The sequence below is a fragment of the Megascapheus bottae genome, chromosome 10 (genome assembly GCF_031878675.1).
Source record: "Megascapheus bottae isolate mThoBot1 chromosome 10, mThoBot2.hap1, whole genome shotgun sequence".
NCBI lineage: Eukaryota > Metazoa > Chordata > Mammalia > Rodentia > Geomyidae > Megascapheus > Megascapheus bottae.
In genome coordinates, this window is record NC_143518.1 from 66,774,745 (window position 1) to 66,838,964 (window position 64,220).

General features: G+C 49.7%; 1 protein-coding gene across 1 annotated transcript; it reads left to right on the forward strand.

Annotated features, from left to right (window-relative positions):
• Positions 1–34,199: 34,199 nt before the first annotated feature.
• On the forward strand, positions 34,200–58,748 carry LOC150058660 (dynein axonemal heavy chain 14-like). The gene is made up of 10 exons (XM_090341649.1): positions 34,200–34,267; positions 37,394–37,545; positions 41,288–41,437; positions 45,095–45,225; positions 46,956–47,108; positions 49,689–49,804; positions 51,854–51,916; positions 53,124–53,265; positions 54,817–54,948; positions 58,494–58,748. Exons 1-10 carry the CDS (start codon positions 34,236–34,238, stop codon positions 58,746–58,748), a joined length of 1,326 nt encoding a protein of 441 aa, XP_090197775.1. The 5' UTR covers positions 34,200–34,235.
• The last annotated feature ends 5,472 nt before the right edge of the window (positions 58,749–64,220 follow it).

The following is a 64,220-nucleotide window of genomic DNA, read 5'->3' on the forward strand; positions in this document are numbered from 1 at the left end:
GGGTGTCTAGGGAGTGCTCACCCTCAGTACTGCAGGATGTCTAGAGAGTGCAGACCCTCAGTACTGCAGGGTGTCTAGGGAGTGCTCACCTCAGTGCTGCAGGGTGTCTAGAGAGTGCTCACCCTCAGTACTGCAGGGTGTCTAGAGAGTGCTCACCCTCAGGACTGCAGGGTGTCTAGGGAGTGCTCACCCTCAGTACTGCAGGGTGTCTAGAGAGTGCTCACTCTCAGTACTGCAGCGTGTCTAGAGAGTGCTCACCCTCAGTACTGCAGGGTGTCTAGAGAGTGCTCACCTCAGTACTGCAGGGTGTCTAGAGAGTGCTCACCCTCGGTACTGCAAGGTGTCTAGAGAGTGCTCACCCTCAGTACTGCAGGGTGCCTAGAGAGTGCTCACCCTCAGTACTGCAGGATGTCTAGAGAGTGATCACCCTCAGTACTGCAGGGTGTCTAGAGAGTGCTCACCTCAGTACTGCAGGGTGTCTAGAGAGTGCTCACCCTCGGTACTGCAGGGTGTCTAGAGAGTGCTCACCCTCAGTAGTGCAGGGTGTCTAGTGAGTGCTCACCCTCAGGACTGCAGTGTGTCGAGAGTGTGCTCACGCTCAGTAGTGCAGGGTATCTAGACAGTGCTCACCCTCACTACTGCAGGGTGTCCAGAGAGTGCTCACCCTCAGTACTGCAGGGTGTCTAGCGAGTGTTCACCCTCTGTACTGCAGCGTGTCTAGAGAGTGCTCACCCTCAGTACTGCAGGGTGTCAAGAGAGTGGTCACCGTCAGTACTGCAGGGTGTCTAGAGTGTGCTCACCCTCAGTACTGCCGTTGTCTAGAGAGTGCTCACCCTCAGTACTGCAGGATATGTAGAGAGTGCTCACCTCAGTACTGCAGGGTGCCTAGAGAGTGCTCACACTTAGTACTGCCATTGTCTAGAGAGTGCTCACCTCAGTACTGCAGGGTGTCTAGAGAGTGCTCACCCTCAGTACTGCAGGCTGTCTGCTGAGTACTCACACTCAGTACTGCAGGGTGTCTAGGGAGTGCTCACCTCAGTACTGCAGGGTGTCTAGAGAGTGCTCACCTCAGTACTGCAGGGTGTCTAGAGAGTGCTCACCCTCAGTACTGCAGGGTGTCTAGCGGGTGCTCACCCTCAGGGCTGCAGGATGTCTGGGGAGTGCTCACCCTCAGTACTGCAGGGTGTCTAGAGAGTGCTCACCTCAGTACTGCAGGGTGTATAGAGAGTGCTCACCCTCGGTACTGCAGGGTGTCTAGAGAGTGCTCACGCTCAGTACTGCAGGGTGTCTACAGAGTGCTCACCCTCAATTCTACAGGGTGTCTAGAGAGTGCTCACGCTCAGTACTGCAGGGTGTCTAGGGAGTGCTCACCCTCAGTACTGCAGGGTGTCTGCTGAGCACTCACCCTCAGTACTGCAGGGTGTCTAGAGAGTACGTACCATCAGTACTGTAGGATGTCCAGAGAATGCTCACCCTCAGTACTTCAGGGTGTCTAGAGAGTGCTCACCCTCAGTACTGCAGGGTGTGTATCGGGTGCTCACCCTCAGTACTGCAGGATGTCTAGAGAGTGCAGACCCTCAGTACTGCAGGGTGTCTAGGGAGTGCTCACCTCAGTACTGCAGGGTGTCTAGAGAGTGCTCACCCTCAGTACTGCAGGGTGTCTAGAGAGTGCTCACCCTCAGGACTGCAGGGGTCTAGGGAGTGCTCACCCTCAGTACTGCAGGGTGTCTAGAGAGTGCTCACCTCAGTACTGCAGGGTGTCTAGAGAGTGCTCACCCTCAATTCTACAGGGTGTGTAGAGAGTGCTCATGCTCAGTACTGCACGGTGTCTAGAGAGTGCTCACCCTCAATTCTACAGGGTGTCTAAAGAGTGCTCACCCTCAGTACTGCAGGGTGTCTAGAGAGTGCTCACCTCAGTACTGCAGGGTGTCTAGAGAGTACTCACCCTCAATTCTACAGGGTGTCTAGAGTGTGCTCACCCTCAGTACTGCAGGGTGTCTAGAGAGTGCTCACACTCAGTACTGCAGGGTGTCTAGGGAGTGCTCACCTCAGTACTACAGGGTGTCTAGAGAGTGCTCACCCTCAGTACTGCAGGGTGTCTAGAGAGTGCTCACCCTCAATTCTATAGGGTGTCTAGAGTGTGCTCACCCTCAGTACTGCAGGGTATCCAGAGAGTGCCCACCCTCAGTACTTCAGGGTGTCCAGAGGGTGCTTACGCTCAGTACTGCAGGATGTCTAGAGAGTGCTCACCCTCACTACTGCAGGGTTTCTAGAGTGTGCTGACCCTCAGTACTGCAGGGTGCCTAGAGAGTACTGACCCTCAGTACTGCAGGGTGTCTAGGGAGTGCTCAACGCAGTACTGCAGGGTGTCTAGAGAGTGCTCTCCCTCAGTACTGCAGGATGTCCAGAGAGTGCTCACCCTCACTACTGCAGGGTGTCTAGGGAATGCTCACACTCAGTACTGCAGTGTGTCTAGAGAGTGCTCACCCTCACTACTGCAGGGTGTCTAGCGAGTGCTCACACTCAGTACTGCAGGGTGTCTAGAGAGTGCTCACCCTCACTACTGCAGGGTGTCTAGAGAGTGCTCACACTGACTACTGCAGGGTGTCTAGAGAGTACTCACCCTCAGTACTGCAGGGGGTCTAGGGAGTACTTACTATCAGTACTGTAGGATGTCCAGAGAGTGCTCACCCTCAGTACTTCAGGGTGTCTAGAGAGTGCTCACCCTCAGTACTGCAGGGTGTCTAGAGAGTACTTACCATCACTACTGTAGGATATCTATAGAGTGGTCACCCTCAGTACTGCAGGGTGTCTAGATAGTGCTCACCCTCAGTACTGCACGGTGTCTAGTGAGTGCTCACCCTCAGTACTGCAGGGTGTCTAGAGATTGCTCACTCTCAGTACTGCAGGGTATCTACAGAGTGCTCGCCCTCAGTACTGCAGGGTGTCTAGGGAGTGCTCACCCTCAGTACTGCAGGGTGTCTAGAGAGTGCTCACATCAGTACTGCAGGTTGTCTAGAGAGTGCTCACCCTCAATTCTACAGGTTGTCTACAGAGTGCTCACCCTCAGTACTGCAGGGTGTCTAGAGAGTGCTCACCCTCTGTTCTACAGGTTGTCTAGTATGTGGTCACCCTCAGTACAGCAGGGTGTCTACAGAGTGCTCAACTCAGTACTGCAGGGTGTCTAGAGAGTGCACACCCACAATTCTACAGGGTGTCTAGAGAGTGCTCACCCTCAGTACTGCAGGGTGTCTAGAGAGTGCTCACCCTCAGTACTGCAGGGTGTCTAGTGAGTGCTCACACTCAGTACTGCAGGGTATCTGGAGAGTGCTCAACCTCACTACTGCAGGGTGTGTACCGAGTGCTCACCCTCGGTACTGCAGGGTGTCTAGAGAAAGCTCACCCTCAGTACTGCAGGATGTCTAGAGAGTGTTCACGCTCAGTACTGCAGGGTGTCTAGAGAGTGCTCATCCTCAGTACTGCAGGGTGCCTAGAGAGTGCTCACCTCAGTACGGCAGGGTGTCTAGAGTGTGCTCAGCTCAATTTTACAGGGTGTCTAAAGAGTGCTCACCCTCAGTACTGCAGGGTGTCTAGAGAGTGCTCACCCTCAATTCTACAGGGTGTCTAGAGAGTGCTCACCCTCAGTACTTCAGGGAGCCTAGAGAGTGCTCACCTCAGTACTGCAGGGTGTGTAGAGAGTGCTCACCCTCAATCCTACAGGGTGTCTAGAGATTGCTCACCCTCAGTACTGCACGGTGTCTAGAGAGTACTCACCTTCAGTACTGCAGGGTGTCTAGTGAGTGCTCAGACTCAGTACTGCAGGCTGTCTAGAGATGCTCAACCTCACTAATGCAGAGTGTGTAGAGACTGCTCACCCTCGGTACTGCAGGGTGTCTAGAGAGCGCTCACCCTTAGTACTGCAGGGTGTCTAGTGAGTGCTCAACCTCACTACTGCATGGTGTCTAGAGAGTGCTCACCCTCGGTACTGCAGGGTGTCTAGAGAAGGCTCACCCTCGGTACTGCAGGGTGTCTAGAGAGTGCTCACCCTCGGTACTACAGGGTGTCTAGAGAGTGCTCACCCTCTGTACTGCAGGGTGTCTAGAGAGTGCTCACCCTCGGTACTGCAGGGTGTCTAGAGCGTGCTCACCCTGAGTACTGCAGGGTGTCTAGAGAGAACTCACCTTCAGTACTGCAGGGTGTCTAGAGAGTACTTACCATCAGTAATGTAGGATGTCCAGAGAGTGCTTTACCCTCAGTACTTCAGGGTGTCTAGAGAGTGCTCACACTCAGTACTGCAGGCTGTCTAGAGAGTGCTCACCCTCAGTACTGCAGGGTGTCTAGAGAGTACTTACCATCACTACTGTAGGATATCTATAGAGTGCTCACCCTCAGTACTGCAGGGTGTCCAGAGAGTGCTCACCTCAGTACTGCAGGTTGTCTAGAGAGTGCTCACCCTCAGTACTGCAGGGTGTCCAGAGAGTGCTCACGTCTGTACTGCAGGTTGTCTAGAGAGTGCTCACCCTCAATTCTACAGGGTGTCTAGAGTGTGCTCATCCTCAGTACTGCAGGGAGCCTACAGAGTGCTCACCTAAGACCTGCAGGGTGTCTAGAGAGTGCTCACCCTCAATCCTACAGAGTGTCTACAGAGTGGTCACCCTCAGTACTGCAGAGTATCTAGAGAGTACTCACCCTCAGTACTGCAGGGTGTCTAGTGAGTGCTCACACTCAGTACTGCAGGATGTCTAGAGAGTACTCAACCTCACTACTGCATGGTGTGTAGACAGTGCTCACCCTCGGTACTGCAGGGTGTCTAGAGAATGCTCACCCTCAGTACTGCAGGGTGTCTAGAGTGTGCTCACCCTCAGTATTGCAGGGTGTCTAGAGAGTGCTCAACCTCACTACTTCATGGTGTCTAGAGAGTACTCACCGTCGGTACTGCAGGGTATCTAGAGAGTGCTCACCCTCGGTACTGCAGCGTGTCTAGGGAGTGCTCACCCTCAGTACTGCAGGGTGTCTAGAGAGTGCTCAACCTCACTACTGCAGGGTGTCTGGATAGTGCTCACCCTTAGTACTGCCGTTGTCTAGAGAGTGCTCACCCTCAGTACTGCAGGGTGTCTAGAGAGTGCTCACCCTCAGTACTGCAGGGTGTCTAGAGAATGCTCACCCTCAGTACGGCAGGGTGTCTAGATATGCTCACGCTCAGTACTGCAGGGTGTCTAAAGAGTGCTCACCTTCAGTACTGCAGGGTGTCTAGAGAGTGCTCACCTCAGTACTGCAGGATCTCTAGAGAGTGCTCACCTTCAGTACTGCAGGGTGTCTAGAGAGGGCTCACCCTCAGTCCTGCAGGGTGTCTAGAGAGTGCTCACGCTCAATTCTACAGTGTGTCTAGAGAGTGCTCACCCTCAGTATGCAGGGTGTCTAGAGAGTACTCACCCTCAGTACTGCAGGGTGTCTAGTGAGGGCTCACACTCAGTACTGCAGGGTGTCTAGAGAGTGCTCACCCTCAATTCTACAGGGTGTCTAGAGTGTGCTCACCGCAGTACTGCAGGGTGTCTAGAGAGTACTCACACTCAGTACTGCAGGGTGTCTAGGGAGTGCTCACACTCAATCCTACAGGGTGTCTAGAGAGTGGTCACCCTCAGTACTGCAGGGTGTCGAGAGAGTGCTCACACTCAATCCTACAGGGTGTCTAGTGAGTGCTCACACTCAATCGTACAGGGTGTCTAGTGAGTGCTCATACTCAGTACTGCAGGGTGTCTAGAGAGTGCTCACCCTCAATTCTACAGGGTGTCTAGATTGTGCTCACCGCGGTACTGCAGGGTGTCTAGAGAGTACTCACACTCAGTACTGCAGGGTGTCTAGTAAGTGCTCACACTCAATCCTACAGGGTGTCTAGAGAGTGCTCACCCTCAGTACTGCAGGGTGTCGAGAGAGTGCTCAACCTCAGTACTGCAGGGTATCCAGAGAGTGCTCACCGTGAGTACTGCAGGGTGTGTAGCAGGTCTTCAACCTCAGTACTGCAGGGTGGCTAGAGGGTGCTCACCCTCAGTACTGCAGGGTGTCTAGAGAGTGCTCACCCTCAGTACTGCAGCGTGTCTAGAGAGTGCTCTCTCTCAGTACTGCAGGGTGTCTAGAGAGTGCTCACCTCAATAGTGCAGGGTGTCTAGAGAGTGCTACCCTCAGTACGGCAGGGTGTCTAGAGAGTGCTCACCTCAGTACTGCAAGGTGTCTAGAGAGTGCTCATCCTCAGTACTGCAGGGTGTCTAGAGAGTGCTCTCTCTCATTACTGCAGGGTGTCTAGAGAGTGCTCACCTCAATAGTGCAGGGTGTCTAGAGAGTGCTCACCCTCAGTACTGCAGGGTGTCTAGAGAGTGCTTACCCTCAGTACTGCAGGGTGTCTAGAGAGTGCTCACCTCACTACTGCAGGGTGTGTAGAAGGTGCTCACCCTGAGTACTGCATGGTGTCTAGATAGAGCTCACCCTCAGTACTGCAGGGTGTCTAGAGAGTGCTCACATAAATACTGCAGGGTGTCTAGTGAGTGCTCACCATCAGTACTGCAGGGTGTCTAGAGAGTGCTCACCCTCAGTACTGCTGGGTGTCTAGAGATTGCTCACCTCACTACTGCAGGGTGTGTAGAAGGTGCTCACCCTGAGTACTGCATGGTGTCTAGAGAGTGCTCACCCTCAGTACTGCAGGGTGTCTAGAGAGTGCTCACATCAGCACTACAGGGTGTCTAGAGAGTGCTCACCCTCAGTACTGCAGGGTGTCTAGAGGGTGTTCACCCTCAGTACGGCAGGGTGTCTAGAGGTGCTCACCTCAGTACTGCAGGGTGTCTAGAGAGTGCTTACCCTCAATTCTACAGGGTGTCTAGAGAGTGCTCACCCTCAGTACTGCAGGGTGTCTAGAGAGTGCTCACCCTCAATTCTACAGGGTGTCTAGAGTGTGCTCACCCTCAGTACTGCAGGGTGTCTAGAGAGTGCTCACCCTCAGTACTGCAGGGTGTCTAGAGAGTGCTCATCCTCAGTACTGCATCGTGTCTAGAGAGTACTCATCCTCAGTACTGCAGGGTGTCTAGAGAGTGCTCACCCTCAGTACTGCGTGGTGTCTAGAGAGTGCTCACCCTCAGTACTGCAGGGTGTCTAGAGAGTGCTCACATCAGCACTACAGGGTGTCTAGAGAGTGCTCACCCTCAGTACTGCAGGGTGTCTAGAGGGTGCTCACCCTCAGTACGGCAGGGTGTCTAGAGGTGCTCACCTCACTACTGCAGGGTGTCTAGAGAGTGCTCACCCTCAGTACTGCAGGGTGTCTAGAGAGTGCTCACCTCAGTCCTGCAGGGTGTCTAGAGAGTGCTCACCCTCAGTACTGCAGGGTGTCTAGAGAGGGCTCACCCTCAGTACTGCAGCGTGTCTAGAGAGTGCTCACCTCAGTACTGCAGGGGGTCTAGAGAGTGCTCACCCTCAGTACTGCAGGGTGTCTAGTGAGGGCTCACACTCAGTACTGCAGGGTGTCTAGAGAGTGCTCACCCTCAATTCTACAGGGTGTCTAGAGTGTGCTCACCGCAGTACTGCAGGGTGTCTAGAGAATACTCACACTCAGTACTGCAGGGTGTCTAGGGAGTGCTCACACTCAATCCTACAGGGTGTCTAGAGAGTGGTCACCCTCAGTACTGCAGGGTGTCGAGAGAGTACTCACACTCAATCCTACAGGGTGTCTAGTGAGTGCTCACACTCAATCGTACAGGGTGTCTAGTGAGTGCTCATACTCAGTACTGCAGGGTGTCTAGAGAGTGCTCACCCTCAATTCTACAGGGTGTCTAGATTGTGCTCACCGCGGTACTGCAGGGTGTCTAGAGAGTACTCACACTCAGTACTGCAGGGTGTCTAGTAAGTGCTCACACTCAATCCTACAGGGTGTCTAGAGAGTGCTCACCCTCAGTACTGCAGGGTGTCGAGAGAGTGCTCAACCTCAGTACTGCAGGGTATCCAGAGAGTGCTCACCGTGAGTACTGCAGGGTGTGTAGCAGGTCTTCAACCTCAGTACTGCAGGGTGGCTAGAGGGTGCTCACCCTCAGTACTGCAGGGTGTCTAGAGAGTGCTCATCCTCAGTTGTGCAGGGTGTTTAGAGAGTGCTCTCTCTCAGTCCTGCAGGGTGTCTAGAGAGTGCTCACCCTCAGTACTGCAGCGTGTCTAGAGAGTGCTCTCTCTCAGTACTGCAGGGTGTCTAGAGAGTGCTCACCTCAATAGTGCAGGGTGTCTAGAGAGTGCTCACCCTCAGTACTGCAGGGTGTCTAGAGAGTGCTTACCCTCAGTACTGCAGGGTGTCTAGAGAGTGCTCACCTCACTACTGCAGGGTGTGTAGAAGGTGCTCACCCTGAGTACTGCATGGTGTCTAGATAGAGCTCACCCTCAGTACTGCAGGGTGTCTAGAGAGTGCTCACATAAATACTGCAGGGTGTCTAGTGAGTGCTCACCATCAGTACTGCAGGGTGTCTAGAGAGTGCTCACCCTCAGTACTGCTGGGTGTCTAGAGATTGCTCACCTCACTACTGCAGGGTGTGTAGAAGGTGCTCACCCTGAGTACTGCATGGTGTCTAGAGAGTGCTCACCCTCAGTACTGCAGGGTGTCTAGAGAGTGCTCACATCAGCACTACAGGGTGTCTAGAGAGTGCTCACCCTCAGTACTGCAGGGTGTCTAGAGGGTGTTCACCCTCAGTACGGCAGGGTGTCTAGAGGTGCTCACCTCAGTACTGCAGGGTGTCTAGAGAGTGCTTACCCTCAATTCTACAGGGTGTCTAGAGAGTGCTCACCCTCAGTACTGCAGGGTGTCTAGAGAGTGCTCACCCTCAATTCTACAGGGTGTCTAGAGTGTGCTCACCCTCAGTACTGCAGGGTGTCTAGAGAGTGCTCACCCTCAGTACTGCAGGGTGTCTAGAGAGTGCTCATCCTCAGTACTGCATCGTGTCTAGAGAGTACTCATCCTCAGTACTGCAGGGTGTCTAGAGAGTGCTCACCCTCAGTACTGCGTGGTGTCTAGAGAGTGCTCACCCTCAGTACTGCAGGGTGTCTAGAGAGTGCTCACATCAGCACTACAGGGTGTCTAGAGAGTGCTCACCCTCAGTACTGCAGGGTGTCTAGAGGGTGCTCACCCTCAGTACGGCAGGGTGTCTAGAGGTGCTCACCTCACTACTGCAGGGTGTCTAGAGAGTGCTTACCCTCAGTACTGCAGGGTGTCTAGAGAGTGCTCACCTCAGTACTGCAGGGTGTCTAGAGAGTGCTCACCCTCAGTACTGCAGGGTGTCTAGAGAGGGCTCACCCTCAGTACTGCAGCGTGTCTAGAGAGTGCTCACCTCAGTACTGCAGGGGGTCTAGAGTGTGCTCACCCTCAGTACTGCAGCGTGTCTAGAGAGTGCTCACCATCAGTACTGCAGGGTGTCTAGAGAGGGTTAGCCTCAGTACTGCAGGGTGTCTAGAGAGTAATCACCCTCAATTCTACAGGGTGTCTAGAGAGTGCTCATCCTCAGTACTACAGGGCGTCTAGAGAGTGCTCACCCTCAATTCTACAGGGTGTCTAGAGTGTGCTCACCGCAGTACTGCAGGGTGTCTAGAGAGTACTCACACTCAGTACTGCAGGGTGTCTAGGGAGTGCTCACACTCAATCCTACAGGGTGTCTAGAGAGTGGTCACCCTCAGTACTGCAGGGTGTCGAGAGAGTGCTCACACTCAATCCTACAGGGTGTCTAGTGAGTGCTCACACTGAATCGTACAGGGTGTCTAGTGAGTGCTCATACTCAGTACTGCAGGGTGTCTAGAGAGTGCTCACCCTCAATTCTACAGGGTGTCTAGATTGTGCTCACCGCGGTACTGCAGGGTGTCTAGAGAGTACTCACACTCAGTACTGCAGGGTGTCTAGTAAGTGCTCACACTCAATCCTACAGGGTGTCTAGAGAGTGCTCACCCTCAGTACTGCAGGGTGTCGAGAGAGTGCTCAACCTCAGTACTGCAGGGTATCCAGAGAGTGCTCACCGTGAGTACTGCAGGGTGTGTAGCAGGTCTTCAACCTCAGTACTGCAGGGTGGCTAGAGGGTTCTCACCCTCAGTACTACAGGGTGTCTAGAGAGTGCTCACCCTCAGTACTGCAGCGTGTCTAGAGAGTGCTCTCTCTCAGTACTGCAGGGTGTCTAGAGAGTGCTCACCTCAATAGTGCAGGGTGTCTAGAGAGTGCTACCCTCAGTACTGCAGGGTGTCTAGAGAGTGCTCACCTCACTACTGCAGGGTGTCTAGAGAGTGCTCATCCTCAGTACTGCAGGGTGTCTAGAGAGTGCTCTCTCTCAGTACTGCAGGGTGTCTAGAGAGTGCTCACCTCAATAGTGCAGGGTGTCTAGAGAGTGCTCACCCTCAGTACTGCAGGGTGTCTAGAGAGTGCTTACCCTCAGTACTGCAGGGTGTCTAGAGAGTGCTCACCTCACTACTGCAGGGTGTGTAGAAGGTGCTCACCCTGAGTACTGCATGGTGTCTAGATAGAGCTCACCCTCAGTACTGCAGGGTGTCTAGAGAGTGCTCACATAAATACTGCAGGGTGTCTAGTGAGTGCTCACCATCAGTACTGCAGGGTGTCTAGAGAGTGCTCACCCTCAGTACTGCTGGGTGTCTAGAGATTGCTCACCTCACTACTGCAGGGTGTGTAGAAGGTGCTCACCCTGAGTACTGCATGGTGTCTAGAGAGTGCTCACCCTCAGTACTGCAGGGTGTCTAGAGAGTGCTCACATCAGCACTACAGGGTGTCTAGAGAGTGCTCACCCTCAGTACTGCAGGGTGTCTAGAGGGTGTTCACCCTCAGTACGGCAGGGTGTCTAGAGGTGCTCACCTCAGTACTGCAGGGTGTCTAGAGAGTGCTTACCCTCAATTCTACAGGGTGTCTAGAGAGTGCTCACCCTCAGTACTGCAGGGTGTCTAGAGAGTGCTCACCCTCAATTCTACAGGGTGTCTAGAGTGTGCTCACCCTCAGTACTGCAGGGTGTCTAGAGAGTGCTCACCCTCAGTACTGCAGGGTGTCTAGAGAGTGCTCATCCTCAGTACTGCATCGTGTCTAGAGAGTACTCATCCTCAGTACTGCAGGGTGTCTAGAGAGTGCTCACCCTCAGTACTGCGTGGTGTCTAGAGAGTGCTCACCCTCAGTACTGCAGGGTGTCTAGAGAGTGCTCACCTCAGTACTGCAGGGGGTCTAGAGAGTGCTCACCCTCAGTACTGCAGGGTGTCTAGAGGGTGTTCACCCTCAGTACGGCAGGGTGTCTAGAGGTGCTCACCTCAGTACTGCAGGGTGTCTAGAGAGTGCTTACCCTCAATTCTACAGGGTGTCTAGAGAGTGCTCACCCTCAGTACTGCAGGGTGTCTAGAGAGTGCTCACCCTCAATTCTACAGGGTGTCTAGAGTGTGCTCACCCTCAGTACTGCAGGGTGTCTAGAGAGTGCTCACCCTCAGTACTGCAGGGTGTCTAGAGAGTGCTCATCCTCAGTACTGCATCGTGTCTAGAGAGTACTCATCCTCAGTCCTGCAGGGTGTCTAGAGAGTGCTCACCCTCAGTACTGCAGGGTGTCTAGAGAGGGCTCACCCTCAGTACTGCAGCGTGTCTAGAGAGTGCTCACCTCAGTACTGCAGGGGGTCTAGAGAGTGCTCACCCTCAGTACTGCAGGGTGTCTAGTGAGGGCTCACACTCAGTACTGCAGGGTGTCTAGAGAGTGCTCACCCTCAATTCTACAGGGTGTCTAGAGTGTGCTCACCGCAGTACTGCAGGGTGTCTAGAGAATACTCACACTCAGTACTGCAGGGTGTCTAGGGAGTGCTCACACTCAATCCTACAGGGTGTCTAGAGAGTGGTCACCCTCAGTACTGCAGGGTGTCGAGAGAGTACTCACACTCAATCCTACAGGGTGTCTAGTGAGTGCTCACACTCAATCGTACAGGGTGTCTAGTGAGTGCTCATACTCAGTACTGCAGGGTGTCTAGAGAGTGCTCACCCTCAATTCTACAGGGTGTCTAGATTGTGCTCACCGCGGTACTGCAGGGTGTCTAGAGAGTACTCACACTCAGTACTGCAGGGTGTCTAGTAAGTGCTCACACTCAATCCTACAGGGTGTCTAGAGAGTGCTCACCCTCAGTACTGCAGGGTGTCGAGAGAGTGCTCAACCTCAGTACTGCAGGGTATCCAGAGAGTGCTCACCGTGAGTACTGCAGGGTGTGTAGCAGGTCTTCAACCTCAGTACTGCAGGGTGGCTAGAGGGTGCTCACCCTCAGTACTGCAGGGTGTCTAGAGAGTGCTCATCCTCAGTTGTGCAGGGTGTTTAGAGAGTGCTCTCTCTCAGTCCTGCAGGGTGTCTAGAGAGTGCTCACCCTCAGTACTGCAGCGTGTCTAGAGAGTGCTCTCTCTCAGTACTGCAGGGTGTCTAGAGAGTGCTCACCTCAATAGTGCAGGGTGTCTAGAGAGTGCTCACCCTCAGTACTGCAGGGTGTCTAGAGAGTGCTTACCCTCAGTACTGCAGGGTGTCTAGAGAGTGCTCACCTCACTACTGCAGGGTGTGTAGAAGGTGCTCACCCTGAGTACTGCATGGTGTCTAGATAGAGCTCACCCTCAGTACTGCAGGGTGTCTAGAGAGTGCTCACATAAATACTGCAGGGTGTCTAGTGAGTGCTCACCATCAGTACTGCAGGGTGTCTAGAGAGTGCTCACCCTCAGTACTGCTGGGTGTCTAGAGATTGCTCACCTCACTACTGCAGGGTGTGTAGAAGGTGCTCACCCTGAGTACTGCATGGTGTCTAGAGAGTGCTCACCCTCAGTACTGCAGGGTGTCTAGAGAGTGCTCACATCAGCACTACAGGGTGTCTAGAGAGTGCTCACCCTCAGTACTGCAGGGTGTCTAGAGGGTGTTCACCCTCAGTACGGCAGGGTGTCTAGAGGTGCTCACCTCAGTACTGCAGGGTGTCTAGAGAGTGCTTACCCTCAATTCTACAGGGTGTCTAGAGAGTGCTCACCCTCAGTACTGCAGGGTGTCTAGAGAGTGCTCACCCTCAATTCTACAGGGTGTCTAGAGTGTGCTCACCCTCAGTACTGCAGGGTGTCTAGAGAGTGCTCACCCTCAGTACTGCAGGGTGTCTAGAGAGTGCTCATCCTCAGTACTGCATCGTGTCTAGAGAGTACTCATCCTCAGTACTGCAGGGTGTCTAGAGAGTGCTCACCCTCAGTACTGCGTGGTGTCTAGAGAGTGCTCACCCTCAGTACTGCAGGGTGTCTAGAGAGTGCTCACATCAGCACTACAGGGTGTCTAGAGAGTGCTCACCCTCAGTACTGCAGGGTGTCTAGAGGGTGCTCACCCTCAGTACGGCAGGGTGTCTAGAGGTGCTCACCTCACTACTGCAGGGTGTCTAGAGAGTGCTTACCCTCAGTACTGCAGGGTGTCTAGAGAGTGCTCACCTCAGTACTGCAGGGTGTCTAGAGAGTGCTCACCCTCAGTACTGCAGGGTGTCTAGAGAGGGCTCACCCTCAGTACTGCAGCGTGTCTAGAGAGTGCTCACCTCAGTACTGCAGGGGGTCTAGAGTGTGCTCACCCTCAGTACTGCAGCGTGTCTAGAGAGTGCTCACCATCAGTACTGCAGGGTGTCTAGAGAGGGTTAGCCTCAGTACTGCAGGGTGTCTAGAGAGTAATCACCCTCAATTCTACAGGGTGTCTAGAGAGTGCTCATCCTCAGTACTACAGGGCGTCTAGAGAGTGCTCACCCTCAATTCTACAGGGTGTCTAGAGTGTGCTCACCGCAGTACTGCAGGGTGTCTAGAGAGTACTCACACTCAGTACTGCAGGGTGTCTAGGGAGTGCTCACACTCAATCCTACAGGGTGTCTAGAGAGTGGTCACCCTCAGTACTGCAGGGTGTCGAGAGAGTGCTCACACTCAATCCTACAGGGTGTCTAGTGAGTGCTCACACTGAATCGTACAGGGTGTCTAGTGAGTGCTCATACTCAGTACTGCAGGGTGTCTAGAGAGTGCTCACCCTCAATTCTACAGGGTGTCTAGATTGTGCTCACCGCGGTACTGCAGGGTGTCTAGAGAGTACTCACACTCAGTACTGCAGGGTGTCTAGTAAGTGCTCACACTCAATCCTACAGGGTGTCTAGAGAGTGCTCACCCTCAGTACTGCAGGGTGTCGAGAGAGTGCTCAACCTCAGTACTGCAGGGTATCCAGAGAGTGCTCACCGTGAGTACTGCAGGGTGTGTAGCAGGTCTTCAACCTCAGTACTGCAGGGTGGCTAGAGGGTTCTCACCCTCAGTACTACAGGGTGTCTAGAGAGTGCTCACCCTCAGTACTGCAGCGTGTCTAGAGAGTGCTCTCTCTCAGTACTGCAGGGTGTCTAGAGAGTGCTCACCTCAATAGTGCAGGGTGTCTAGAGAGTGCTACCCTCAGTACTGCAGGGTGTCTAGAGAGTGCTCACCTCACTACTGCAGGGTGTCTAGAGAGTGCTCATCCTCAGTACTGCAGGGTGTCTAGAGAGTGCTCTCTCTCAGTACTGCAGGGTGTCTAGAGAGTGCTCACCTCAATAGTGCAGGGTGTCTAGAGAGTGCTCACCCTCAGTACTGCAGGGTGTCTAGAGAGTGCTTACCCTCAGTACTGCAGGGTGTCTAGAGAGTGCTCACCTCACTACTGCAGGGTGTGTAGAAGGTGCTCACCCTGAGTACTGCATGGTGTCTAGATAGAGCTCACCCTCAGTACTGCAGGGTGTCTAGAGAGTGCTCACATAAATACTGCAGGGTGTCTAGTGAGTGCTCACCATCAGTACTGCAGGGTGTCTAGAGAGTGCTCACCCTCAGTACTGCTGGGTGTCTAGAGATTGCTCACCTCACTACTGCAGGGTGTGTAGAAGGTGCTCACCCTGAGTACTGCATGGTGTCTAGAGAGTGCTCACCCTCAGTACTGCAGGGTGTCTAGAGAGTGCTCACATCAGCACTACAGGGTGTCTAGAGAGTGCTCACCCTCAGTACTGCAGGGTGTCTAGAGGTTGTTCACCCTCAGTACGGCAGGGTGTCTAGAGGTGCTCACCTCAGTACTGCAGGGTGTCTAGAGAGTGCTTACCCTCAATTCTACAGGGTGTCTAGAGAGTGCTCACCCTCAGTACTGCAGGGTGTCTAGAGAGTGCTCACCCTCAATTCTACAGGGTGTCTAGAGTGTGCTCACCCTCAGTACTGCAGGGTGTCTAGAGAGTGCTCACCCTCAGTACTGCAGGGTGTCTAGAGAGTGCTCATCCTCAGTACTGCATCGTGTCTAGAGAGTACTCATCCTCAGTACTGCAGGGTGTCTAGAGAGTGCTCACCCTCAGTACTGCGTGGTGTCTAGAGAGTGCTCACCCTCAGTACTGCAGGGTGTCTAGAGAGTGCTCACATCAGCACTACAGGGTGTCTAGAGAGTGCTCACCCTCAGTACTGCAGGGTGTCTAGAGGGTGCTCACCCTCAGTACGGCAGGGTGTCTAGAGGTGCTCACCTCACTACTGCAGGGTGTCTAGAGAGTGCTCACCCTCAGTACTGCAGGGTGTCTAGAGAGTGCTCACCTCAGTCCTGCAGGGTGTCTAGAGAGTGCTCACCCTCAGTACTGCAGGGTGTCTAGAGAGGGCTCACCCTCAGTACTGCAGCGTGTCTAGAGAGTGCTCACCTCAGTACTGCAGGGGGTCTAGAGAGTGCTCACCCTCAGTACTGCAGGGTGTCTAGTGAGGGCTCACACTCAGTACTGCAGGGTGTCTAGAGAGTGCTCACCCTCAATTCTACAGGGTGTCTAGAGTGTGCTCACCGCAGTACTGCAGGGTGTCTAGAGAGTGCTCACACTCAATCCTACAGGGTGTCTAGTGAGTGCTCACACTCAATCGTACAGGGTGTCTAGTGAGTGCTCATACTCAGTACTGCAGGGTGTCGAGAGAGTGCTCACCCTCAATTCTACAGGGTGTCTAGATTGTGCTCACCGCGGTACTGCAGGGTGTCTAGAGAGTACTCACACTCAGTACTGCAGGGTGTCTAGTAAGTGCTCACACTCAATCCTACAGGGTGTCTAGAGAGTGCTCACCCTCAGTACTGCAGGGTGTCGAGAGAGTGCTCAACCTCAGTACTGCAGGGTATCCAGAGAGTGCTCACCGTGAGTACTGCAGGGTGTGTAGCAGGTCTTCAACCTCAGTACTGCAGGGTGGCTAGAGGGTGCTCACCCTCAGTACTGCAGGGTGTCTAGAGAGTGCTCATCCTCAGTTGTGCAGGGTGTTTAGAGAGTGCTCTCTCTCAGTCCTGCAGGGTGTCTAGAGAGTGCTCACCCTCAGTACTGCAGCGTGTCTAGAGAGTGCTCTCTCTCAGTACTGCAGGGTGTCTAGAGAGTGCTCACTTCAATAGTGCAGGGTGTCTAGAGAGTGCTCACCCTGAGTACTGCATGGTGTCTAGATAGAGCTCACCCTCAGTACTGCAGGGTGTCTAGAGAGTGCTCACATAAATACTGCAGGGTGTCTAGTGAGTGCTCACCATCAGTACTGCAGGGTGTCTAGAGAGTGCTCACCCTCAGTACTGCTGGGTGTCTAGAGATTGCTCACCTCACTACTGCAGGGTGTGTAGAAGGTGCTCACCCTGAGTACTGCATGGTGTCTAGAGAGTGCTCACCCTCAGTACTGCAGGGTGTCTAGAGAGTGCTCACATCAGCACTACAGGGTGTCTAGAGAGTGCTCACCCTCAGTACTGCAGGGTGTCTAGAGGGTGTTCACCCTCAGTACGGCAGGGTGTCTAGAGAGTGCTTACCCTCAATTCTACAGGGTGTCTAGAGAGTGCTCACCCTCAGTACTGCAGGGTGTCTAGAGAGTGCTCACCCTCAATTCTACAGGGTGTCTAGAGTGTGCTCACCCTCAGTACTGCAGGGTGTCTAGAGAGTGCTCACCCTCAGTACTGCAGGGTGTCTAGAGAGTGCTCATCCTCAGTACTGCATCGTGTCTAGAGAGTACTCATCCTCAGTACTGCAGGGTGTCTAGAGAGTGCTCACCCTCAGTACTGCGTGGTGTCTAGAGAGTGCTCACCCTCAGTACTGCAGGGTGTCTAGAGAGTGCTCACATCAGCACTACAGGGTGTCTAGAGAGTGCTCACCCTCAGTACTGCAGGGTGTCTAGAGGGTGCTCACCCTCAGTACGGCAGGGTGTCTAGAGGTGCTCACCTCACTACTGCAGGGTGTCTAGAGAGTGCTTACCCTCAGTACTGCAGGGTGTCTAGAGAGTGCTCACCTCAGTACTGCAGGGTGTCTAGAGAGTGCTCACCCTCAGTACTGCAGGGTGTCTAGAGAGGGCTCACCCTCAGTACTGCAGCGTGTCTAGAGAGTGCTCACCTCAGTACTGCAGGGGGTCTAGAGAGTGCTCACCCTCAGTACTGCAGCGTGTCTAGAGAGTGCTCACCATCAGTACTGCAGGGTGTCTAGAGAGGGTTCGCCTCAGTACTGCAGGGTGTCTAGAGAGTAATCACCCTCAATTCTACAGGGTGTCTAGAGAGTGCTCATCCTCAGTACTACAGGGCGTCTAGAGAGTGCTCACACTCAATACTGCAGGGTGTCTAGTGAGTGCTCACACTCAATCCTACAGGGTGTCCAGAGAGTGCTCACCCTGAGTACTGCAGGGTGTCTAGAGAGTGCTCACCCTCAGTACTGCGTGGTGTCTAGAGAGTGCTCACCCTCAGTACTGCAGGGTGTCTAGAGAGTGCTCACCCTCAGTACTGCAGGGTGTCTAAAGAGTGTTCATCCTCAGTACTGCAGGGTGTCTAGAGAGTGCTCTCTCTCAGTACTGCAGGGTGTCTAGAGAATGTTCACCCTCAGTACTGCTGGATGTCTAGAGAGTGCTCACCCTCAGTACTGCATGGTGTCTAGAGAATGTTCACCCTCAGTACTGCTGGATGTCTGGAGAGTGCTCACCCTCAGTACTGCAGGGTGTCTAGGGAGTGCTCACCCTCAGTACTGCAGTGTGTGTAGCGGGTGCTCACCCTCAGTACTGCAGGGTGTCTAGAGAGTGCTCACCGTCAGTACTGCATGGTGTGTAGAGAGTGCTCACCCTCAGTGCTGCAGGGTGTCTAGAGAGTGCTCACCTCAGTACTGCAGAGTGTCTAGTGGGTGCTCACCTCAGTACTGCAGGGTGTCTAGAGAGTGCTCACCCTCAGTACTGCAGGTGTCTAGAGAGTGCTCACCCTCAGTACTGCAGGGTTTCGAGAGAGCGCTCAACCTCAGTACTGCAGGGTGTCCAGAGAGTGCTCACCCTCAGTACTGCAGGGTGTCTAGAGAGTACTCACCCTCAGCACTGCAGGGTGTGTAGAAGGTGTTCATTCTCAGTACTGCAGGGTGTGTAGAGAGTGCTCACCCTCAGCACTGCAGGGTGTGTAGTGAGTGCTCACACTTAGTACTGCAGGGTGTCTGGTGCGTGCTCACCCTCAGTACTGCAGGGTGTCTAGAGAGTGCTCACCCTCAGTACTGCAGGGTGTCTAGAGAGTGCTCACCTTCAGTACTGCAGGGTGTCGAGAGAGTACTCACCCTCAGCACTGCAGGGTGTGTAGTGAGTGCTCACACTCAGTACTGCAGGGTGTTTAGAGAGTACTTACCCTCAATAGTGCAGGGTGTCTAGAGAGTGCTCACCCTCAGTACTTCAGGGTGTCTAGAGAGTGCTCATCCTCAGTACTGCAGGGTGTCTAGAGAGGGCTCACCCTCAGTACTGCAGGGTGTCTAGAGAGTACTCACCCTCAGCACTGCAGGGTGTGTAGTGAGTGCTCACACTCAGTACTGCAGGGTGTCTAGAGAGTGCTTACCCTCAATAGTGCAGGGTGTCTAGAGAGTGCTCACCCTCAGTACTGCAGGGTGTCTAGAGAGTGCTCGCCCTCAATACTGCAGGGTTTCTAGAGAGTGCTCATCCTCAGTACTGCGGGTGTCGAGAGTGTGCTCATCCTCAGTACTGCAGGGTGTGTAGAAGGTCTTCACCCTCAGTACTGCGGGGTGTCCAGAGAGTGCTCACCCTCAGTACTGCAGGGTGGCTAGAGGGTGCTCACCCTCAGTACTGCAGGGTGTCTAGAGAGATTTCAGCTCAGTACTGCATGGTGTCTAGAGAGTGCTCAACCGCAGTACTGCAGGGTGTCTAGAGAGTGCTCAACCTCAGTACTGCAGGGTGTCTAGAGAGTGCTCACCCTCAGTACTGTAGGGTGTCTAGAGTGCTCACCCTCAGTACTGCAGGGTGTCTAGAGAGTGCTCACCTCAGTACTGCATAGTGTCTAGAGAGTGCTCACCCTCAGTACTGCAGTGTGTCTAGAGAGTGCTCACCTCAATTCTACAGGGTGTCTAGAGTGTGCTCACCCTCAGTACTGCAGGGTGTCTAGAGAGTGCTCATCCTCAGTACTGCAGGGTGTCTAGAGAGTGCTCTCTCTCAGTACTGCAGGGTGTCTAGAGAGTGCTCACCTCAATAGTGCAGGGTGTCTAGAGAGTGCTCACCCTCAGTACTGCAGGGTGTCTAGAGAGTGCTTACCCTCAGTACTGCAGGGTGTCTAGAGAGTGCTCACCTCACTACTGCAGGGTGTGTAGAAGGTGCTCACTCTGAGTACTGCATGGTGTCTAGATAGAGCTCACCCTCAGTACTGCAGGGTGTCTAGAGAGTGCTCACATAAATACTGCAGGGTGTCTAGTGAGTGCTCACCATCAGTACTGCAGGGTGTCTAGAGAGTGCTCACCCTCAGTACTGCTGGGTGTCTAGAGATTGCTCACCTCACTACTGCAGGGTGTGTAGAAGGTGCTCACCCTGAGTACTGCATGGTGTCTAGAGAGTGCTCACCCTCAGTACTGCAGGGTGTCTAGAGAGTGCTCACATCAGCACTACAGGGTGTCTAGAGAGTGCTCACCCTCAGTACTGCAGGGTGTCTAGAGGGTGTTCACCCTCAGTACGGCAGGGTGTCTAGAGGTGCTCACCTCAGTACTGCAGGGTGTCTAGAGAGTGCTTACCCTCAATTCTACAGGGTGTCTAGAGAGTGCTCACCCTCAGTACTGCAGGGTGTCTAGAGAGTGCTCACCCTCAATTCTACAGGGTGTCTAGAGTGTGCTCACCCTCAGTACTGCAGGGTGTCTAGAGAGTGCTCACCCTCAGTACTGCAGGGTGTCTAGAGAGTGCTCATCCTCAGTACTGCATCGTGTCTAGAGAGTACTCATCCTCAGTACTGCAGGGTGTCTAGAGAGTGCTCACCCTCAGTACTGCGTGGTGTCTAGAGAGTGCTCACCCTCAGTACTGCAGGGTGTCTAGAGAGTGCTCACATCAGCACTACAGGGTGTCTAGAGAGTGCTCACCCTCAGTACTGCAGGGTGTCTAGAGGGTGCTCACCCTCAGTACGGCAGGGTGTCTAGAGGTGCTCACCTCACTACTGCAGGGTGTCTAGAGAGTGCTTACCCTCAGTACTGCAGGGTGTCTAGAGAGTGCTCACCTCAGTACTGCAGGGTGTCTAGAGAGTGCTCACCCTCAGTACTGCAGGGTGTCTAGAGAGGGCTCACCCTCAGTACTGCAGCGTGTCTAGAGAGTGCTCACCTCAGTACTGCAGGGGGTCTAGAGAGTGCTCACCCTCAGTACTGCAGCGTGTCTAGAGAGTGCTCACCATCAGTACTGCAGGGTGTCTAGAGAGGGTTCGCCTCAGTACTGCAGGGTGTCTAGAGAGTAATCACCCTCAATTCTACAGGGTGTCTAGAGAGTGCTCATCCTCAGTACTACAGGGCGTCTAGAGAGTGCTCACACTCAATACTGCAGGGTGTCTAGTGAGTGCTCACACTCAATCCTACAGGGTGTCCAGAGAGTGCTCACCCTGAGTACTGCAGGGTGTCTAGAGAGTGCTCACCCTCAGTACTGCGTGGTGTCTAGAGAGTGCTCACCCTCAGTACTGCAGGGTGTCTAGAGAGTGCTCACCCTCAGTACTGCAGGGTGTCTAAAGAGTGTTCATCCTCAGTACTGCAGGGTGTCTAGAGAGTGCTCTCTCTCAGTACTGCAGGGTGTCTAGAGAATGTTCACCCTCAGTACTGCTGGATGTCTAGAGAGTGCTCACCCTCAGTACTGCATGGTGTCTAGAGAATGTTCACCCTCAGTACTGCTGGATGTCTAGAGAGTGCTCACCCTCAGTACTGCAGGGTGTCTAGGGAGTGCTCACCCTCAGTACTGCAGTGTGTGTAGCGGGTGCTCACCCTCAGTACTGCAGGGTGTCTAGAGAGTGCTCACCGTCAGTACTGCATGGTGTGTAGAGAGTGCTCACCCTCAGTGCTGCAGGGTGTCTAGAGAGTGCTCACCTCAGTACTGCAGAGTGTCTAGTGGGTGCTCACCTCAGTACTGCAGGGTGTCTAGAGAGTGCTCACCCTCAGTACTGCAGGTGTCTAGAGAGTGCTCACCCTCAGTACTGCAGGGTTTCGAGAGAGCGCTCAACCTCAGTACTGCAGGGTGTCCAGAGAGTGCTCACCCTCAGTACTGCAGGGTGTCTAGAGAGTACTCACCCTCAGCACTGCAGGGTGTGTAGAAGGTGTTCATTCTCAGTACTGCAGGGTGTGTAGAGAGTGCTCACCCTCAGCACTGCAGGGTGTGTAGTGAGTGCTCACACTTAGTACTGCAGGGTGTCTGGTGCGTGCTCACCCTCAGTACTGCAGGGTGTCTAGAGAGTGCTCACCCTCAGTACTGCAGGGTGTCTAGAGAGTGCTCACCCTCAGTACTGCAGGGTGTCGAGAGAGTACTCACCCTCAGCACTGCAGGGTGTGTAGTGAGTGCTCACACTCAGTACTGCAGGGTGTTTAGAGAGTACTTACCCTCAATAGTGCAGGGTGTCTAGAGAGTGCTCACCCTCAGTACTTCAGGGTGTCTAGAGAGTGCTCATCCTCAGTACTGCAGGGTGTCTAGAGAGTGCTCACCCTCAGTACTGCAGGGTGTGTAGTGAGTGCTCACACTCAGTACTGCAGGGTGTCTAGAGAGTGCTTACCCTCAATAGTGCAGGGTGTCTAGAGAGTGCTCACCCTCAGTACTGCAGGGTGTCTAGAGAGTGCTCGCCCTCAATACTGCAGGGTTTCTAGAGAGTGCTCATCCTCAGTACTGCGGGTGTCGAGAGTGTGCTCATCCTCAGTACTGCAGGGTGTGTAGAAGGTCTTCACCCTCAGTACTGCGGGGTGTCCAGAGAGTGCTCACCCTCAGTACTGCAGGGTGGCTAGAGGGTGCTCACCCTCAGTACTGCAGGGTGTCTAGAGAGATTTCAGCTCAGTACTGCATGGTGTCTAGAGAGTGCTCAACCGCAGTACTGCAGGGTGTCTAGAGAGTGCTCAACCTCAGTACTGCAGGGTGTCTAGAGAGTGCTCACCCTCAGTACTGTAGGGTGTCTAGAGTGCTCACCCTCAGTACTGCAGGGTGTCTAGAGAGTGCTCACCTCAGTACTGCATAGTGTCTAGAGAGTGCTCACCCTCAGTACTGCAGTGTGTCTAGAGAGTGCTCACCTCAATTCTACAGGGTGTCTAGAGTGTGCTCACCCTCAGTACTGCAGGGTGTCAAGAGAGTGCTCACCTCAGTACTGCAGGGTGTCTAGAGAGTGATCACCTCAGTACTGCAGGGTGTCTAGAGAGTGCTCACCCTCAGGACTGCAGGGTGTCTAGGGAGTGCTCACCCTCAGTACTGCAGGGTGTCTAGAGAGTGGTCACCTCAGTACTGCAGGGTGTCTAGGGAGAGCTCACCCTCAGTACTGCAGGGTGTCTAGAGAGTGCTCACCCTCAGTACCGCAGGGTGTCTAGAGAGTGCTCATCCTCAATCCTACAGGGTGTCTAGAGAGTGCTCACCCTCAGTACTGCAGGGTGTCTAGAGAGTGCTCACCTCAGTACTGCAGGGTGTGTAGAGAGTGCTCACCCTCAGTACTGCAGGGTGTCTAGTGAGTGCTCACCCTCAGTTCTGCAGGGTGTCTAGAGAGTGCTCACCCTCAGTATTGCAGGGTGTCTAGCGGGTGCACCTCAGGACTGCAGGGTGTCTAGGGAGTGCTCACCCTCAGTACTGCAGGGTGTCTAGAGAGTGCTCACCTCAGTACTGCAGGGTGTCTAGAGAGTGCTCACCCTCAATTCTACAGGGTGTCTTGAGAGTGGTCATTCTCAGTACTGCAGGGTGTCTAGAGAGTGCTCACCCTCAATTCTACAGGGTGTCTAAAGAGTGCTCACCCTCAGTACTGCAGGGTGTCTAGAGAGTGCTCACCTCAGTACTGCAGGGTGTCTAGAGAGTGCTCACCCTCAGTACTGCAGGGTTTCTAGAGAGTGCTCACCTCAGTACTGCAGGGTGTCTAGAGAGTGCTCCCCGTCAATTCTACAGGGTGTCTAGGGAGTGCTCACCCTCAGTACTGCAGGGTGTCTAGTGAGTGCTCACCCTCAGTACTGCAGGGTGTGTAGAGAGTGCTCACCCTAAGTACTGCAGGGTGTCTAGAGAGTGCTCTCTCTCAGTACTGCAGGGTGTCTAGAGAGTGCTCACGTCAGTACTGCAGGGTGTCTAGAGAGTGCTCTCTCTCAGTACTGCAGGGTGTCTAGGGAGTGCTCACCCTCAGTACTGCAGGATGTCTAGAGAGTGCAGACCCTCAGTCCTGCAGGGTGTCTAGAGAGTGCTCACCCTCAGTCCTGCAGGGTGTCTAGAGAGTGCTCACCCTCAGTACTGCAGGGTGTGTAGAGAGTGCTCACCCTCAGTACTGCAGGGTGTCTAGAGAGTGCTCTCTCTCAGTACTGCAGGGTGTCTAGTGAGTGCTCACCCTCAGTACTGCAGGGTGTCTAGAGAGTGCTCACCCTCAGTACTGCAGTGTGTCTAGAGAGTGCTCACCCTCAGTACTGGAGGGTGTCTTCATGGTACTAACTCTTCTGTCCACATATGCCTGTCACTTTGCTCCCTGTAATGGTGCAGGCATGGATGGCAGTCCTGTTTGTGGCCTCCCCCCCCTGCAGGGCAGCAGCAGGAACCTGATGTACTTGTGGGGCCTCAGGAGGGCTGCGGAGGGGAGGGAAGGCTGTGGTGATGGTGGTGGGGAGTGTGGCAGGGGTAGGGCCATGAAGGCTGGCAAGATGTGAGGTGACAGTGGCCTGATGGGTCGGCCATGGTCTGTGGAAGTTGAGTCATCTCGTAAGACCTATGATCCCCTCTCCATCTCCCTACCCCACAGCTCCCCTCACCCCCCCCACCTCCTCTGCCCTGCAGTCCCCTCTGGGCTGAGGAGGGGAAGGCCAGCCCAGCATGGCAGTGAGGAGGGGAAGGCTGGACCAGCAGGGCAGTGAGGAGGGGAAGGCCCGCTCAGCAGGGCAGTGGGGAGGGGAAGGCCGGCCCAGCAGGGCAGTGGGGAGGGGAAGGCCGGCCCAGCAGGGCAGTGGGGAGGGGAAGGCCGGCCCAGCAGGGCAGTGGGGAGGGGAAGGCCGGCCCAGCAGGGCAGTGGGGAGGGGAAGGCCGGCCCAGCAGGGCAGTGGGGAGGGGAAGGCCGGCCCAGCAGGGCAGTGGGGAGGGGAAGGCCGGCCCAGCAGGGCAGTGGGGAGGGGAAGGCCCGCCCAGCAGGGCAGTGGGGAGGGGAAGGCCCGCCCTGCAGGGCAGTGGGGAGGGGAAGGCCCGCCCAGCAGGGCAGGGCCAGGCCTGGAGCGGGCTGACTTCCCTGGCAGCAGCAGACCATTCAGGACCCTCGGGTGGGGCCCTTCCCCACTTCTCTGGATTCTTATGTTCTTCTTGTCTTTTTTCCCCCGGGATTTGCGCCAGGGTCTCCAGCCCCTCTGCCTGGGTTGAGTGTGCAGGTGGGCATGCAGCCACCCCCTCTGCAGTCAAGTGATGCTGCTGCCCGGGCGTGAGGAGAGGCATAGCTATGTGTGCATGGGTGCTACACAAAGCTGTGTGTGTGTGCTTGTTACAGATGTGGATGCTGTGTGTTGCATGGTGATGGATGCGTGCACGGGGGCCTGTGCACAAGTGTGTTGGATGCCATGCTAAGAAGCTTATCACTGTTGTCTTGAGCCACACATTATGACCTCTGTGCATGAACACCAACTGACCAAACCCTGACTTTGAACATGGCATTGTGTTATGACCTTGATCATGATGCTGTGACCTCTGACCTTGAGCACAGTGCTGTGATCTATGACCTTGAGTACCGTGTGTGACCTCTGACCTTGAGCACAGTGTCAAGATCTCTGTGGCTCACCTGGAGAGTCTGCACAGGAAGCTAGGGAACAGTATGCTGGGGCCCCAAGCCTGGGGCTGACGCACACCCACTTTCTTCCCTGGGACCCCCACACCTGCGGCAGATGCACACCCCACTTTATGTGCGGGGACCTCAAGCCTGCAGCTGATGCACACCCCACTTTCTGCACAGGGACCCCAAGCTGGCGGCTGATGCATATCCCACTTTCTGCACAGGCACCCAAGCCTGCAGTTGATGCACACCCCACTTTCTCCACGGGGACCCCAAGTCTGTGACTGACACACACCCCACTTTCTCTGCGAGGACCCCAAGCCTATGGCTGACACACACCCCATGTTCTGAGCCAGGGGCCCTCATTCCCTGACCTTCCAGAGCAGCCTTTGTGCTGGGGACAAATCCTCCTCTGGAGGCCCAACATGGCTGGCCAGGCAGCTCCCCTCTGGCCCCTCCTCTCCCCTGCCTGTACCTATTAGTGTGTGACTCAGGATGTAGGTGTCAGTGTGTGACTCAGGGTGTAGATGTCAGGTGTGTGACTCGGGGTGTAGGTGTCTCTGTGTGACTCGGGGTGTAGGTGTCAGGTGTGTGACTTGGGGTGTAGATGTCTCTATATGACTCGGGGTGTAGGTGTCTCTGTGTGACTCAGGGTATAGGTGTCAGGTGTGTGACTCGGGGTGTAGGTGTCAGGTGTGTGACTCAGGGTGTAGGTGTCAGTGTGTGACTCAGGGTGTAGATGTCAGGTGTGTGACTCGGGGTGTAGGTGTCTCTGTGTGACTCGGGGTGTAGGTGTCAGGTGTGTGACTTGGGGTGTAGATGTCTCTATGTGACTCGGGGTGTAGGTGTCTCTGTGTGACTCAGGGTATAGGTGTCAGGTGTGTGACTCGGGGTGTAGGTGTCAGGTGTGTGACTCGGGGTGTAGGTGTCTCTGTGTGACTCGGGGTGTAGATGTCAGGTGTGTGACTCGGGGTGTAGGTGTCTCTGTGTAACTCGGGGTGTAGGTGTCTCTGTGTGACTCAGGGTATAGGTGTCGGGTGTGTGACTCGGGGTGTAGGTGTCTCTGTGTGACTCAGGGTATAGGTGTCAGGTGTGTGACTCGGGGTGTTGGTGTCAGGTGTGTGACGCAGGGTGTCAGGTGTGTGACTCAGGGTGTAAATGTCAGGTGTGTGACTCGGGGTGTAGGTGTCTCTGTGTGACTCAGGGTGTCAGGTGTGTGACTCAGGGTCTAGGTGTCTCTGTGTGACTTGGGGTGTAGGTGTCTCTGTGTGACTCAGGGTGTCTCTGTGTGACTCAGAGTGTAGGTGTCAGGTGTGTGACTCATGGTATAGGTGTCAGGTGTGTGACTCGGGGTATAGGTGCCTCTGTGTGACTCAGGGTGTCTCTGTGTGACTCAGAGTGTAGGTGTCAGGTGTGTGACTCAGGGTGTAGATGTCAGGTGTGTGACTTGGGGTGTAGGTGTCAAGTGTATGACTCGGGGTGTAGGTATCAGGTGTATGACTCGGGCTGTAGGTGTCTCTGTGTGACTCAGGGTATAGGTGTCAGGTGTGTGACTCGGGGTGTTGGTGTCAGGTGTGTGACACAGGGTGTCAGGTGTGTGACTCAGGGTGTAGGTGTCAGGTGTATGACTCGGGGTGTCAGTGTCAGGTGTGTGAATCAGGGTGTAGGTGTCAGGTGTGTGACTCAGGATGTCAGTGTGTGACTCGGGGTGTAGGTGTCAGGTGTGTGACTCGGCGTGTAGGTGTCAGGTGTGTGAATCAGGGTGTAGGTGTCAGGTGTGTTACTCAGGGTGTCAGGTGTGTGACTCGGGGTGTAGGTGTCAGGTGTGTGACTCAGGGTGTCAGGTGTGTGACTCAGGGTGTAGGTGTCAGGTGTGTGATTCAGGGTGTAAGTGTCAGATGTGTGACTCAGGGTGTAGGTGTCAGGTGTGTGATTTGGGGTGTCGGTGTCAGGTCTGTGATTCAGGGTGTCAGGTGTGTGACTCGGGGTGTAGGTGTCAGGTGTGTGACTCGAGGTGTAGGTTTCAGGTGTGTGATTCAGGGTGTAGGTGTCAGGTGTGTGACTCCTGGTATAGGTGTCAGGTGTGTGACTCGGGGTGTAGGTGTCAGGTGTGTGACTCAGGGTGTCGGTGTCTCTGTGTGACTCAGGGTGTAGGTATCAGGTGTGTGACTCGGGGTGTAGGTGTCTCTGTGTGACTCAGGGTGTAGGTGTCAGGTGTGTGACTCGGGGTGTAGGTGTCAGGTGTGTGACTCGGGGTGTAGATGTCTCTATGTGACTCGGGGTGTAGGTGTCTCTGTGTGACTCAGGGTGTAGGTGTCTCTGTGTGACTCGGGGTGTAGGTGTCTCTATGTGACTTGGGGTGTAGGTGTCAGGTGTGTGACTCGGGGTGTAGGTGTCAGGTGTGTGACTCAGGGTGTAGGTGTCAGGTGTGTGACTTGGGGTGTAGGTGTCAGGTGTGTGACTCGGGGTGTAGATGTCTCTGTGTGACTCGGGGTGTAGGTGTCAGGTGTGTGACTCGGGGTTTAGGTGTTAGGTGTGTGACTCGGGGTGTAGGTGTCTTTGTGTGACTCGGGGTGTAGGTGTCAGGTGTGTGACTCGGGGTGTAGGTGTTAGGTGTGTGACTCGGGGTGTAGGTGTCAGGTGTGTGACTCAGGGTGTCAGGTGTGTGACTCAGGGTGTAGGTGTCTCTGTGTGACTCGGGGTGTAGGTGTCAGGTGTGTGACTCGGGGTGTAGGTGTCAGGTGTGTGACTCGGGGTGTAGGTGTCTTTGTGTGACTCGGGGTGTAGGTGTCAGGTGTGTGACTCGGGGTGTAGGTGTTATGTGTGACTCGGGGTGTAGGTGTCAGGTGTGTGACTCAGGGTGTCAGGTGTGTGACTCGGGGTGTAGGTGTCTCTGTGTGACTCGGGGTGTAGGTGTCAGGTGTGTGACTCGGGGTGTAGGTGTTGTGTGTGACTCGGGGTGTAGGTGTCAGGTGTGTGACTCAGGGTGTCAGGTGTGTGACTCGGGGTGTAGGTGTCTCTGTGTGACTCGGGGTGTAGGTGTCAGGTGTGTGACTCGGGGTGTAGGTGCCAGGTGTGTGACGCGGGGTGTAGGTGTCAGGTGTGTGACTCGGGGTGTAGGTGTCTCTGTGTGACTCGGGGTGTAGGTGTCAGGTGTGTGACTCGGGGTGTAGGTGTCAGGTGTGTGACTCGGGGTGTAGGTGTCAGGTGTGTGACTCGGGGTGTAGGTGTCAGGTGTGTGACTCGGGTGTAGATATCTCTGTGTGACTCGGGGTGTAGGTGTCAGGTGTGTGACTCGGGGTGTAGGTGTGTCTGTGTGACTCGGGGTGTAGGTGTCTCTGTGTGACTCGGGGTGTAGGTGTCAGGTGTGTGACTCGGGGTGTAGGTGTCAGGTGTGTGACTCGGGGTGTAGGTGTCAGGTGTGTGACTCGGGGTGTAGATATCTCTGTGTGACTCGGGGTGTAGGTGTCTCTGTGTGACTCGGGGTGTAGGTGTCAGGTGTGTGACTCGGGGTGTAGGTGTCTCTGTGTGACTCGGGGTGTAGGTGTCTCTGTGTGACTCGGGGTGTAGGTGTCTCTGTGTGACTCGGGGTGTTGGTGTCAGGTGTGTGACTCGGGGTGTAGATGTCAGGTGTGTGACTCGGGGTGTAGGTGTCTCTGTGTGACTCGGGGTGTAGGTGTCTCTGTGTGACTCGGGGTGTAGGTGTCAGGTGTGTGACTCGGGGTGTAGGTGTTAGGTGTGTGGCTCGGGGTGTAGGTGTCTCTGTGTGACTCGGGATGTAGGTGTTAGGTGTGTGACTCGGGGTGTAGGTGTCAGGTGTGTGACTCGGGGTGTAGGTGTCTCTGTGTGACTCGGGTGTAGGTGTCAGGTGTGTGGCTCAGGGTGTAGGTGTCTCTGTGTGACTCGGGGTGTTGGTGTCAGGTGTGTGACTCGGGGTGTAGGTGTCAGGTGTGTGACTCAGGGTGTAGGTATCTCTGTGTGACTCGGGGTGTAGGTGTCAGGTGTGTGACTCGGGGTGTAGGTGTCAGGTGTGTGACTCAGGGTGTAGGTGTCTCTGTGTGACTCGGGGTGTAGGTGTCTCTGTGTGACTCGGGGTGTAGGTGTCAGGTGTGTGACTCGGGGTGTAGGTGTCTCTGTGTGACTCGGGGTGTAGGTGTCTCTGTGTGACTCGAGGTGTAGGTGTTAGGTGTGTGACTCGGGGTGTAGGTGTCAGGTGTGTGACTCGGGGTGTAGGTGTCTCTGTGTGACTCGGGGTGTAGATGTCAGGTGTGTGACTCGGGGTGTAGGTGTCTCTGTGTGACTCGGGGTGTAGGTGTCAGGTGTGTGACTCGGGGTGTAGGTGTCTCTGTGTGACTCAGGATGTAGGTGTTAGGTGTGTGACTCGGGGTGTAGGTGTCAGGTGTGTGACTCGGGGTGTAGGTGTCTCTGTGTGACTCGGGGTGTAGGTGTCAGGTGTGTGACTCGGGGTGTAGGTGTCTCTGTGTGACTCGGGGTGTTGGTGTCAGGTGTGTGACTCGGGGTGTAGATGTCAGGTGTGTGACTCGGGGTGTAGGTGTCAGGTGTGTGACTCGGGGTGTAGGTGTCAGGTGTGTGACTCGGGGTGTAGGTGTCAGGTGTGTGACTCGGGGTGTAGGTGTCTCTATGTGACTTGGGGTGTAGGTGTCTCTGTGTGACTCGGGGTGTAGGTGTCAGTGTGTGACTTGGGGTGTAGGTAAGGGGGAGGGCAGAGAGAGGCAGTGGGCTGAGGGGGAGGTGGAGAGGGGGACCAAGAGGGATGAAGAGGTGGAGGATTTGGAGGGAGGCAGAGGCAGAGGAAGCTGAGGCAGAGGCAGAGGAGGAGGAGGAGGAGGCAGAGGAGGAGGAGGAGGAGGCAGAGGAGGAGGAGGAGGAGGCAGAGGAGGAGGAGGAGGAGGAGGGAGCAGAGGGGGGAGGAGGAGAAGGGATAGGAGGGGGAGGAGGAGGCTGTAGAGGAGACTGAGGCAGTGGAGGAGGAGGAGGAGAAGGAGGAGGAGGAAGAGGAGGAGGAGGCAGTGGAGGAGGAGGAGGAGGAGGAAGAAGAGGAGGAGGAGGGGGAGGAGGAGGAGGAGAAAGGGGAGGAGGGGGAGGAGGAGGAGGATGGGGAGGAGGAGGAGGAGGAGGATGGGGAGGAGGAGTAGGAGGGGGAAGGGGAGGGGAGGAGGCCGGCGCGGACACCGGCCAGCGCGCGCCTTGGCTCTGACCGTTAGTCCACCGGCTTCTTCACAGAGCCCAGACTGGTCCAGAGAGGCAGGCGTGGCTGTGGCCCCCGAGGAGGAGGAGGAGGAGGAGGAGCAGGAGCAGGAGCAGGAGCAGGAGCAGGAGGAGGAGAGGTGAGGACTGGACCAGTGGGCGTGGCCTCCGGGGCTTCTCTCCAGGAGGGCGGCCAAGCCCTGGGGTGCCCGGAGGGTCCGGGGTCTCAGGATGGGGTCCGGGGTCTCAGGATGGGGTCCAGGGTCTCAGGACGGGGTCCAGGGTCTCAGGATGGGGTCCGGGGTCTCAGGATGGGGTCCAGGGTCTCAGGACGGGGTCCAGGGTCTCAGGATGGGGTCCAGGGTCTCAGGATGGGGTCCATGGTCTCAGGATGGGGTCCGGGGTCTCAGGATGGGGTCCATGGTCTCAGGACTGGGTCCAGGGTCTCAGGATGGGGTCCATGGTCTCAGGATGGGGTCCATGGTCTCAGGACTGGGTCCAGGGTCTCAGGATGGGGTCCATGGTCTCAGGACTGGGTCCAGGGTCTCCGGATGGGGTCCATGGTCTCAGGATGGGGTCCATGGTCTCAGGACTGGGTCCAGGGTCTCAGGATGGGGTCCATGGTCTCAGGACGGGATCCATGGTCCCAGGATGGGGTCCAGGGTCTCAGGACGGGGTCCATGGTCCCAGGATGGGGTCCATGGTCTCAGGACGGGGTCCATGGTCTCAGGATGGGGTCCATGGTCTCAGGATGGGGTCCATGGTCTCAGGACGGGGTCCAGGGTCTCAGGATGGGGTCCATGGTCTCAGGATGGGGTCCGGGGTCTCAGGATGGGGTCCATGGTCTCAGGATGGGGTCCGGGGTCTCAGGATGGGGTCCATGGTCTCAGGATGGGGTCCGGGGTCTCGGGATGGGGTCCGGGGTCTCAGGATGGGGTCCATGGTCTCAGGATGGGGTCCGGGGTCTCAGGATGGGGTCCGGGGTCTCAGGATGGGGTCTGAGGTCTCAGGATGGGGTCCGGGGTCTCGGGATGGGGTCCGGGGTCTCAGGATGGGGTCCATGGTCTCAGGATGGGGTCCGGGGTCTCAGGATGGGGTCCGGGGTCTCAGGATGGGGTCTGGGGTCTCAGGATGGGGTCCGGCGTCTCAGGACTGGGTCCAGGGTCTCAGGATGGGGTCCATGGTCTCAGGACTGGGTCCAGGGTCTCAGGATGGGGTCCGGGGTCTCAGGATGGGGTCCATGGTCTCAGGACTGGGTCCAGGGTCTCAGGATGGGGTCCATGGTCTCAGGACGGGATCCATGGTCCCAGGATGGGGTCCAGGGTCTCAGGACGGGGTCCATGGTCCCAGGATGGGGTCCATGGTCCCAGGACGGGGTCCATGGTCTCAGGACGGGGTCCATGGTCTCAGGATGGGGTCCATGGTCTCAGGACGGGGTCCAGGGTCTCAGGATGGGGTCCATGGTCTCAGGATGGGGTCCGGGGTCTCAGGATGGGGTCCATGGTCTCAGGAGGGGTCCATGGTCTCAGGATGGGGTCCATGGTCTCAGGATGGGGTCCAGGGTCTCAGGACGGGGTCCAGGGTCTCAGGATGGGGTCCATGGTCTCAGGAGGGGTCCATGGTCTCAGGACGGGGTCCATGGTCTCAGGATGGGGTCCAGGGTCTCAGGACGGGGTCCAGGGTCTCAGGATGGGGTCCATGGTCTCAGGACGGGGTCCAGGGTCTCAGGATGGGGTCCATGGTCTCAGGATGGGGTCCAGGGTCTCAGGATGGGGTCCAGGGTCTCAGGATGGGGTCCGGGGTCTCAGGATGGGGTCCGTGGTCTCAGGACGGGGTCCAGGGTCTCAGGATGGGGTCCAGGGTCTCAGGATAGGGTCCGGGGTCTCGGGACGGGGTCCATGGTCTCAGGACGGGGTCCATGGTCTCAGGACGGGGTCCAGGGTCTCAGGATGGGGTCCATGGTCTCAGGACGGGGTCCAGGGTCTCAGGATGGGGTTCATGGTCTCAGGATGGGGTCCATGGTCTGAGGATGGGGTCCGGGGTCTGAGGATGGGGTCCATGGTCTCAGGACTGGGTCCATGGTCTCAGGACGGGGTCCAGGGTCTCAGGACAGGGTTCCGGGGTCTCAGGGCAGGGTTTTGGGGGGGGGCAGAACTTGTTTTCTTTTGGTTGGTCTTGGGTCTTGATCTCTGGGCCTGCTTGCTGTCCCTGAGCTTTTCATCTGAAGGCTACCTCCCTACCCTTGAGCCACAGCTCCACTTCCTCCTTTCTGGCACTTTATTGGAGATAACATCTCATGGACTTTAGTGGCCAGGCTGGCTTTGAACCACAATCCTCAGATTTCAGCCTCCTGAGGAGCTTGGGTATCGGTGTGAGCATATAATGTCCTTAAACTACTCAGTTTTCAACATTGTTGTGGAGATTTGTGGAGTTTGCATTTCAGTTGTCTGATAATAAAGAGGGGCTCACGGGTCAGATCTGGCCTGGTCTGCTTTTGTTTACTCTATAAGCTAAGAATGAGCATTTACCACCTATTTGATGATAGTCCTCAATCACTATGTTTGAATCCTCGTTAAGTGAAATATTCCCTCTAAAGAACTCTGTTGTCCTGGATTTGGTAGCCTACATGGGTAATCTTAGCTACTCAGAAGGCTGAGGTCAAACCCAGCTTAGGGCTACGGAGTCCTGTCTGTGAGACTCTTATCCCCAATTAACCACCAAAAATCCAGAAGCGGGTTGGACTTAAGGGATAAAGCAGTTCCCTTGGGTGGGAAAGTGAAGGGACAGTGCCCAGGCCTTGAGTTCAAGCCCCAGGATTGGCACACACACACAAAATCTGTCTCAGTAGGCATTCCTAGAAATTCAGTTCTCGATCATTGTCAGTTTCATCAACAAGACATTTGTAAATATTCTTCTCTGAATACCTAAGTAAAATTTCAGTTTTGCCTTTTAAAGAAAAATGTGTATTCTGGTACCAGAGTTTGACCTCTGGTACCTCGGGGCCTTGCTCTGTTACTCAGCTGTCTTGCTTTGTCTTGGTGCTCACCACGTGTGCCACACCTCTAGTCCAATATTTGGCTGGTGGACTGGGTACGGAGTCTCCTGGACTTTTCTGCCTGAGCCGACTTTGAGCCAGAATTCCTCAGATCTCAGCCTCCCGAGTAGCCAGGGTTACAGGCATGCGCTGCTACTGCTCTGTTTGAGCACTTAATTTTTTTATTTTTGTGCCTGTCGCGGGGCTTAAACTGGGGGGGGGGGGGCTTGGCACTGTCTCTGAGCTGCTTTTGTTCAAGGTTAGTGCTTTACCTCTTGAGCCACGGCTCTGATTCCACTTTTTTTTAGTAGTTTATTGGAGATAAAAATCTCACAAATTTTCCTGTCCAGGCTGGCTTTGAACCTCGATCCTCCAGTCTCAGCCTCCTGACTAGCCAGGATCATAGGCGAGAGCCACTGCACCTGGCCTTAACATTTTCTGTGTGTGAAAGTTAATGTGAACAAAAATTGTATGTATATAAATGTGTCAAAGTAAGAAGGAAAAAAATGACCTTAGGGAAGACATTTGTGTAGAGAGTACCCTGCAGCGGTCAACCAGCCTGGTGATTAGTCTGGAAATTATCTTGTATATAAGAAAAGCTTATGGGTGTTGGGATGTGAAGTCTTGTGAGAAGTTGGAAATTGTATATGCAGATTTGAATACTAGTTGTCATAGCTGTTAAATTGCCTTATATTAAAGAAAATAATATACACATATTTTTTGTAGCAACTTCTATGTAAAAGTTGGAGACGTTTATACCCATTGCCTTGATTAGAAGTCAAGAAATGAACAAGAAAGCAAGCCTTAGAAAACCAAGGTAAAAGAAAGATATATTATATATATGAAGGGACTGGGACTGTGGCCTAGTGGTAGAGTGCTCACCTAGCATGCATGAAGCCCTGGGTTCCATTCCTCGGTACCACATACATTGTGGCTCAAGTGGTAGAGTGCTAGCCTGGGCAAAAAGTGTCCACGGACAGTGCCCAGGCCCTGAGTTCAAGCCCCAGGACTGGCCAAAAAGCGAAGGACTGGGGGCATGGCTTGCCTAGCAGGCTTGAGGCCCTGACTTCAAACTCCAGTACTTGCAACAAAAGATAATAAAGTAACAATCAAATGAATTTTTCCCCTGAAGTAAGACTTCAGCAATATCAATCATTAAGTGAAAAACTTCAAATGTAATGTGATGATTGAAGTTTAGGTGAGCAATTGGTGGTTCTGGAGTTTATAAATTCTTTTCTTCAGAGATTTTGTTCCTGGAAAGTCAGGCAGTTAACCTCGTATGTGTTAAAGAGAGGGGGCAGAGAAAGGGAAAGGGAGGCTACAGGATGAGAAGTGTGGGAGGCGGTCAGTCCTAGGGGCCACTCTAGATAGGAAATGGCAACACAGACCTGACGGGGGGGGAGGTTGCATTCTTCAGCCCCTTTCCTTCCACACTCCTGGGGCATCTGCCATCTAACCCGTCACTACCGCAGTCCACAGAAACAGCACCCAACCTCATCACCAAGAGGCTGGAGAGACGTGGGTTACCTCCGCGCTGGGTGAGGCCTGGGCGGGGGCAAGTCGGTGTGTCACTGCAGGCTCAGGTGTGGGCTCCCCTCCCTGGGAGGTTAACGGGGGTGCAGCAGGGCCTCTGGGCAGCAGGGCAGGGCCACTCCTGGTGCAGAGGGGCTGGGGTGGCAGGGATGGGGAATGAGGGGCACAGGAGATCCCAACAGATTAGAAGAGTGAAGGGCGATACCGTGTCAGAAGAGCACATCAGCAGAAGCGTGCACACAGTAAGTAGCTGGGAATAAACAGCCCCGCAGGGGAACTGCTCTAGCTCATTTGAAACAGCCGTGAAAACTGAAGGAGGAATGGACAGATCTGCTGTCGTAGTGGAAGCTTTTCACAAATTACTCTCATCAGTTCTTCTGAAGCACAACGATTAGAATATAGAGGATAAGAACAGCCAAATTACAAGCTTATTTTAAAGCAGAGTTTTGCACCCAACAGCTACAAGATGTGTATTTTTTGTTAATTTATTTGGAAACTTGTGCAAATTCATAAAATTTGTTTTAACAAAATTTCTAAACATCAATATGAACATTATAGATCATATATTATTTAATTACATTAGAAATCAGTAACAAGTGATTAACTAGAAAACCTTCATGACATTTAGAAATGAAATAGTAGTTTGAAAATACTTCTCTGGGTAACTCATTAAAGTATAACACAGGAAGAAAATTAGGAAAAATTCTTAGAACTGAACACATTAAACTCAAGAATAAATGCTTACATTACTATAAAACCTACATAATAAAATTTTGATGATATAGCAAATTCATTGTTAAGAGAGAAACAACAGTCTACACCTACATTAAAAAGAGACTATGATTAATGAGCTAACAATGCAGAAGTCGACACCTGGTGATACACCTGTGAAGTCTGCTGTTGATGAGGCAGGGATGCAAGAACTGCAATCCAAAGCTGGGTCCAGGCAAAGTTAAGAGACTCTCGGAGAAAACAATTGTGTGGGGTCTGCAGATTGAAACCAGCCTGGGCAAAATGTCTGGGAGACCCCATCTCCACAAACACAAGTTACGTGGCGCGATGTGTGCTAGGTCCTCTAGGGTGGTCCAGGTAGGGCAAGACCCCGTGTGAAGATGACTAATAGAGCAGGTGCCAGCAGAAGCACCAGGAGGCTTGACCTGAGGCTGTCAGGCCAGTGCCAGCCACAGCAGGAAAGCCTGCTAGACTGTCACTTGTAGCCACCAAAAAACTGCAAGTGGAGTTGTGGCTCAAGGGGTAAAGTGCTAGCTTTGGGTAAAAAGGCTAAGAGACAGCACGTAGGCCCTGAGTTCAAACCCCAGTATTGGCACACACACAGAAAACCTAGCGCAAAAAAGGCTGTGACTTGTTTCAAGTGGTAGAGCCCCTGTCCAGTCAGCTCAAGGGCTAGTAGCCTAGTAGATACTATTATCTATCCATCCATCTATCCATCTATCCATCTATCATCTATCTATCTATCTATCTATCTATCTATCTATCTATCTATCTATCTAATCTATCCATCTGTAGAAGAAGAAAACATAAAATGTTAGGAAGAGAAACAAAACAGATTAAACTCTACTACTGAGAAGATAATATCAGAGATTAACAAAATAGAAATTAAAGGTGAAATAGAGGTCGTTAAAAGCAGCAGCTAGCAGTAAAACCAATTGTTGACAAGATCAAGAAAAATAAGTCCAACAGAACCATTATGCTCTGTCCCTAGTAAGACAGCATTCATGGTTCACCACTGCACAGGGCTGTTTGATGGGGCTATTACCAGAACTGCCTGGAAGAGGAGGGGGAATACAACAAAGGGACCCGGGAGGCCCGGGGTGTGGCCCAGTGGAAGAGTGCTGGCCTAGCATGCACAAAGCCCTGGGTTCCATTCCTGGGTACCACAGTCACAGAAAAAGCCGGAAGTGGGCTGTGGCTCGAGTGGTGGTAGAGCTCTAGCCTTGAGAAAGCCCAAGGACAGTGCTCAGGCCCTGAGCTTAAGCCCAGGACCGGCAAAAAAAAAAAAAATGGACCTGTGAGCAAAAGAATTGTCAACTGTTTCATGGCAATAGAGTCGAAGGCTTATACAAAATATACAAGTTTCAAAAACTGTAGTCAAAATGGACTTAAGAAGTAAGGTGGGTCCCTGAGGTTGTGGCATTAATAGCTGTGAATCTGTCTGTCCACACCCCATCACACAGGGTTGTAAAGGTGAGCTCTAACACTGCATAAATAGATCATTTGCTTGTATTGTATTGCTAAGTACAGGATATTTCATCTTAGTTTATGGTGTTAAATGTATCAGTTATTAAACTTAAAAACATTTCAATCATAAATGCAAAATAGTGGATAATATGCTAACGTTTTATTGGTGTGATTATTCATTTATTTTCTTGGGATGTTTCTGTCATTTTAGACCATTAAAAGATGAAGAACAGAAACACAAAAATGTCATACCACAAAAGAATCATTCAGCTCAAATAGAAAAAGAAATACAGAACTATGAAACATCCTCTGCGCCTCTGAACGCAGAGAGAACAGAAGAAACTTACTCCAACCACTATGCAGGCATGTTAACTTAAATTTTCTCTTATGGGAGTGGAAAAGGGGTTTCATAGTGTTAAATAGAACAAGTGACACAGACTGAAAAGCTAGGTAGAGCCTACTTTCAAAATGTGAAGTTTGATATTTAATTCCACAGCTCAGTGGTAGTAATGTCTCCAAATGACAAAGCCTGCTTGTTATAGGAGATGCATCCAAATACTAACAGGAAGATGATAATAAAAACATGAATGCCACTAACACTACAAGAATGGGACAGCTCGGTACCAGTTTACACCCTGAATCGCTGTTTAGTATGTATCATTTTTTAAAAGGAAGGTTGGCATTTTCTCAAGTCCCAGTGCTTTCTGGCTGTGTGACTTCTTTCTTGCTCTCATCTACCCTGAGTACTTCTCCACATATCTCCATTCTAAAAAAAATTCTGCCTTTGTCATTGTTCAAATTCTATTTCCAGTCATTTCATTTAAAAAAACAAAGCAAAACAGCTTCCCTTTCCTAGTTCTTTTCTCCTCCCGTACTCCTTGCCCGTCTGCCTCCTCCTGGTCCACCCATCTCTCTTCCTTCCCACGTGGTCTTTCCTGAAAGCACACCAGCACACCGCTGGTGTGATGCGTTCAAGCAAAGCCACACAGCGCGTCCTGAGGCCGGGTATCGCCGCCGGATTCGAGCTCTGGTCTGGAAATTTTGTCTTCACAGATTCTGCTTCCCTCGCACTACTGATGGGACTGTTCTGTGATCCTCTGATGTTTACTCTCAGCCACATCCTTAGAGAATAATATTTATTTGACTATACCATTTTAATCTTTGAACATGTTCTTTTATCTCTCTTCACTCTGTGTGTGTGTGTGTGTATGGGGTTGGTGGTCACGGGGCTTGAGCTTGGCCTGGGCACTGTCTCTGAGCTCTTCAGCTCAAGGCTACCACCCTGCCCTCGAGCCAAGCCCCACTCCCATTTTCTGGAGGCTAATTGAAGAGAAGAGTCTCGAAGTCTTCAGTGCCTGGGATGGCTTTGAACCTTGATCCTCAGATGGCAGCCTCCAGGGGTGAACCACCGTGCCCGGCCTCTCTTTACTTTTGAAGAAGACTATTGGCATGGTCATCTTACTCGTTTTCTGTCTTCTCTTCCCCGCTTCTTCCATAAAGGTTCTCACTATCATTTTGCAATTTGTTTTGTCTGTTTTGTCTCTGTTGTTAGGGTCTGTCAGATTTAACACCTCTTTCCTCTAGGACTGGACTGGTGGATCTGGTTTCCTAACAGGACCTGACCTCTAGAACTGGCCTGGGTTGAGTGAGACTATTTTTTTTTTTGCCAGTCCTGGGCTTGAGCTCAGGGCCTGAGCACTGTCCTTGGACTTTCTCAAGACTAGAGCTCCACCACGTGAGCCTCAGCACCACTCTGTCTTTTTCCTGTGTATGTGGTACCGAGGAATCGAACTTGGGTCTTCGTGCATCAATCAGTCTACTACGAGGCCAAACCCCCGACCTGAGTGACACTATTAAAGCTGACCCTTGGGTCATTTCTCCCAGGAAACAGAGGATACGTTTAAAACGGATAGCAGTACAAAGGATGGACAAAGCAAGGACTTGCTTTGTTAGACATCGTGGAAGGATGATTCATCGTTTTAGATCTTTAATGTCAGCTTTTCTGTTTATTTTGTTTCATGCTGAGACGAGTAGGTTAGAAGTATATTGTGTGTGTGCGTGTGTGTGTGTGTGTGCATGTGTGTGCGTGCGCGTGCACGCGTGTGCGTGTGTTATGTGTCTGTGGGTATAAAGATGGCGTCGTGAGCCCACCAGGAACTTTGAAGAGGGGATGGAGGAGAAGGAGTGAACTTCCTCAAAGTACTCCATCCACATGGTGGAATCACACAGTGAAGCCCTGGTACTACTGATGTGTGCTGATAACATAGTTTTCAGAAGACGATTCCTCGGCGCCGACTCAATTAACCTGAGTAGCAGTGCCATGGGCACTGGGGAGAGGAGCCTGGAGTTTGGTTTTGGACATGCTGGGTTGGGGATATCTTTGACCTCCCTCAATGGAAAAGAATCCATATGCTTTTGGAGCTCAGGGGTGTCAGGGCTGAGGGGACGTTGGGAGGGAGCAGGCTGGAGGAGGGGGAGGGGAGGGAGGGTGGTGTGGAGTCAGACAAAGGGAAACCGAGTATCAGAAGGGGAAGTTTACCAAGTCACACTGGCATCTCAAGGGAAATGACCACTGCAGCAAGTCCAGTGAGTTTACTGACCTCAGATGTCACTCGAGTGCCAGGCTGGAGTGGATTAAGAAATGGATGGTACTGAGAGCCTAGGGACCCCGTCCGTCCGTGAAGAAGGCGGCATGTACATGAAGTGATTATTGGAGGGAGCTGTGCTCAAAGAATGGATTTCAAATGGGAGCTGATACACAAAGTAACCAAGGACAGTGGACCATACACCCCTGCAAGGATGGGTTGGACAAAAGGTGGAAAGGGTTGGTTCTGGTAGGGAGGAGAGTCAAGAGGACAGGGAGGAAGCGGTGCTTGGCGGCACAGGCCGAGGCGTCCCACCAAAAGCCTTTGTCTTTTCTGGGAAGTAGACTCTGGGTCAGGGAGGGAAGACTGGAGACCGCATTTCAAAGCGCTGACAAGCAAGTTAATGAGACAAAAAGAAGGCCTACCTGTGGCCGGGGTCTGTTTGGGGTGGGTTAGAAGAAGTGGGCGGTGAGGGCTACTTTGAGGTTGGCCCTTGTAAAGTAGCACGGGGCTGTGAGGCCGCAGTGTAAAAAGCCGAACTGGGTGGGCTCGTCCAAGACTAGGCGTTTACCATACGGACGAGAAAGGAGGTGTAGGACCCTGGCGAGAGAGTGCAGAGAGGCAGCTAGTGTGCACGGGAACAGGAGGCGTGAGCGCACTGGCACGGTGGAATGTAAGGTGTGGGCGGTGGCAGGGGACAGTGGGGAGGTGAGTGAGGACGGTGGAAGGTCGGGGAGAAAGGGAGGAGTCACACCACACAGATCCAGCTAGGTGTTGTGGACTACATTTTCTGTAAGGCTGACGAAAACAATAGATTATATGGGTGGCCTGTCATTGTGTGCGTTGGACTGCTTGAGAAAGATTAGAAGAAAGTCTGTAAGAGGAGGGAGGTGTGGGCCTCACGGGCGGTGAGTCGGGACCACTGGAGCCATCCCGGGATGTCGACTCTGAAGTCCCTGGAGCCAGGGGACCAAGCAAGTGAGGAGGCCAGCTCTTCAAAGTCATGAAGAGTCAGGACCTTCCAAAAAGCAGGCTGTACCTTTTCTTCCACAGAGGGCAAAGTGTGCTCTTTGGAAGTGTCAAGCAGGAAGCAGGGAGGAAATGAGCTCACTTTCTAATCTGGGGTCAGTGGTCTGTGGGATTTAATAGCCCAGTTATGGGGCCGGGAGTGCGGCCTAGTGGTAGAGGGCTGGCCTAGCTAGCATGCACGAAGACTGGGGTTCAATTCCAGAAAAGGCTGGAAGTGGTGCTGTGGCTCAAGTGGTAGAGCGCTAGCCTTGAGCACGCAAGGACAGTGCTCAGACCCTGAGTTCAAGTCCCAAGACTAGCAAAAAAAAATAACCCAGTTATTCCCAAGTGTGGCCTCACTCCACTTCCAGACTGCACCGACAGGACTGGCAAGGCAGAGGACAGTGTTGCCACAGCGCCTGCACAAAGACTGAGTCAGCTGGTACGTGGAACAACAGAGGTTTGTTTATAGCCCAAGCTAGTTATTCCATTAATAATGGCTTTATTTTCAGATTACCTTGAAGACAATGTAATTCAACAACATATAGCTGCTCCAGAACCAATTTCCCACAAGGAGAAAGAGAAATCAAAGAGTGGGAAGAAACAAACGCGTCTTTGTCCAGAGGTCAGAAGAGGCAGACGCTTTTCATGTAAGAGAAAAGGTACGTAACAACATGTTAAAGCAGTGATTTAGAAAACTACACATGTTCAAATTTTCCTCTTATTACAGTGCTTATATTGGATACCGATTTTAGGGGAAAAACAATCACACGGTTTTATATTTAATTGCACAAGCACTTAATTTATTTTTATACTTTTGAAGGGTTTATTTATAAGTATAGCAAAAATAAAGACTGTAAAGTCTGCAGTTCAGGAGAAGAGGGTTTATTGTGTGAGGAGAGAGCAGACTCCTGCTCCCAAGATGGAGTCAGGCAAGCAGGAGCGCTTAGGGCGGGAAGTGAGAGATTATGCAGGGGACGTGGATGTGATCTCAGAGGATGGGAAATGCCTCGGTCTGGGGGACCTCCCACTGCCCCCAGCCTTGCCAGTTGCCAGGGTTACAGGTTCTGGGCGCGATTTCCAGGGTGCAGGGGGAGAGAGCCAAGGGAAGAAGTCATTTCTGCCAGGCGGACCTAACAAAGACAACTCATAAAAATGAACAGTGAGATCTAATTTTTAAAATTATTTTTGAAAATTAAAAATGTCATTTTCTAATTAGAAAATTTATAGAGACTTCAGTGGTTCTGTTTTTAAAATAATGATAATGTCAAGAGGTTCTGGTTTGTTTCAGAAATTTTATGTAAGATAGACTGAACAGTTCCGTTGTATGCTTGCAGTAAAACTTTCTTTTGCTGCTCGGAACGGAGCCTGAGGCTTTCCGTAGACTGGACAGAGACTCCCCACCGAGCTGTACATCTACACCTTGGTCTCCTGAGCCTTCATCTTGTTTATGTCCATACACGCCCACAGTGTCTCCTAACCAAATTCATAGCCTCTGTCACTGGTCCTTGACTGCTCTCCCTTCTTCCAACAAGGCGACCAAGGTTCTTGTTGTATTTTCATACATCTGTTTAAAATACTTGGACCAATTTACCCTCCTTCCTCCTCTCCACTCACCCTCCCTGTCTGCCACGGTGTCTGCCATGCCCTTCCGTTTGTCTTAATTCTACGGCAAGGCATGTGTGTTTGATGCTTCACTCAGATGGACCCCACGGATTGCTCTCTCCACATCTCTTCAACCCCCCCTTGTTCTGTAGTGTCTATATTCTTTTTGCTACCACACTACAGAGGCATAATGTATTTTGGTACTATTTACTCTCCATCATTCTCCTACTCTGTCCTTGTTCCCACAAACAGTCCTACAATTTAAACATGTTCCCTTTCTCTCTCTCTCCGCCCCACCTCTTTCTCTAATACTTACATGGCAGGTGCCTCAGCTGTGTGTCAGTTTTGTCCTTCAGTATCAGTGGGGCCTGCACTTGTGTCTGATTCTAGCTGGTAGAACGTGGTGAAGGTGGTGGCTGCCACCTCCTCCTGTGAGGTGACAGGACATCCCACAAGGCTCCATGTTGCCAACAGACTTAGGCTAGAATCCGTCTCTTCTCATGACTCCTCACCCTAATCCCTACACTGTTCCATGCAGACTCATTTAATCTTTAGTGAAACAGCTGTCGTTTTCATTAGAAAGGTAGAATAATGTTTGCAAAGATTGCTAGCAGGGCATTTTGGTATGCGTTCCCTCCTGCGAATTGTTCTGTTAAAAATGAAGTTTATGAGATAACCAAGGGACAGCAAAGGAGATGAGAGACAACATAGTACATTAAGGACAACAATCATTCGTTATATGGCTTTTGTTTCAACACATAAATTCAATATATCAGATAACAAATTTGTTATAGTATCTCACTTTGTTATCTGATATATTGAATTTATGTGTATTTGGTTATTTGAAATTTGATAGGGAAGGGGGGTAAACCAAGACGGGTGGGGAGTGTGGGGGGGGAGGGAAATGGGTACCAAGACATGTGAAAGGGTATCTATGTATGTGAATTAATGCACCTTCTCTCTGGCAAATATCATGTAACCCTTTTACTAATTACAATAAAAAATGCAAAAAAATGAAGTTTAATAGTCCTAGCTATTTGGGAGGCTAAGAATGGGGTCACTGCTGAAGGTCAGCAGGTGCAGACCCCTTCATAGACACCGTGAGGGAGGCCGCACAGGCCATCTCAGCGGAGTGTGGCTGTGTGCCGAGGTACGCCTGTCATTCCAGTTAGCAACAGGAGGCTGCCAAACAGGTAGATTCCCAGTGAACATCAGAGCTGCAGGCATTGCTCCATGGTGGGGATGCTAGCCTAAGAAGCAGAAGTTTCTGAGTTCAAGCTAGGTACATTTCCTCAGCCCCCCAAAAAGAAGCTTCTGAAATATTCAACAGAGTAAAGGAGCAACCCAGAGAATGGGAGAAAATATTTGCAAAGTTTTCATCCAGTAGGGGATTAATATCCAGAATACATAATGAATTAAAACCTTTTATGAGCAAAAGAACCCCAACCTCAAAAGACAATAGGAAAATGATCTGAGAAGACATTTATCAAGACAAGCAAGTGGCCTGCATGTACAAAAAACTGGTCAACACGACTTTTCATCAGGAAAACGCAAACCAAAACCACAATGAGATGGGACCTTACCCCAGGTCGAAGGGCTGTAGTCAGCTCTGTTTAAAGTTCTCTGTGCATCCGTGGAACTATTACAACGAAGCCCCTCCTATTACAAGTGTATGTTAACTCAAAAATAAAATTAATCGAATGAATAACTGCAGTGAAAAAGACAATTACAAATGCTGGCAAGGAGGCAGAGAAAGGGCGTGACATCCCATGCTGCTGGTGAGGACGCGAGCTGGTACAGCCACTGTGGTCAACAACAGAGACACGGCAGCGAGACCCTCCGCTCCCCCGCTCAGCCACCATCATGCAACTCACAGGAGCTGGGCCAGCTGAGGTGTCCACTGACCAGCAGGTGGTCTATACCCGCCGTGGAGTGTCCCTCAGCAGGTGAGCACCCCGTCCCCGCGGCAACAGGGACAGAACTGGAGAAGGTCAGGTGGCATGAAGACAGCCAGAAATGGAAGGACGAATGTCGCACGCTCTCTTTTTTGTGGGAGCTAAAGGTTAATCTCTTAATGTGCAGATTGGTGTGGCCCTGGAGACCACAGGGCGAGGGCGGCCACATTAGCCGGCGGACTTTAGTCACCACTCGTCTGCCTTACGTGGCCGTCTCATATGCTGTCTTCAAGTTGAGGAGCCCCCGCTCTGAAGCAGCAGCCGTCTTGTTGTTTACATTAAACTCTGAGTGACCCGGCGCGCCCATAAATTAACGAAACAGTTCCAGGAATTGACCTGTTTGCGTTAAAATTAGAATTCACGTCAAGTCCAAGGGTAGCATTTGTTTTCCAAGCCACAAAACTACCCTCAGACAGCTGACGAGGACTCAGCTTCGGGAACTTGCCGTCAGCTGCACCCCTGAGCTGTCCCTGACGCCCACCCTACCTCACTCACACACCTTATCATACTCAAACACCTGGTTGCTTTTTTGCCTTTATAAGCCTTGTAAAATGTCAGCTCGGGGCTGGCTCCTAAGCTCCGCTGGGTTGGGGTGCAGGACACCAGAACCCGAGGCTTGAAGAAAGCCTTGCTCTTGCATCTCAGAACGCCTGACTCTCAGTGGTCTCCTTGGCGGTCGTCCTGAGACTGGGGCATTACAAAGTGACATAGTGTTTGTATGTATACTTACACCCGACTTACAAAGCTTTTTGACACCAGAACCCGAGGACGATGATGTGACAAGATTTCTCACTGAGCGGAGAGAAAAGCTCGGCTGGCCAACTGCATTATGGGATCAGAGTTTGAGCTATTACTGTCCTGAGATTTTAGTTCAGAAGGATCTCCTGCAGGTATTTTTTTATTCAATTTTAGGCTACAAAAATGACTTTGAAACTATCTTAATGAAAATGGATAAGGCATGGATATGTGTGTGTATGTATTATATATATTTTACATTTGAGACTATAATACATTGCAATATTTGTGCTGGTTTCCTCTCAAATCTTCCTCTACCCTCTGGCTCAAAGTCTACTTTTTTGCTTTTACGTATCAGGGGTGTGTGTGTGTGTGTGTGTGTGTATGTGTGTGTGTGTGTGTGTGTGTGTGTGTGTGTGAAAGAATCAAAGGAACTCATGCCTATAGTCCTAGCACTCCAGAGACTGAAATCTGGAGCTTGGAGCCAGCCTAGGCAGAAAAGTCAATGACATTTCATCTCTAATTAATTAGCAAAAAGACAGACTGGAGGAATGGCCCAAGTGGTAGAACACTAGCCATGAGCAGGCAAGCTGAACAAGAGCATAAAGCACTGACTTGAAACCCTAGAGTCAGAAGAAAAAGAGAAAAAGGAAAAAAAAAAGAAGTTAGCTAAGAAATGACTTAGAAGTACATGTTCTCATTGGCACCCTGGACCCACTAAATCAGAATCTCTGAAAATGGGTGGCTGATATTTTGTAGAGTTCTCAGATGTTTTTGGTGCACAGTTAAGAGCCACTGCTTCATTCCGGTGAGTGTGGCCTAGTGGTAGAGTGCTCGCCTAACATGCACGAAGCCCTGGGTTCAATTCCTTGGTACTACATCCATAGGAAAAAAAGCCGGAAGTGGTGCTGAGGCTCAGGTGGTAGAGCTCTAGCCTTGAGAAAGTCCAAGGACAGTGCTCAGGCCCTGAGCCCAAGCCCAGGACTGGCAAAAAACCAAACCAAATCAAAAAATGAACCACCGCTTCAGGGGTCAGAAAATGTTTGTAAGAGGGACCAGATGAAGCCAGGCACAAGAGCCTGTAATCCTCGCTACTCAGGAGGCTGAGAGGATCACAGTTCCAAGCCAGCCGAGGTAGGAAAGTCTGTGCCACTCTTAGTTCCAAATTAATCAGCAACAAGCCAGAAATGAAGCTGTAGCTCAAGTGGTAGAGCACTCGCATTGAGCCAAAGGAGCCAGGGACAGCATCCAGGCCCCGAGCTCAAGACTCAGGACCAGCAATAAAGAAAAAAAGTGGGTTTTCTTCACGTAGAATAGCCAGTTCCTCAAAACACCAAGTAAATGATGGAGAGATATTACAGTTTATTGCAGAAACTTTGAGCAGGATTTTAGAGTCAGACTTGGATTCAAATCCATTATTTGGCTCCATCTTGAATCTGTGACTTATCTCAAATTACCTAATGTAAGAAAATATGAGCTGAGCATGGTGGCTCACAAATCCTAGCTATTCAGGAGGCTGAGATCTGAAGATCACAGTTCAAAGCCAGCCCAGGCAACTAAAGTCCGTGAGACTCTTACCTCCAGTTAATCACTAGAAAATCAGAAGTGGTGCTGTGGCTAAAGGGGTAGGATGAAGAGCTCAGGGACATCACCCAGGCCCAGAGTTCAAGGCCCACGACTGACAAAAAAAAAAGAAAATATGATTCCATATCTGTTTAATGAGATTAAAAGTATCACATCTTAATTCCTTTAAATTTAAGAGATAAGAGTTAAGGTAGTAAAGTCATTGCTTCTAGTCCATGTAATATATATTTAATATATATAATATATATATTTTTCAAACATTTTATTAGATAATTTAACCAAATTGTATTTTTTATATCAGAAACCTATGAAAGATGATGGTGTATTTATATATTGCCTTCCCAAAGTTAATAGTAAAGGCTTTTGCAATCCGTACTCTCTTCGAATAGTCTCTGCTCATGCAGCTAGGAAATGCAAAGAATTTTGGACTGTTTCTGCTTCATTTATCTCAAAGGTAATATATAATGAATATTTTGGACTCATGGAAGAAAAATATCCTGTTTAAGCTGTTATATCAGTATATGCCTGTAACCATGGACTCAGGAAACTGGAAGAGGAGGATCAAGGGTTAGAGGCCACCTTGGACACATAGTGAGACCTTATCTCAGAAGAATATCTAACTTATCATTTAACTTCAGAAATGTATCTTTGTGTTTTAGAGAAATCTAAGGTGAAGACTGTATTTAAGAATCTCCTTGGGGCTGGGAGTTTGGCCTAGTGGTAGAGTGCTTGCCTAGCATGCATGAAGACCTGGGTTCGATTCCTCGGTACCACATACATAGAAAAAAGCCAGACGTGGTGCTGTGGCTCAAGTGGTAGAGCTCTGGCCTTGAGAAAGTCCAAAGTCAGTGCTCAGGTATTAAGTTCAAGCCCCAGGACTGGCAAAAATAATAATTTCCTCGGTAGAAATGGTATTTAATGGTGGTATTGTTCTTCTCTGTACAGATTTAGGTTTGATAAATTTTTCTTACTTATTTTTGTGTTGGTACTGGGGCTTGAACTCAAGGCCTGGGCTCTGTCCCTAAGTATTTTTGTTTAATGCTAGTGCTCTACTACTTGTACCACAGCTCCATTCTGGCTTTTTGGAACTTAATTGGAGATAAGAGTCTCACAGACTTCTCCAGGCTGGCTCCGAACCACAATCCTCAGATCTCAGCCTCCCGAGTAGCTAGGATTACAGATGTGAGCCACCGGTGCTCAGCTTGACTATTTGATATTAAGAAACATCTTCACTTCTGAGTTACTCTATTAATATTTAGTGTATATTTTAAAGGGAAGAGCTTAAACATAAGCGCTTACTGGTATAAGAATAGCAATAATAGGGCAAGAGTTTGACCTAGTGGTTGAGTGTTTGCCAAGCATGCATAAAGACCCAGGTTAGATTCCTCAGTACCACATGCAAAGAAAAATCCAGCAGTGGTGCTGTGTCTCAAGTGGTAGTATTCTATCCTTGAGAAAGCCTAAGGATAGTGCATAAACCCTAGGACTGGCAAAAAGATAAAGTAAAAAAATAGTAATAATAAAGATTTTTATTGGGGCTGGGAGTTTGGCCTAGTGGTAGAGTGCTTGCCTAGCATGCACAAAGACCGGACCTGGGTTAGATTCCTCAGTACTGCATACATAGAAAAAAGCCGGAAGTGGTGCTGAGGCTCAAGTGGTAGAGCTCCAGCCTTGAGAAAGTCCAAGGGCAGTGCTTAGGCCCTGAGCTCAAGCCCAGGACTGGCAAAAAAAAAAAAAAAAGATTATTGTTATGGGAAACTTTATTGCCACATGCAGAAATCTCTTCAGTAAACTCGTACATAGCACTTAGCTATTATGAGATACAATTACACAATTATTTGTTTTGATCAGTTGTTTCATATATGTTTATTCTCCTCTGCTTTACTACCCTTCCAATTCAACTCTTAAGTATATTGGGCAGCACAATCCATTTCTTTATGAAATACAGCTCTGTGGACACATGTTAAAATGTCTACAACATGCAATGGCAATTGAAAAAGTTAGAAATATTTATGTTAATAAGAGTGTAAACAGAGCCTGGAGCCAGTATCTCACACTTAGTATCCTAGCTACTCAGGAGGCTGAGGTGTGAGGGTTGTGGTTTGGAGTCATCCCGGGCACCAAAGTCCATGAGACACTTTAACTTCCAAAAAGCCAGCAGTTGAGCTGTGGCTCATGTAGTAGAGTGCTACCCTTGAGGGGAGAAAAAGCATAAAATGTATGTTGATAGAGACATCTATATATTTATTTTTGAAAAGAATTTAACGAAATGTTAATTTAGATAAGGGAGAGAGACTTGGAAAGAGAAAGAATTCTTTGATGAAGGGTATTTGAATGTTAAAATGACCTTGGGATTATAAATGAATGATTACATGTGTATGGTTTGAATTGAGTTCATAAATGATCAAGATAGATAGATAGATAGATAGATAGATAGATAGATAGAAAGAAAGAAAGAAAGATAAATAGAAAGAAAGAAAGAAATGTAGACGTAGCTGTAGCCATAGCCATAGCCATAGATTGATAGTCCTGGTGATTAAACCCACGACCCCCATGTTTGGGGCAGGCATCATACCACTGAGTCACACCGCTACCTGAGTCCATTAATACTGCTTTTGAGAATTGAAATTAGAAAATGGCAAGCTTGGGAGCTATGTTAGGTGAGTTGAAGATTCCCAGATAGGAAAAACAAAAGCTTAATTGGGCAAGGCTTTACAAGTCAAACGGGGGCTTCTTTAATTACTTTCTTTTTTTGTTGTTGTTGTTGGTCGTGAGACTTGAACTCTGGGCCTGGGCGCTGTCCCTGAGCTCTTCAGCTCAAAGCTACCACCCTACCCCTTGAGCCACAGTGCCACTTCCAGCTTTCCATTGGTTAACTGGAGATAAGGGTCTCATAAGAGTGCCTGGGCTGGCTTTGAACTGTGATCCTCAGATCTCAGCATCTTGAGTAGCTAGGATTACAGGTGTGAGCTGTGGCTCCCAGCTGTTCCTTAATATCTTAAATATGTCATGTTTTTGTGTTTCACACTTATAGATTACTAAAACAGGTGTCAACTCAGAAGAGGTGGAACTCATTCCTGCGTTAGAATGGCTATCAGAGAGGCAACAGTACTATTTTCTGCAGGAGTTTAAAATATTTTCCAATTTCCGGTAAGACAGATGAGAACAACTCAGTTTTTTAATAGTTTGATTTTGTTGCCTGAGTCACATCTGGATTTATTTTGGTGACACCCTGTTTCTGATATAAAAAAATTAAATTTGGTTAAATTATCTAATAAAAATTATCTAATAAAAACATATAACGTTTTGAATTGAAGTCATCTGCACTGACCCATCAGAAAGCTCTGCACTAGTCCCACAAACGTGACCAGAACATTCAGCAGCCCACCAGAAAGGTCTGCACCAGCCGAACAAAACCAGAAAGTTCTAACAAGACAAATGGCCTCTGCACAGAGAGCTCTGAGCAAGGCACGCTCATCAGTGCATCAGAAGAGTGCCCGGCCTCCCAGACCGGCTGCCCGGAAGCCCCGCGTCAGGCCTGCATGTCGACATGTCCAGCAGAACCCGGTGTGGCGCACACCCGTCCACCCGTCCACCCGTCCACCGTCCACCCGTCCACCCAGAAGGCCCTGCACCAGCCGTGCGAACCAGCCGACAAGGGAGCCCACTCGGGCACTGGCCGTTCTACCACGCCGTGCCGACCACCCCACTGGCCGTGCATCAGGAAGCTCTGCCACAGCCTACTCCACACAGGAGAGTTCACCAAAAACTGCACCAGCCATGAACGCGGTGCAAAAGAAAGCTGGCTGCCAGACACACCGGCCCACGAACTCAGACAGAGCAGCCGGCGCGGGGCTGTCTGGTGGACTGGCAGGCGCGGTGGAGAAGGCATCTGGTGGGCTGTGTGCCTCGTGTAGAGTTTTCTGGTGGAGCTGAACATGTTTCCGGTGGACTGTTCTGCATGGCTGCTGCAGCCTTCTGGTGGTCGGGCCCCTATGCCTGGTTCTGGTGGACAGCGCATGGCTGGTTCAAGGCCCACTGCCGTGTCAGTGCAGCCGTGTCAGTGGTGCGCTCTCCTAGGCTCCTGAAGAACGGGCACAGGATGTGCGCAGTGGATGATGTGGAGTGAGGCTGGTGATGGCTTCAGGATTGAGATCATCTCAACTGCTTAGGTGACCCCAAATTCCTTCCCATTTCACGGGACTCAGGGCTGTGACTAAGCCTGACTGCTCTGCTGGATTCCTAGCATTCTTACCCTTGCCATGTTGTCCCTTCCTTACTGGCATTTGCTTGCTACTTAGGGGTGACTTGGGAATGTAAAAGTCAGTAGAGTTGTCATTTTCCTCAAGAGACCGAGACCTTGGGGTGGGGGAGTGGGGTTGATGTGTCAGTGAGTTGAACCCTCCGCAGTGTAAAGTGGAGAATCTGGGTGTTAGGTTAGAGAGTGCCATGTCTACTTCATATATGAAAATATGGAACATGAAGAATCACCAGGGAAAACTCTTTAGCATTTTTTCTCACGGTTCCTTTGAGTTCTTTAAAATGGCACATGAATCTGTGTTTTGTAAGTATGATAAAATATCAAAATGACATGTCATCATAATTTTTTTTGCCAGTCGTGGGGCTTGATCTCAGGGTCTGAGCACTGTCCTTGGACTTTTTTTCTCAAGGCCAGGGCTTTGTCACTTGAGCCACAGCACTACTTCCAGCTTCTTTCTATGTATGTGGTACCGAGGAATCGAACCCAGGGCTTCATGCATGCTAGGCAAGCACTCTACCACTAGGCAAACTCCTGGCCCCTCATCATAATGTTTATACTCAGAACTCTACAGCTTTCTTTTATCAGTCACCATTTCATTGTCACTGAAAATTGAATTTTGACTATTCTTGGTCTAAAAGTTAGTTTTCAAAGTAGTGAATCAATGACTGTATAAGGTAATAAACTTAGAGATTTTGATAAATTACTCTGTGTTGCAGCTAAGTAAACTATGTCTGTGGAAACTATGATTTTCAAGTGTATTGACCTCTTACTATATAGCCTGTTGATAGTTTGGTATTGTTGATAGTTTAATATTTACTTTAATGCCTTGTGATAAATTAAACATATTGTGAGGAGTTGTATAAAATTACTAAGCTTTTGCTAAATTCTGTATAAACATACAATTTGTGGCTATAAAATATAAGTGTTTTTCTTTTCAGAATTAATAAAGCTTTTGTTACCTGGAAATTGAATGTAAGGAGAAATAAGACAGAGAACAGCAAGTAAGTCTTGACATGTAATACATTTGTAAAAATGTAAAATGCCACCAAGCACCAGTGGCTCCCATTTGAAACCCTAGCTGCACAGAGACTGAGCTCTCAGGACTGAGGTTTGAAGCCGGCCTGGGCAGGAGAGGCCGTAAGGCTCTTATCTCCAACTGACCACCAAAAAGCCAGAAGTAGAGCTGTGGCTCAAATGGAAGGGCACCAGCCTGAAAAGTTAGGGGACAGCACACCCAGCCATGAGTTCAAGTCCCAATAGTGGCACCAAAAGAAATGCAAAAGAAAGCTATCCACATGTACTAGGGAAGCTGATGCAAGGGTTTTTAGCTCAGCCTCCAGCATGGCATCGTGGTGGAAATGGCCTTACACATTTTTGAAGAGACCATAAGCTGCCCAGGCTGCTTTCTTAGCATTTCAACTTTTTTCTTTTCTTTTTTTGGCCAGTCCTGGAGCTTGAACTCAGGACCCGAACACCGTCCTTGGACACTTTTTGTTCAAGGTTAGCACTCTACCACTTGAGCCACAGCACCACTTCCAGCTTTTTCTGTGTATGTGGTACTGAGGAGTTGAACCCGGGTCTTCGTCCATGCTAGGCAAGCGCTCTACCATTAGGCCAAACTCCCAGCCCTCAACTTTTTTCTTTTTTTGGTTTTCAGAAGTTTGGCAGTGTTGATAATTTTATGTTAAAAACATATAATTTATTTTGTGTAACATTGCTTGATATCACAAAAGTATTAGAACTCAACATCATAATAGAATGTTATGAGTATTTGCCTTTTTTTTTACCCAAAACATTGTGTATGGGCAAGGAGTTTGGCCTAGTGGTAGAGTGCTTGCCTAGCATGCAGGAAGACCTGGGTTCAATTCCTCAGTACCACATACATAGAAAAAGCCCAAAATGGTGCAGTGGCTCAAGTGGTAGAGCCGTAGGCTTGAGAAAGCTCAAGGACAGTGCTCAGGCCCTGAGCTCAAGCCCAGGACTGGCAAAAACAAAACAAAACAAAAAATTATGTGTAACATTCTCATGCAGCCTCTAATGCTCACTTAATCATACCATGTAAAATGTGGTCAGTGTAATAATATAGGATTGTAGGAGTGTTATCGGAACAATGCCATCTACCTCTATATGAACTAAACTGTGCTAGATACTGCTAAATAGATTTTATATATTTGGAATGAAATATGTCTGAAAATATTTATTTTTTAGGACATTTTTGTATAAACATCTCTTTTATGCTGATGAGTTTTTTCAAGGATGTTTACTACAAATAAAGGAACTTTGTGAAGATGCATTAAGTTTCAGTAATAAAAAATATAAAGACGACCCACCTACTGTGTGCTTTGTAAAGGTAAGTGGAAGGATATTGGTATGGAAACTGAAGAACAAGCAGAGTTGGTATATGTCTGATCTGAAAGTCAGGGGTCACGGGTAGTAGGACATCAGCAACAGAATACAGGGCTGAATCTCCCCCAAAGGATGGAGGCCAGCCTAGGAAGGCGGGGTTACAGGCTGAGGACTGGGGGTTTCTGAGGCTGGGAAAGCCAGCTCGGGGTGGGAAGCGCAGAGAGGAAAGCTAGAAGAGCCCAGATGCAGGAGTCAGTGAGGGTGACGTGTTTATCAGAGCTGGAGGACGACAGGGTGGGGTGGGGCAGGGGCTGAGGGGGCCGCATGAGGGGGCAAAGGGAATGAAGAAGCACAGGATTCTTTGCCAGTGGGCGCCCTGGGACACTGCTCAGCAGCGCACGCTTGGCTTGTTGGCTTTTTACCCTGACAGTCAGCTAGCCCCACAGTCACTGTCCCCGGCCTCAGCTTCGCCTGCACACAGGCATAGCTTTAACAGAGGTGGCATTTCTAGAACTCTAAGGGGTTTTACTCAAGTTCAAGAGGGAAGTTTGTTTCAGGAAAGCTGTAGAGTCGTACAGTGCAGTGATCTACACTGTGGGGCTTGAGCTCAGGGCTGGGCTCTGAGGCCTGAGCCTCACCGACTTTCCTGCCCAGTCTGGCTCTGAACTGTGATCCTCAGACCGCAGCCTCCGGATGAGCCATTCTTAAAGAATAACAAGTGGAGGTTTCTGGGGAGACATTGTAAGGGAAGAGATAGAGAATCGCTTCACTACTAGAAGAACGCAGGCATAAAGATAATTCATAAGGGACTGAATTATAATGTTGGTAATAATACCAAAGATGAAGAAAGATTTTGAGACACATTTTACTGGAGAAATCAGGAGCTGATGTTGAGTTGTAAGGCCAGGACCAGGAGAAATCGGAGTAAATCTCCAATGCTGAGTGAGAGGAGGACTATTTGGTAATGTTTGCTTGGGGATTCTCTATTTAGTCATTGTTAGCAGTGTATCTAGAGATGGAGAGGTCTGCATGTTCACTGATGAGAACACCCCACAGTAAAGGCATCACACGGAAGGAAAAATAAGAGCGTACTAAAAGGAGAAAGAATGTGATAGATGAAACGTTCTTTGTCTACATCACCAGCAAAGAATTCTGAGTAAATTTTATCCTACTCCTTATTAGTAACATTTAGCCTCTATCCTGAATTTTATGTTTACGTTTCTATAAATATTTAGAATTTCAAAAGTAAAAATAATTTCTGGGATTGTAGGTTTTTCAACATACTTAAAAATACTTTTAATTGTTTGATTCAGTTCAATCATGGTTATGACTTCAATAATATGTTTTTCTGTCTTTGTATGGAGGTTTAGATAGATTTAACTATGGGTATTTAAATTTGAAAAACATAGAAGCCATATAGTATATAGAGCAATAAGCATTTGAAGAACAAAATGTGAAGTGTGCTCTTGTAAATCACCTGAGCAGATAATTGAATAGCTACTTTTTATACACGAATGCTATTTCCCACACTCAGTATTTCCTGTCACGTAATTAGCTGGAGCATTCTCGAACATACTCTCTTGATGAATTTTATGAAGAGCAGGTGCATCAAAGCATGCGGGCTCGGAAACAACTGGAAGTCATCAAGGAGAAAGCCATTGTAAAGATAAAGAACACAATCTTACAGGTAACGTGTACTGTGTGCTGCCCCAGGCGTGACTCAGAGTGTCCCTAGAAAATGGGCACTGGGCAGGAGAGGGCGGCTGACGCTCCAGTCATCCTAGCTACTCTGGAGGCTGAGATCTGAAGATTGTGGCTCAGAGCCAGCCCGGGCATGAATGCCTTGTCTCCAGTAAGTACTCAAGCATCCAGAAGTAGAGCTGTGGCTCAAGTGGTGAAGCATCACCACGAGCAAAAGACACTCAGGTACAGTGCCCAGGCCGCGTTCAAGTACCAGGACTGGCCACACACATAAGAAGAAAAAAGGAAGTTTCAAGTTGTTACAGAAAATGCGAAGAACTGTATCTAGATCTATTTGTTGACATGTGTGTGTGTTCCTATATATGTATATTTATTCATAAACCTCAAAGCATAGAATCTGTCTTGAGCTGACACATACAAGGAAACTAGACTAATTATAAAGAGAAATCTATTGCTCAGGGAAAATATAACTAGGTGAAATAAAACTTTACAAAGGATTTTTTTTTAACCAGTCCTGGGCTTGAGCTCAGGGCCTGAGCACTGTCCTTGGACTTTCTGAAGGCTAGAGCTCTACCACTTGAGCCTCAGCACCACTTCTAGCTTTTTTTTTTTTTTTTGCCAGTCCTGGGCTTGAGCTCAGGGTCTGAGCACTGTCCTTGGACTTTCTCAAGGCTAGAGCTCTACCACTTGAGCCTCAGCACCACTTCCGGCTTTTTTGTACGTATGTGGTGCCAAGGAATTGAACCCGGGTCTTCATGCGTGCTAGGCAAGCACTTTAACCACTAGGCCAAACTCCCAGCCCCTACAAAGGATTTTATAAAGAAGAGAGTAAATGAAGCCTTGTATGTACTTGTGTGTTTGACTTCTAAAACTTACTTAATTCCTTATAATGAGACACGGAACCTGCAAGCTTCTGAAGTCATTTTTTCCTTCATTGTTTGAATTTTATTTTATTTTATTGTAGAGGTGATGTACAGAGGAGTTACAGTTACATGCGTAATGAGTACATTTCTTGTTGAACATTGGGACCCTCTTTCATTTCTGCCCACTTTCCCTCCCCCTCCCCGACGCCCCTCCACTTCCAACTTGCTTGCTATGGGTGCACTGCATGGCCCTTTGTTCTTTCCCTCACAGAACTGTGAGTCCCCTCCCTTCCCCAAATCAGATAAACATAAATAAGACCCAGGGCACTAAAACAAAAATCAATGACAACAGGGAAAAAATGAAAGAAAAAATAAAAATTTACAATACATTAAAAAAACAGACTTTGTTGTTCTCAATGTACTATGTGCAGTTATTTCTTTTTTTTTCTTTTTTTCCCTTATAGTTAATTTCATGTGGTTACTGTATCTGACTTTGTTACCTAGTGAATTGTATATACATTTATTTGTTTATTTGAAATAGGGAAGGGAAGGGGGGAAAGCAAGATGATTGGGAAGGGCTGGGGAGGAAAAGAGGGACAAAAACATGAGAAGGGGTATCAGTGTTCAAGAAGTAATATGCCCACTACCTAATGAATGTAACTATAACCGCTATACATTACCCTGACAATAAAAATTTAAAAATGTGGAAAAAACCCCAGAAACCTCTTGCTCCCATATATTAGAGTTCATTTCAATTAGTATCATTTTAAATGGTCATGTGCATATAGTTACTGAGCTATTGTGATTTCCCTGCTAGGACTATCCTAGACACATACTAATTATTACAAATGAGGGAAACCATGGACCCTGTTTTCCTTTGAGTCTTGCTTACTTCATTTAACATGATTTTTTCCATGACTTACGAATGGGGCGATGTCGTTCTTCCTGATGGCAGCATGGAATTCCATGGTGTAAAAGCACCACTTCTTGATCCAGTTGTCTACTGAGGGGCATCTGGGTTGGCTCCGTATCTTGGCTCTGGTGAATAGTCTGCAGTGAACGTGGTTGTGTGGTGGCTTTAGTGTGTCCTTGTTTCTGGACATTTGGGTATTTGCCCAGGACTAAGATGGCTGGGTTGTAGCTCCATGTTTAGTCTTGAAGACAATATGCACTGCTTTCCAGAGTACATAAGCCAGTTTACACTCCCACCAGCAGTGTAGCAGCAATCCCTCCTGGCTACATCCTGTCTGTTTTCTTGATCACGGCCATTCTGACTGGGGTGGAATCTCAATGTAGTTTTGATTTGCATTTCTTTTATCACCAGAGGTGTTGAATATTTCTTCTTGTATCTATTGGCCATTCTAATTCCTCTCCAGAGACATCTCTTTTTAATTCTTTGTCCCACTTATTAATGGGGGGGTGGCTGTTTCTTTGAGGACTTTTTTTTTTTGCCAGTCCTGGGACTTGAACTAAGGGCCTGAGCACTGTCCTTGGACTTTCTCAAGGCTGGAGCTCTACCACTTGAGCCATAACACCACTTCTGGCTTTTTCTATGTATGTGGTAATGAAGAATTGAACCCGGGTCTTTGCACATGCTAGGCAGGCACTCTACCACCAGGCCATGCTCCCGGCTCCAGGAGTTTTTTTTTTATTATTGGAGGGTTTAATTTTTTGAGCTCTATGTATATTTTTTATATGAGGCCCTTGTCTGTTGCATAGCTAGTGAAGATCTTCTCCCACTATGTGGGCTTTCTATTTATCTTGCTAGCTATGTCTTTTGCCATGCAGAAGTTCTGTAGTTTCATGCACTCCCATTTAGCCAGCTTTTCTTTGATTTGTTCTGTTTCTCAATCTTTATTTAGGAAGTTTTGACCTGTGTAGTGTATCCCCTATCCCTTCCTGTAGTATTTTCAGGGTATTTGCATTTAGCTCATCGCCTTTGATCCATGTGGAGTTAATTCTGGTGCAAGGTGGTATGTAAGGATCTAACTTCAGTTCTGACACCTGCATAGCCAATTCTGCCAGCATCATTTTTGAAGAGGCTGTCTTTCTTCCATCTGTTGGCTTTGCTCCCTTATCAAAGATTAGGTGGCCATAGGTCTGTGGGATCCTTTCTGGGTCTTCAGTTCTATTCCATTGTCCTCAGGCCTGTTGATGCGCTGGTACCAAGCTGTTTGGACAACAGAGTTTGTTTGAAGTTTGGTATTGATATTCCTCCAGCACTGTTTTTCCTGCTAAGGACTGTTTTTGCTATTTGGGGTCTTCTGTTATTCCATATTAACTTTTAGATCGCTTCTGGTTCATTAAAGAATGTTGTTGGGACATTGGTGGCTAGTGTGCTGAATTTGTAGATAACCTTGGACAATATTGCCATTTTCATGATGCTAACCGCCCAGTCCAGGGGCATGGGAGGTTTGTCCACTTCCTTAAACCTGCTTTAATTTCTTTTTTTTTCTTCAGGTTTTTGAAGTTTTCATCACAGAGGTCCTTCACCTCTTTGGTTAAGTTAATTCCTAGGTATTTTTTTAAGGCTACTACAAAAGGAATTTATTTTCTTATTTCAGCTTCACTCTTCTCCAAAAGTAAAATTTTAATGAAAGTTGTTGATAAAATATTGTAAACTAGAAATTGTGATGATTGCATCATGCACTTGTTCATTGAATTGTAGGTTTCAGAGAAGAAAGATGTAAAAGAATATTTTGAGGAAAAGCCGTCTCCTCTTGACTCAACACATTTCAAGCTGCCTGAGCTGCGGCGCTTACTAGAAACAAACCGGAGGTTTCTGGTGCTGGTGGACTACTTGTTCCAGGAGCTCGTCCGTCAGCTGACGAACACGGCAGTCGCTCAGCTGCTGGAATTCTTCAGCAGTTCTGATAGAGTGCCATTCTCAGTGGAAAAAAAGAATGAAAATCTCATCAGGTAATAAAACTATGAGCTTATATTGCTACTTGTGGAGAAAATATCCCATAGTTTGACAACCCCTCTTGTAACAGATACGTTTATTTTCATGAAATATAAGAAAAATAAAATTCATTTTTGGTTGTATTTGACATAGATCTAGTTACTTTTTGTTGTTGTTGTTGGTCATGGGGCTTGAACTCTGGGCCTGGGCGCTGTCCCTGAGCTCTTCAGCTCAAGGCTACCATCCTATTCCTGGAGCCACAGCACCACTTCTGGTTTTCTAGAGGTTCATTGGAGATGAGAGTCTCACAGACTTTAGTGCCTGGGCTGGCTTTGAACCTTGATCCTCAGATCTCAGCCTGAGTAGCTAAGATGACAAACGTGAGCCACTCTTTCTCTTGGCTTTTTTGCTCTAGCCTAGCACTCTACCATTTGAGCTTCAGCTCCACTTCTGGCTTTCTTTCTGGTTAATTGGAGATAAGACCTATTAAATATTGCTATCACCCAATGAAGCATGAGTCTAGCATGAATCTATTAACTGTGAAACAGACAGTATCATCCGTGTTTGACAGTATCATCTGGAGATGGTGGGAGTCTGGACCGCGATTGTGCTGTGTGGCTCTGTGGAGGATGGTGGGGGATAGTGGGGTACACTCACCGTCACGGGGCCATCCATAAACGAAGGAAGTCTTTAATTCCTTTCATTGATGTTTTATACTCTTAGTGCATCGTGCCTTATTTAGTTAAGTGTGTATAAGTATTTTATTATTTTTAGTTTATTGTGAATGGCGTCATTTTCAAGTTTTAGGAAAGTCATTGCTCATGTTTGGGAATACAGCTAGCTTAAATATGTTGACCTTGTCCTCTGACACTGTGTGAACTTGTTTATCAATTGAATGATTTGTTTGTTTTCCCCAGTCCCTTTCTAGACTGACATCCTTCCTTGGTGGTTGTTGCCCAATTGCCCTGACTGGTAAATTCTGCAGTGCAGTGTTAGGAGTGGTGAGGACTGAGTGTCTCCATCTTGTTTTTTAGTTTTATATTAGATGCTTTATGTCACTTGGGAAAATTCACTTCTTTTCTATTTTGTTGATTGTGGGGCTTGAACTCTGGGCCTGTGTTGGGGACCGAGTGTGGGGTCAGTGACCTTGGACCTGCACAACTGAGTACACAAGGAAGTAAGCTGCTATCATGATGACTTTGGCTGTGTCAATCGCTTCTCATTGAACCTATCTGAGACTTGATCGCAGTTTTGTGCGAATGTAACTGCTGGCAGTGACCTGGTTTTAAGAAAAGTATTTAAGATTGGAAGAAAGAAAGAAACGGGGCTGCAGTCTTGAGCTCCCGGCCTTCTTGGGCTGCCGACTTGGGCTGTAGTCTTCCTGACCCCGTCTTTTTCTGGGCTTCTTCTTCTTTTCCAAGTCCCTACCCCCTAAGTCAGGAATTCCGGTTCGCTGTCGGCTGGCCCCCGCAGGCCTGGGCGCTGTCCCTGAGCTCTTCAGCTCAAGGCTACCACCCTACCCCTTGAGCCACAGCCCCACTTCCAGTTTTCTGGTGGTTATTTGGAGATGAGAGTCCCATGGACTTGAGTGCCCGGCTGGCTCTGAGCCTCCTGAGTAGCTGGGATGACAGGCGTGAGCCACCACTCAGGAGGAAGTTCACGCCTTTAGTCATGAAATGGTGTCGCATTTTTGTCAAATGCGCTTTTTTCTGCTTGTTGAGATAACTGTATTATGCTCCTATATTACTTACATGCATTTTATTAGTTGATCTAGACTTGCATTCTTGTGATAAGTCTCAATAATTTGTACATAATAGCGTATAATCTTGTGTATGTGCTAATACATTATGAGCCCATTGTCTGCAAACACAGCCTCTCACAAAGTTTTAGGATGTAAACAATTATAGACATATTCGTTGGCATAATGAGAGTCTAGTCTGACTCTCAGCAAGGTCCTGAAGCCTCACAAGCTGCAGTCTTCCTTGTCCATTTTTTAAAATCAGCTTTCCGGCCTTCTGAGCTCCTCCCAGAGTTGTCTACCATGCCCTGCTTACAGTGTCCTAGAGATTCTGAGGCCCATACCTGCACGCTTTCCCAGATTCCACCTATAATTTTTCCTTTGCAACTCACAAGATGTAAAAGCTTGAAATTCACATGGACATTTTTGACACAATGACCTGACTTCTCTGGCCTCAGTTTTCCGATTGCCAGATCTCTGATAGAAACAACTTAAGGGAGAAAGCAATGACCTTGACTCTGTTTCAGTGTTCAGTCCATCATGGTCAGATCTGTGTTGTGTGGCAAGTTTGCGATTATGAATTACCGTTATGTTTGTGTGCAGACTCCCTTCTGGCTTTTGTGTTTACCTGTATTGGCATCTGCCTGATCATTTTCCTGAGCCGTTGTCTGTACAATCCATCTGACACTCTCACCCCATGTGCTAGAGTTCCAATCAGCCAGCCTGACAGGCACACGTAATCTCATAATGATTCTGTTTTCCATTTCTGTAATACCTAGTGATACCGAGCATCTTTTCGGTAATTATGAGTGACTTACATTTTTTGTTTGGCCAAATGGCCACTCAGTGTTTTTCACCCACTTACACATTCTCCAGGTATGGTGTGTGCCTGTCGTCCCAGAACTAAGGAAGCCGAGGTCCGAGAAGCGCCAATTGCAGGCCTGCCTGCACTGAATATTGAGGCCATGGCGGGTAGATGATATATTATCTAGGTATTTAATTAATTTGAGATAGCTTTGAACTATTCTGGATAGCAGTACCTTCTCAGGCATCTGGTCTACAAATACATTTTTGAGTTTAAATTGTCTTCTAGTATTCTTCCCAGTATCTTTGGATACTGATGAAATCTATTTAGTCAATTCTTTATTAAGAATTTGTACTTTTGGTTTCTTAAAGTACCTTTGCGTCATTTAATAACGTGATTTCCCCCCGAGGTTTGGTCCTTCTATGGTTGTCCAGACATTGTCTCACGGTGTGGCCCAGGTTTGCCTTGAACTCCAAATCCTCTACATCCTGAGTTCTGGAAGTGTTAGGACTCACTACACTTTGCTTTTTCCCATTTTTACAAGTTATATCTATGATGTTTGGGGTAACTTTATGTAAGTGGCCAAGATTTGGTTTGAATATACCTTTTTACATATTGAACATTTAATTACTTAAGTAGTTTTGCTAATTCCTGGTATAAAATTAATCAGTTATCTATATTTTGGGATCATCTTGATCTGTCTTTTCAATAATTCCTCAGTCTTTAAAACCTAGGTAACTTTTGAATAAGGGCTAAGTGTATGCAGTACGAATTCTCAAACTTTTCTTTTTCAAAATTGTTTTATCAGTTCTTTTCCATATAAATCTTAAAATTAGCTTGAAGATCTCTTTCAACAAATGAGAGGTCTCCTGATATTTTGAAGTAAATCAATAATGTAATATAGCACATAACAATTAAAAAAAACCAAGAATCATGTAATCGCCTCAACAGATGCAGAGAAAATCTGGGTGCTGGTGGCTCACGCCTATGACCCTCACTACTCAGATGGCTGAGAGCTGAGGATTACAGTTAGGTCCCAGCCCGGGCAAGAAAGTCCTTGAGGCTCTTTTTTTTATTTTTTTTAAATTTTTTATTGTAATTAATAAAAGGGTTACATGATATTTGCCACACAGAAGGTGCATTAATTCACATACATTGATACCCTTTCACATGTCTTGGTACCCATTACCCTGCCCCCCACCCCCCCACCCGTCTTGGTTTTCCCCCCTTCCCTATCAAATTTCAAATGACCAAATACAAATAAATTCAATATATCAGATAACAAAGTGAGATACTGTAACAATATGAGATAACCAAGGGACAGCAAAGGAGATGAGAGACAACATAGTACATTAAGGACAGCAATCATTCGTTATATGGCTTTTGTTTCTCCAGTAAACCACCCAGAAAGACGGAAGTGGTACTCTGGCTTAAGTGGTAGAAAAGGCATAGGCATGTGCTGGAGGGAGAACAAGCAAGGGGTCAATCTGATTAAAATTCTATATTCGAATAAGTGAAATACTATTACGAAGCTCTGTACTGCAACACATACAGGTCTATAGACATACAAATCCATATCCATATCCATATATATATATATATATCCACATATATGTGCTGATACTGGGACTTGAACTCAGAGTCTTGCACTACGACTTGGCTTTTTCACTTGAGCCACACGTGCACACCTGGAGATAAGACTTTCCTGCCCAGGCTGGCATTGAAGTGTGATCCTCAGATCTTAGCCTCCCGAGCAGTTAGGATTACAGATATGTGCATGAGCCGCCAGCACTGGGCTAAGTTGTACTTTTGTGAAATGTAGATACATGACAGGAAGGTAAACCAAACTCTACCTTGGATGTGGGTGCCCGTGCAGCGGGAGAAGAGCTGAGCAGGTGAGGGAGTGGAATGTGGCAAAGACTTCCACATATGTGTGCGAAGGGAACGGTGACACTTGTTGAGGTTGGTTTGGGAAGTGGGGAAGAGAGTGACAGAGGGGTTGAGTCTGATTATTGTATGATGCAAAATGAAATCTTGTACAATGAACTGATAAACTTTTAATTGGTCAGTCATCATTTAGTTTTACCCATAAAATTACCATTTCTTATGTTCTATCCCTTCGCATGTATTTACTTCTTGCTATTTTAATTTGTTAAATTGTTGCTGTAAAGGTGATGTACAGAGGGGTTATATGACATTATGTTGAAAATAAACTGTAGGCCAGAAGTGTGGCCTAGTGGTAGAGTGCTTGCTTAGCATGCATGTAGCCCTGGGTTCAATTCCTCGGTACCACATACACAGAGAAAAGCGGAAAGTGTTGTTGTGACTCAAGTGGTAGAGCTCTAGCCTTGAGAAAGCTCAAGGACAGTGCTCAGCCCTGAGTTCAAGGCCCAGGACTGGCAAAAGAGAATATAAATTATAAAATTTGTGGGAGAGCAAAAGAAAAACTGGGAGAAAATGAAGAAAGAGGTGATACTGTACAAAAATAAATGTATTCATTACCTGGCTTGTGTAGCTTATATTTACTTCTGTGTAGGACTAACTTCCCTCTTCTTGAAAAAATCTTTTTTTTTTTTTAGCACAGGTCTACTAGGAAAAAGTTCTTTGAATTTATAATTGTCTAAAAATACCATTCTCTCATTTATGACAGACATGTTCTCTTGGTACAGAGTCTAATGAACTTTGATAGCATTGTGAAAGATTTTTTAACCTAATTTTTATTTTTCCTGATCATATCTTTAGGATTTAGTCAGTCATTTGGATTTCCATGTTAAAATGAGATTGATTCTGGTGGGAAGGCACGCGGGTCTGCTGTGCTGTCTCTCTCACTCTGTCTCTTGGTGTGGAGTGCCGAGGACTTTGTGACGACTTTCTCGGGATGCTTCCTGCGATATGGCCCCTGTCCTCCAGCGAGGAGTCTCTGTGGCATCTGGAGACCTGGGCCCGTTAG

Bases quoted from the DNA above. Each gene is read 5' to 3' on its own strand.
- LOC150058660 (XM_090341649.1), top strand. From the start codon at position 34,236: ATGAACAAGAAAGCAAGCCTTAGAAAACCAAG. The intron at 45,226-46,955 runs GTATTTTTTTAT...TTTTTATATCAG, and splicing joins TTCAGAAGGATCTCCTGCAG to AAACCTATGAAAGATGATGG. The intron at 51,917-53,123 runs GTAAGTCTTGAC...TTTATTTTTTAG, and splicing joins AATAAGACAGAGAACAGCAA to GACATTTTTGTATAAACATC.